We start from the raw sequence: 72,089 nt of genomic DNA on the forward strand, positions 1-72,089 counted from the left end.
AACCTGGTGTTGTGTGATTTTTAACTGAAACATTCAATGTGTTTGATTTAAAAGCTGCTACCGAATATTCTCTCATTTTATGTTTGTAATTACTTTAAAACATTCCTCTTTAGTCAAATATTTCGTCAGCTGACGTTCTGTCTGAGAGTTTGTCAATGTCCTTCTGAAACATTTCCGGGACTGTACCTCAGTTAGGGGGAGGACATGGTGAGAGAATCGAGCATGCGCGCTAACTCCGGGAGAGCGCGCGTGCGCGCGGGTTGCTGCGGCAACGGCGCGGGATAGTCGGCCTCACGCGGGAGTCCGTTAGTCAGTCTGCCCCGGGCTCGGGGGGGGGGGGGGGGTGCAATGTCGGTGGTCCTGCTGCAGCTTGGACAGTGCGGCAACCAGGTCGGCCAGGAGCTGCTCGAACTGGTCAGTACGGATGGCCGGAATGACCCGGGCCGGCCTGATAGTTACCGAGCCATTTCTCTGGAGCGCTTTTTCCGACAGGAGGCCGGGACCGATGGTAAGGGGCATTTCTGCAGCTTCGTTTTGAGGAAGGGTCAACACTCTGCTTTCTCTACACAGATGCTGCCAGATCTACTCATTTTTTTTTCCAGCAATCTCTGATTTTGTTTCTGATTTCAAGTATCCAAGTTTTTCCTTTTTTGTTGCAGCTGGGGAGGGGGGAGGGGGCGAACCTTCAACTCTACCCCAGATTCTTCACTTCACACACCCCCCCACCCAGATCCTTCACCACCCCCCCACCCAGACCCTTTACTCTTCACACCCTCCCCAGATCATTCACTTCACACACCCCCCCCACCCAGACCCTTCACCACCCCCCCGCCCAGACCCTTTACTCTTCACAACCCTGCCCTAGATCCTTCATTTCGCACTCAGCAGATCTGACTGCATCTGTTAACGTTAACTCCGCTTTCTCTCTAAAGTGGCTCCAGCAATTTCTGTTTTTGTTTTAGCTAGAGTAATAGAGGCATACAGTGTGGGAACCCTTATGTCTAACCCACTCGTGCTCACCACTCATCCCAATGTGACCTCCTCCCATTTGCCAGCATTTAGCACAAAACCCTCTAAACCCTTCCTATTCCAATTCCAAACTAATGCCGCCTACAAGTTTGCTGACAACACCACCATAGTAGGACGGATATTCATATACCCATCCAGATGCCTTTTAAATGCTGTAATTGTACCAGCCTCCACCACTTCCTCTGGCAGCTCATTCCATATACGCACCACCCTCTGTATGAAAAAGTTGCCTCATGGGTCCCTTTTAAATCTTTCCCTTCTCATCTTAAACCTATGCCCTCTAGCTTTGGAATGCCCCACGCTGGGCAAAAGACCTTTATTTATTACCCTATTGTCAGAGAAATTACCCAATTAAACAGCGAATTGGGTGAAATTGACTAACTTTATTACAAGCGATATTGCTGGAGGAGAAATTGACTAGGCTGACACAGAACTGACAGTCTGTACAGGTAGACCAAGGTTCTCTTCCCCGAGCGGTGAGTGCGGGCAGTTTGATCAAGTGAAGAATGAAATCAATGCGAGAGCAATCAGCCATCCAGGAATAGCAACCAGTTTGTAATCGAAACAGGAGATTTCGGTCCAGTGTGAGAGTAGGTGCAAGTGTCTCTCTCATCCTGGCATCAATGGGTTTCCATTGTGGCTTGGTCGCGGCAAATTACCTTAGTGCCTCTCAGTCTGGGCAACCTTTGTGGAGTTCCAGTTGTAAGGCTGTCTCAGGAAAGGTATTCCCCAGTCTGGAAGTGTCTTGAGTCATCTCCTGTTTGCTGCCTGTTTGGTCAAGGCTGAGGCACTCTGGGTGGTTTCTGTTGTGGCTTAGGCAGACATGGTTCTTTATCTCTTTTTGGCCATGCTGTGGGTGGACAGGACAGTGGATTTTCTCCCAAACCTATCCACGCACCTCATGATTTTACAAACCTCCATAAGGTCACCGTTCTGCCTTTGATGCTCCAGGGAAAACAGCCCAGTCTATCTAGTCTCTCTCTATAGCTCAAATTCTCCAACCTTGGCAACGTCCTTGTAAATCTTTTCTGAAACCCTTTCAAGTTTGATGAATGGATTCTCTAGCCTCAAATAATGTTGATATTGCTAACGTTGATCTCACCTAATGCACGCCCTGTGCAGTGTAACCTGCTTACCTCTAAGTCTTTTTGATCTTTGCTTAATGTCTGTACATTTGCCTGTAATGCTGGTAAAGAAAGTTTTTCACTGTACTTTGGTACATGTGACAATAAATCAATCAAATCATCATGCACCCATCCAAATGCCTTTTAAACATTGTGATCGTATCTGCCTCCACCACTTCCTGTGGCAGCTCATTCCACACGCACACCACCCTCTGTGGTGGGAAAAGATACCATTCGTGTTCTTTTTAAAATTTTTCTCCTCTCACTTTAACTTATGCCCTCTAGTATTGGACTCCTCCACCATAGGAAAAAGTCATTGGCTATTCAGCATTCATAGTTCTTTGTTCTATTATAGAGTACCTTTAGTCGAAAAGTGTGACACTGGAAAATCGCAGCAGGTCAGGCAGCATCTGAGGAGCAGGAGAATCGACATTTTGTGCATAAGCCCTTCATCAGGAATGTGGGGTGGGGGTTTGGCAAGGGGGCTGAAAGGTAAATAGGAAGGTTTGGATAAGCTAGCTGGGAAGGCGATAGGTAGATGCAATTGGGGGATGATGGTGACAGGTCGGGGAGGGGTGGATGGGTAGGTGGGAAGGAAGATGGACAGGTAGGACAATTCAAGAAAGCGGTGCTGAGTTAGAGGATTGGATCTGGGATGACATGGGGCGGGGAGGGGAAATGAGGAAACTGGTGAAGTTGATGTTGATGCAGTGTGGTTGGAGGGTCCTAAGGTGTAAGATGAAGCATTCTTTCTCCAAGCATCGGGTAGCTTGGATTTGGCAGTGAAGGCCCAGGACTTGCTTGTCCTTGGCGGAGTGGAAGAGGGAGTTGAAGTGGTTGGCCACTGGGTAGTGGGGTTGTTTAGTGCGTGTGTCCCAGAGATGTTCCCTGAAATGTTTTGCGAATTAGCGAACTGCCCCTCCAATGTAGAGAAAACTACATTGAGAGCAATGGACATGGTAGATGAGGTGTTTGAATGTGCAGAAAAATCTCTGCCAGACATGGAAGGATCCTTTGGGGCCTTGGACGAGGTGTGGGGGAAGGTATAGGCACAGGTTTCACATCTCTCGCGGTGGTAAGGGAAGGTGCCAAGAGTAGAGGGTGGGTTGGTGGGGGCAGGGAGTGGACCTAACGAGGGCATCACCGAGGGAATGGTCTCTGGGGAATGCCGAAACGGGTGGGGGGGGAATATATCTCTGGTAGTGGGGTCTAATTGTACGTGGTGGAACTGGCGGAGGATAATGCGCTGTATCTGGAGATTTGTGGGGTGGAAGGTGAGAACTGGGTGGTGGTTGTGGTTGTGGTTGTGGTGGTGGTGGGGGAAGGAGGAGGGAGGTGTAGGGTCATCTTCTGTCTTGGAACCCTCCAACCACACAGCATCAACATCAACTTCACCAGTTTCCTCATCTTCCCTCCCCACACCTCACCCCAGATCCAACCACCCGACTTGGTATCGTCCTCTTGAACTGTCCTACCTGTCCATCTTTCTTCCCACCCATCCGCTCCATCCTCTCCTCAGACTTATCACGATCACCCCCCCCCCCACCAACTTGCATCTATCTGTTGCCTTCCTAGGTACCTCACCCAACTCCCACTCTCCTATTTATCTCTCAGCTCTCTCTCCACGCCACCCCCACCAACCACTGCTCCCGATGAAGGGCTTAAGTCTGAAACATCGATTCTCCTGCTCAAATGCTGCCTGACCTGCTGTGTTTTTCCACCGCCACATTTTTTGACTCTGATCTCCAGCATCAGCCGTCCTCACTTTCTCCTATATAGTACCTCCGCTGATTGCTTACCAATTTCTGCTGTAATATTAAGGCCAAGTACAGCCCAAATAATTTTAATACCCACTACCTTCCCTACACTTTCTGTCTGTTGTGCAATTGAGCATTAGTCTTCCAGTGGGTTTCTGAGTCTTTTAAAAAAAAACCTGGATGAAATAAATCTGTATCTTTGTTAATGGCTGGATTATATATTTTTCAGTGCAATTTGTAATTTCCCAGTGCTGGTGTGATTTTATTTTCAGCAGTGCCGATTGCTCGGGCTGTTCTTGTGGACATGGAGCCAAAGGTAATCAGCCAAACTTTGGCCAAAGCTATGAAGTCAGGACAGTGGAGTTATGGAAATCATTCCTACTTCTGCCAAAAACAAGGATCTGGAAACAATTGGGCAAATGGGTAAGAATGAATTTAGCCACCAGCACAACACCTACAATATGTGGATTGTAGTGGTTTAGGAAAGCAACTCACCTTTTTTTCAAGGGCACCTAGGAATTGGCAGCGAGCAACACCCGCATCCCATGAATGAGTCATAGTCATAGAGATGTAAAGCACAGAAACTGACCCTTTGGTCCAACTCGTCCGTGCCGACCAGGTATCCTAACCTAATCTAGTCCCACCCACCAGCACCCAGCCCATATCTCTTCAAACCTTTCCTATGCAAATACCCATCCAAATGCCTTTTAAATGTTGTAATTGTACCAGCCTCCATCACGTCTATACATGCACCACCCTCTGCGTGAAAAAGTTGCCCCTTAGGTCTCTTATATCTTTCCCCTCTCGCCCTAAACCTATGCCCTCTAGTTCTGGACTCCCCCCACCGCAGGGAAAATTTTTTTTATGTTTATCCTATCCATGTCTCTCATGATTTTATAAACCACTATAAGGTCACTTCTCAGCCTCCAATGCTTCTGGGAAAAAAGCACCACCCTGTTCAACTTCTTCCTATACCTCAAATCTTCCAACCCTGGCAACATCCTTGTAAGTCTCTTCTGAACCCTTTCAAGTTTCGCAACATCCTTCTGATAGGAAGGAGACCAGAATTGCACGGAATATTCCAACAGTGGCCTAACCAATGTCCTGTACAGCGCAACATGACCTCTCATTGCCTGTACTCAATACTGTGATCAATAAAGGAAAACATACCAAATGCCTTCTTCACTATCCTATCTACCTGTAACTCTACTTTCAAGGAGCTATGAACCTGCATTCCAAGGTCTCCTTGTTCAGCAACACTCCCATGGACCTTACCATTAAGCGTAGAAGTCCTGCTAAGATTTGCTTTCCCAAAATGCAGCACCTCGCATTTATTTAAATTAAACTCCATCTGCCACTCCTCAGCCCATGGACCCATCTGATCAAGATCCTGTTGTTATCCAAGGTAATCTTCTTTGCTGTCTATTGCATCTGCATTTTGGTGTCATCTGTAAACTTAATAACTATACCTCTTAAGGTCACATCCAAATCATTTATATAAATGACGAAAAGTAGTGGACCTAGCACCGATCCTTGTGGCACTCCATTAGTCACAGGAATCCAATCTGAAAAACAACACTTCACCACTACCCTATGTCTTCTGCCTTCGAGCCAGTTCTGTACCCACATGGTTAGTTCTCCCTGTATTCCAGGGAATCTTGCTAACCAGTCTCCCATATGGAACCTTGTCGAATGCCTTACTGAAGTGCATATAGATCACGTCTAGTGGTCTGCCCTCATCAATCCTCTTTGTTACTTCTTCAAAAAACTCAAATCAAGTTTGTGAGACATGATTTCCCATGCACAAAGCCATGTTGACTATCCCTAATCAGTCTTTGCCTTTCCAAATACATGTATGTCCTGTCCCTCAGGATTCCCTCCAACACCTTGCCCACCACTGACGTCAGGCTCACTGGTCTATAGTTCCCTGGCTTATCCTTACCACCTTTCTTAAATAGTGGCACCATGTTAGCCAACCGTCAGTCTTCCGGCATCTCACCTGTGACTATCAATGATGCAAATGTCTCCACAAGAGGCCCAGCAATCACTTCTCTAGCTTCCCACAGAGTTCTCGGGTACACCTGATCCTGTCTTGGGGATTTATCCACTTTTATGCATTTCAAAACATCCAGCACTTCTTCCTGTGTAATATAGACATTTTGCAAGATGTCACCATCTATTTCCCTACAATCTATATCTTCCATATTCTGTTCCACAGTAAATACTGATGCAAAATGCTTATTCAGTATCTCCCCATTTTCTGCGGCTTCACACAAAGGCCGCCTTGCTGATCTTTGAGGGGCCCTATTCTCTCCCGAGTTACCCTTTTGTCCTTAACGTATTTGTAAAAACCCTTTGGATTCTCCTTCATTCTGTTTGCCAAAGCTATCTCATGTCCCCTTTTTGCCCTTCTGATTCCCCTTTTAAGTATGCTCCTACTGCCTTTATATTCTTCTAAGGGTTCACTTGATCTCTCCTGTCTATACCTGACATATGCTTCCTTTTTCTTAACCAAACCCTTGATTTCTTTAATCATTCAGCACTCTCTATACCTACCAGCTTTTTCTTTCACCCTAACTGGAATATACTGTCTCTGGACTCTCGTTACCTCATTTCTGAAGGTTTCCCATTTTCCAGCCGTCCCTTTACCTGCAAACATCTGCCCCCAATCAACTTTTGAAAGTTCTTGCCTAATACCATCAAAATTGGCCTTTCTCCAATTTAGAACTTCAACTTTTAGACCTTGCCTATTTTTTCCATTACTGTTTTAAAACTAATAGAATTATGGTTGCTGACCTCAAAATCCTCCCCCATTTACACCTCAGTCACCTGCCCTGCCTTATTTCCCCAAGAGTAGGTTAAATATTGCACCTTCTCTAGTAGGTGCATCCACATACTGAATCAGAAAATGTTCTTGCACACACTTATCAAGTTTTTCTCCATCTAAACCCTTAACACTATGGCAGTCTCAGTCTATGTTTGGAAAGTTAAAATCCCCTATCATAACCACCCATAAGTCTTACAGATAACTAAGATCTCCTTACAAATTTGTTTCTTAATTTCCATCTGACTATTAGGGGGTCTATAATACAATCCCAATAAGGTTATCATCCCTTTCTTATATCTAGGTTCCACCCAAATAACTTCCCTGGATGTATTTCCTTGAATATTCTCCTTCAGTACAGCTGTAATGCTGTCCCTTATCAAAAATGCCACTCCCACTCCTCTCTTGCCTCCCTCTCTATCCTTCCTGTAGCATTTGTATCCTGCATCATTAAGCTGCCAGCCCTGTCCATCCCTGAGCCATGTTTCTGCAATTGATATGATATCCCAGTCCCATGTTCCTAACTATGCCCTGAGTTCATCTGCCTTCCCTGTTAGGCTCCTTGCATTGAAATAAATGGAAGTTATCAGTTCTACCTTGTTCTCAGCTTTGTCCCTGCCTGTCCTGACTGTTTGACTTGCTTCTTTTCTTAACTGTATCAGTTTCAGATTGATCTCTCTCTTCACTATCTCCCTGCTTCCCCTCCCCACACACACACACCTTACTAGTTTAAATCCTCCCAAGCAGCTCTAGCCAATCTCCCTGCCAATATATCAGTCCCCTTCCAATTTAGGTGCAATCCATCCTTCTTATGCAGGTCACTAATGAATTTAAAAGAAAACCTCTGAAACAGCAACTTTCCTTTGACAATTCTTTACTCTTGGAGAAATTGACTCCTGGTTTCTTGCAGTGATACCTATATATGTTGTTACTGCCAACATGTCATTAAAGGAAAATGTACTTTGTCGAAGTTTCAATCTTCAGCATTTATGCATGAATGTTTTCACACTGACCGGTGGTGTTATATGTGAGCATTTTCCAAGTTTTCCCTGTTCCTGGTCATTTCTCCTAAAGGTTTAAAGTCTGGTTGAAGATTTGTAGCTCGGGTGTCCGTTGTTGTGGTTCTGTTCGCCGAGCTGGAAGTTTTTGCTGCAAACGTTTCGTTCCCTGGCTAGGGAACATCATCAGTGCTATTGGAGCCTCCTGTGAAGCGCTGCTTTGATGTTTCTTCCGGTATTTATAGTGGTTTGTTCTTGCCGCTTCCGGGTGTCAGTTTCAGCTGTAGTAGTTTGTATGTGGGGTCCAGGTCGATGTGTCTGTTGATGGATGTTCTTGCCGCTTCCGGGTGTCAGTTTCAGCTGTAGTGGTTTGTATATGGGGTCCAGGTCCATGTGTCTGTTAATGGAGTTTGTGGATGAATGCTATTCATCCACAAACTCCATTAACAGACACATGGACCTGGACCCCATATACAAACCACTACAGCTGAAACTGACACCCGGAAGCGGCAAGAACATCCATCAACAGACACATCGACCTGGACCCCACATACAAACTACTACAGCTGAAACTGACACCCGGAAGCGGCAAGAACAAACCACTATAAATACCGGAAGAAACATCAAAGCAGCGCTTCACAGGAGGCTCCAATAGCACTGATGATGTTCCCTTGCCAGGGAACGAAACGTTTGCAGCAAAAACTTCCAGCTCTCCTAAAGGTGCTGTGTAAGGTTCTGCTGCTGCTCAAAACCCTTGTTTAATATTTCAAGTCTGCAACCTACAAACTTGAGTTGAGAGCTAAATTGAGCCAACTGGCAAATGCATAGCCCTCAAAAAAGATTTTAAACAATATTTCAGCTTTCTAACATGTGCTTGTATTATTAGCTGGAAGCATTTGATCTGCAGTGCTGAGTTGAGAGACTGCTGCACCATTGGAGGTACTGCTTTTCAAGCTGACTTGATTTAAGGAGACAAAGTTGAAGGAACCTTTTGGGGGAAGCAACCAAAACACAGAGTCACAGAGATGTACAGCACGGAAACTTCAGTCCGATTCGCCCATGCCGACCAGATATCCTAATCTATTCCCATTTGCCAGCACTTGGCCCATATCGCTCTAAACCTTCCTATTCATATATGCATCCACATGTCTTTTAAATGCTGTAATTGTACCAGCCTGCACCACTTCCTCTGCCAGCTCATTCTGTATACGCACCACCCTCTGCATGAAAAAGTTGCTTCTTTTGGTCCCTTATATCTTTTCCCCTCTCCCCTAAACCTGTGCCCTCTAGTTCTTCCTCCCCTACCCCAGGGAAAAGACCTTGTGTATTTATCGTTTTCATGCCTGACATGATTTTCTAAACCTCTAAGGTCACCCCTCAGCTGTTCCAGGGAAAACAGCCCCAGCCTATTTAGCTCCTCTCTATACCTCAAATTCTCCAACCCTGACAACATTCTTGTAAATCTTTTCTGAACCCTTTCAAGTTTTGCAACATTCTTCTGATAGAAAGGAGACCAGAACTGCACACACTATTCCAAAAGTGGCCTAACCAATATTCTGTACAGCAACAACATGACTTCCCAACTCCTATACTCAATGTTCTGACCAATAAAGGAAAATATACCAAACACCTTCACTATCCTAACTACCTACAGTCCAAAGTCTCTTTGTTCAGCAACACTCCCCAGGATCTTACCATTGAGTGTACAAGTCCTGCTTTGATTTGCTTTGCCAAAATGCAGCACCTCGCATTTACCTAAATTAAACTCCATCTGCCACTCCTCAGCCCATTGGCCCATCTGATCATGATCTCGCTGTACTCTGAGGTAACCTTCTTCGCTGTCCAGTACACCTCCAATTTTGGTGTCATCTGCAAGCTTACTAACTACTCCTCCTGTGTTCACATCCAAACAATTTGCCCCAATGACAAACATGGTAAAATTCACCCTGCAGTTTGAGAGGGAGAAGATCGGAAGGGAAACCTAGTAGGGAAGATAGCGGAGCAACAATGGCAGAAGTTTCTGGTTGTAATTCAGGGGGCTCAGCAGTATTTCATCCCAAGGAAGAAACAGCATATTGGGGAGGATGAGGCAACCGTATGTGAGAAAGGAAGTCAGTGACAGAGTAAAAGCAAAAGAGAAAGCATTCAATGTGGTGAAGATAAGTGGGAAGGCAAAGGATTAGGCGTCCTTTTAAAAAACAGAAGAGGCTAACTTAAAAATGCAGTAAGGGGTGGAAAGATTAAATCTGAGCTTCCATAGCTCGTAATATATAAGATTGTAAGAGATTTGTTTAGATGTCTAAAAAGTAAGACTGAGGCAAGATTGGATATTGATCTACTGGAAATTGAGGCTAGGGAAGTAGTAATGAGGAACAAAGAAATAGTGGAGGGACTTAATAGCTATTTCACATCTTTTTTCAGTGGAAGACACTAGCAACATAGCAGCTTCGAGAGTCAGGGCATCATGAAGGAGAAGGTCCAGGAACCTGAAAGGTCTGAAGGTTACGATAATGAATATAATTCAGAAGTGCTTTTGTTGACTGGAAAGTGCTTTAGGATGTCTAATTTGCAATAGAAATGCAATCTTTTCTGTTTCCTCTTTACATCATCACGATTAAAATATTTAATTTGTGTTTTGCTACTTAGATTCTGTATCCATGGTCCTCGGCATGAAGAAGCTGTGCTAGATTTGGTCCGAAGAGAGGTGGAGCAGTGTGAGAGATTTGGTGGCTTTATTGCAATGATGAGTCTGGCTGGAGGTACTGGCTCTGGCTTGGGGACTTATATCACTCAGTGTTTACGGGACATGTATCCAAACTCGTTCATATTGAACCAGCTCACCTGGCCTTATGGAACTGGAGAGGTAGGATTGGTTCTGGTTGTGGTGTTAAGTCCATATAGTTATATATCATAGAATCCCTATAGTGTGGAAACGTAGGGATTTGGTTCAACAAGTCCACACCTATCTTCAGAAGAGTATCCCACTCAGACTCATTCCCCTACCCTATTATAGTGCATCTAACCTACACATCGTTGAACACTATGGGCCATTCAGTTTGTCTAATTCACCTAACCTGCACATCTTTGGAGAGCCTCACTTAAATTGGGGTAGATGGAAGTGATATTTTTACCAATGAGAATAATTTAATCTGACAAGTGCCAAAATGCCCAAAGATAAAATACTTGTTTACAACTCAGTGTCAATTGTTCACTAATCTTTCTAAAATTAATTTGATATCCTGTAACTTCTGTCTTATTAAATTTGAGCATGTGATCTCATCACTGCCAGATAAGGTGCCTTGGAGGGTTCTCCTCTGCAAAGCGGTGAAGAAATGCATTCATTGTGTTTATGTGGGATTTGGCGTTATGCAGAATGCTTTTTCATAGAATAGCCTTTATTGTCACATCACTCAAATGAGTGCAGTGAAAAGTTTGTAATGTTGCCGCTTGGCAACATCTTAGGTATAAAGTACCTAGGTACAGATGTTTTAAGTGGTGTTAGAGAGTAAAAAGTAAAAGGTTAGCATGGGAACAGTTCAAAAGTCCAGAATGATAATAGAAGTGACCATAAGTACTTAAGTTCCAGTCCCTCTCCAACATGAGTCCGTGCCGGCTGGCCCAGAATGCAAGGCCACACTGCCTCCATGTTCCAGCTTCTGTCCAGGGCTCATTTGGCTGCTGTGCTGGCTCCAGCCAGTGCACTCTGCTGCCACACCAGTATTTGGCCTGCTCACTCCACAGATGGGGCTGGACTTGGCCTGCTCGCTCAGCTCCCGCTTGGGCTCTGACTGCGACCAGTCGTCTTCGATTCTAATCTCCAGGCAGGGCAGTCAAAAGTTAGGGTGGTGGGGAAGGAAAAAGCTACAAAGAAAAGAAATAGAAGAAGAAAAGGTAAAAAGAACTGGCGAGCAGAGGCACTCTGACAGGAGCGTCCTATTCTTCTGCCATCTTGTCACATGAAAATTGGTTGTTATTCTTGGTTCTTTATTTTTAATAGAATTTCTGGTAGATTTTGGGTCCAAGCTACCCCCTGACTTTATCTCAGATAATCAGGATTTCACACGAGTAGCTCATTTGGGTATTGCCAGCTTTTGCAGTGTTTCAGTGGCTAAACCCTCACCTGAGAAGCAAAAAAATTTAAAAGGGACCTAAGGGGCAGCTTTTTCCACACAGAAGATGGTGCATGTGTATGAAATGAGCTGCCAGAGGAAGTGGTGGAGGCTGGTACAATTACAACATTTTAATAAGCATCTGGATTAGTATGTGAATTGGAAGGGTTGAGAGGGATATGGGCCAAGCGCTGGCAAATGGGACTAGATTAGGTTAGGATGTCTGGTCGGCCTGCATGAGTTGGACTGAAGGGTCTGTTTCAGTGCCTTGGAGGGTTCTCGATGACGCTCGGTCAGAAGGTTATTGGTTCAAGTCCCATTCCAAGGATTTTTGTGTCAAAACAAAGACTGACACACACTGCTGAATGTCAGATGTATCATCTTTTGGGTGAGACTTTAAATTGTGGTTCTGGATCAGTGGTGCTGGAAGAGCACAGCAGTTCAGGCAGCATCCAAAGTGCAGCGAAATCGACATTTCGGGCAGAAGCCCTTCATCAGGAATAAAGGCAGAGAGCCTGAAGCATGGAGAGAGGGCTTTTGCCCGAAACGTCGATTTCGCTGCACTTTGGATGCTGCCTGAACTGCTGTGCTCTTCCAGCACCACTGATCCAGAATCTGGTTTCCAGCATCTGCAGTCATTGTTATACCCCTTTTAAATTGTGGTCCTGTCTGTTGTCTTAGACGGATATCAAAGATTTCATCTCACTAATTGGAAGAAGAATGGCTCTACCTTCATAGGTGTTTAATGGGCTGTGAAATGCTTTTGAAAATTTAGTAGCACTATTTTTCTTTCCTCTCTCTGTTCTTGCCCTCAGTCTATTCTTCTGCTTCAATATCTTTTTCTCTTTTTCTTACTTCTATGAAAGTGCCTGAGAAATAGATGGAAAAGTGTCTCCACGTTTGAGTCGTAGTGCACTGAAGGAGGCCAGTTGGCCCATCAAGTCCACTGAGCTGGACAAGTAGTGACTACCCAAAAGCCTACTCCAAGTATAATCAGCTATTGTGTGAACAATGCTGTACTCGTGACCTGTCAGTAATATCATGTATTTATAACACACAAACAGGCCACTCAGCTCAGCTGGTCCATGCCAATGTTCATATTCCACTCGAGCCTCCTCCCAAATCCTATCAACATATTCTTCTGTTCCTTTTCACCTTTTATCTATTTGGCCTTTCCTTAAATGTATCAATACTATTCACATCCACCAGCTCATTGTAAATTCCAGCCGCAAGTGGAAACATTTTCTCTGCATGTATTCTCTCATAATGCGAACAACCAGCATTGGGCAGTTTATTGTCTCTTGTTCTAGAGGTAAGAGCTCTAGCCTTTTCAGTCTTTGCTGATGGTTGTAAATTCTCAGTTCTCATTTTGTAAATTGTTTTTGTACATGTTCCAGAGCCTTTCTCTAATATATGGTCCAGAACAATCCACTATTCTGAGTATACTGTGGCCAGTATTCTAAGAAGTTTAACATACTATTCATGCTTTCCCAGTGCTTCCTATGCTTTTTCCTTAATAATATTCTTAATGTTTGCCACTGGTTTTAGTGATTTGTTTGTCTGAATACCAGATCTCCCTGTCCCTCCACCCAACATTATCTAGGGAGCATGGGGTTTCCTTATTTTTCTGAGGCAGCACCTCCATACTGTGATAAAGAGCAGGGGAATGGGCTTCAGGTTTGTGCTGTGAAGGTAAGGCAATGGGGGTTATATGACCTTTTAGTATTCCTAAATTACTTTTGCTGAAAGAACTTTTTGTTCTTGGTCAGGTTATTGTCCAGGATTATAATGCAGTGCTGACGCTGTCCCACTTGTATAAGACTTCTGATGCACTTCTGATTCATGAGAATGACACTGTTCACAAGATTTGCTCTCAGTTGATGAACATAAAGCAGATTTCCTTCACAGACATCAACAAAGTCATTGCTCACCAGCTCGGGAGTGTCTTACAGCCAGTATGCACCAGATGGAGTATTTCAGAATATGGCACAAATCCCCTTGGTAAGAAGAAATTCCATTTTATCAACCATCCTCTTCATTTCTTTCTGTTCTGACTTTGATGCTCTTTTAAGGTCAGATAGGTAAGATATACGCAGTCTGCAGTTACTGACAATTGCACATGGCCAATGACTGATATCAAATGTGACCCATTCACCCTGTAACATGCCTATGTAGTATCTTTCACTGTCTAGCATGTGCACTTCTGGTTGGGCATGCATATTTTTTATATTAAAGTGTGCTAAGTTATTCTCTCACTCTTTCCTTTATACATTTCCTTGTGCACACTTCCTTGCCATATATTCTCTGTCTTGCAAAAGAACATTCATTTCAAGAGAATAAGTGAGAGAGTATACTCTCTCACTAGTGGTTTACGGTTGAATCCGCATTGTTCATGTGGCTAAAATCTTGGTGGTTACTATCGATATCCAAAACTGTTGTAACTTCTTATTCAGTTACTTCATGTTCATCAGAAGGTCACTGAATATTTCAGATCCTATTGAAGATTTGGATCCCCAGGAGGGACCTCTCGGTTTCGTGATCGGTCAAGAGAATCACTAAAAGTACAGTCTGTTTAAAGCAAGGCTACCAGTTTAAGAAAATAAGGCAGCCTGGCGTAGATATGTGCAGCAACACAGAGGTTAAAAGTGTCTGAGTTCCATGGAGAAATTGCACAATTAAGTTTGAACAAGAAGCCATTTTTATATTTTTTAAGATACAGTACAACCTTAATTACAAAGGAAAACCAATGGAATATAATAACGTGACGAAATGGACAGCAGGTTAATCCAATAATATTTCCTGGGGAACAGTATTATCTCACATTATGTCTCGTGCTTGCAAGCTCAGTGTTAGAGTGGTCAGTTAATGTGTTATGGTTCATTTTATGAAAACTTCATTGTCTGCTTTATCTTTTAGTTGAGCCAGCTCAGCAAAGCAGGAATGCAGCCTTCAACCATTTTAGCACGGTATTAATACTGAAACCATTTTGTTAGGTTATTTTATATTAAATATCCACTATATTATTAATAAAAGCTTGCATAGATTTGTTGCTTCTGACAATAGCTTAAATCCAGATCTTAGATTCTCATTATCACCATCTTTAACAATGGGTTGCTGGTGTTTATTCCTTCTGTTTAATTCTGAGACAAGAAAAGTCCTCCTGGCGGATCTGTCCTGTCCCACATGTGGTCACATTTCAGACACTCCCCATTCACCCACAGCCACAAGATCTCATGGTAGAGAAACAATAACGATTTTAACGGCTGGGAGGATGAGATGTCTAGATTGTTCCTTTCCTGTCCACTTTGGCGATCAAAGCTAGTCTAAAGGACCATGGCCTCTGATTTTAATATCATGCATTCCTATCCTTTCCAAAAGTTGATTGTCTCAGTTTGAAACAGATCCAGCTCTTGCTTGACAAAATTCAATGATTGAACATCCACTGTACGAGCTGGCTGTCTGTACCAGTGGAATGCAATTGCCTGGGAAAAAACAGTCTGCTGATATCCAACCTGGATCTCAACTTAAACAACTTGAAGTTAAGACCTGTTTTTTTCCCAAGTTTGTTTAGTCATAGTCATACAGAGTAGGAACAAGCCTTTCACCCCATGATGTCTATGTCTACCAGCAAACATCAAACTACCCTAATCCCATTTTACCTGCATTGCATCCAAAGCCTACTATGCCCTGGCATTTTAAGTATTCATCTGGATGCTACTTAAATATTGTGAAAATACTTTTCTCCACCATCCTTTCAGGCAGTGCATTCCATAATCCATTGCCCTTTGGGTGAAAAGATTTTTCCTCCTATCACCTCTCACTTAATTATCACCTTAAACTTGTGCGCGATAGTTTTAGTCACATCAGCCAAGGGGAAAAGATTCTCATGATCTACCCTGTTTATGCCCTTCACAATTTGTATACCTTGTTCTGATTCCCCTACAGCCTCCTCTGCTCTAAGGAAAACAAACCCAACTTATCTAACATCTCTTCAACTGAGACACTGCATCCTAGGCAACATCCTGGTGAATCTCTCGACCAGAAGTGCACACATTTGTGGCCTAACCAATGTTTTATAAAGTTGTAATAAGACTTCCTTGCACCTATATTCTATGCCTCGACTAATGAACACAAGCACACTAAATGCCTTCTTCACTACCCTGCCGACCTGTGTTGACACCTTCAGGAATCCATTGACTTATGGACCAAGGTCCTTTTATTCCTCAGTACTCCCTAGGGACCTACCATTCATTGTGTATGTCCTTCCCTTATTAGACCTCCCAAAATGCATCTTCTTACATGTGTCGTGATTAAACTTCATCTGCCACTGCCAGATTACCAGCTGATCGATATCAGACTGTAGCCTCACACCATCCTCCTCAATATCAACAACACCATCAATTTTTGTGTTATCTGCAAATTTATAATTCTACTTCATACCTTCACATCAAAGTTGATCATGTACATAACAAACAGGAAGGAACACAGCACCAAAACATGTGATACATTACTAGTCACAGGCTTCCAATTACAAAAACAGCATCCTCCACCATCACCCTTTGCCTTCTATTTGTAAACCACTTTAGGATCCAATTTACCAACTTGCCTGGGATCCCATGGGTTGTTGTCCTTTGGACTAACCTTCAATGTGGGACCTTGTCAAAGGCCTTACTGAAGTCCATGTAAACCACATCAACTGCACATCCTTCATCAGTGTACTTAGCTACCTTTTTTCAAAAACAAACTTAGTCAAATTAGTCAGGATCTCCCTCCAACAAATCTGACTATCCCTGCCTTTCCAAGTATTGATTAATCTTGTCCCTCACAAAGTTTTCCAATGATTTCTCTACCACTGATGTCAGACTCCTATCCCTTTTGCCCACTTTGAACAAAGGAACCACGTTTGCTACCTTCCAGTCATCTGGCACTTCACCTGTGGCCAGTGGGGTATAACATATCTCCACTAGGGCACCAACAGTCTTCTCCTTTGCCTCACTTAGCAGCTTGCGATACATCTCTCAGTCCTTGGAGATTTATGCACCTATATGACCATTAAAATGTCTAATACCACCACATTATTAATCTTAACATGTTCTAGAACCTCACCATATCAACTGAAATCCCTGGCTACAATGTCTTTGTCTTTTGTGAACACAAATGAGAAGTATCCATTCAAGACCTCATGCATGTTCTCTAGCTCCATGCACAGCTTGTACCTTTGGTCTGTAACAGATCCCACCCTTCTCCTGGTGTCTTAAAGTATTAATAAAAAGACTTGTAATTTTCCAACATCCTATCTACCAAAATATTTTGTGGCCCCTCTTTGCCTTATATTTTTGAAGGGCAATTGTATCTGGCATGTGCCTCCTTCCTTTTACATAAAACATAAGAAATAGGAGCAGGAGTAGGCCACCTGGCCTGTTGAACCTGCTCTGCAATTCAATGAGATCATGGCTGATCTTTCCTTGGACTCAGCTCCACTTACCTGCCCACTTGCCATAACCCTTAATTCCTTTACTGTTCAAAAATCTATCTTTGCCTTAAAAACATTCAATGAGGTAACCTCAGTTGCTTCACTGGGCAGGGAGTTCCACAGATTCACAACCCTTGAGTGAAAAAGTTACTCCTCAACTCAGTCCTAAATCTGCTCGCCCTTATTTTGAGGCTATGCCCCCTTGTTCTAATTTCACACATCAGTAGAAACAACCTCCCTGCTTCTATCATCCTTTGTAATTTTACATGTTTCTATAAGATACCCCCTCATTCTTCTAAATTCCAATGAGTATAATCCCAGTCTCCTCAACCTGTCCTTGTAAACCAATTCTGTCAACTCTGGAGTCAACCTAATGAACCTTCTCAGTATCCCATCCAGTGCCAGAACATCCTATCTCATGTAAGGTGACCAAAACTGTACATAGTACTTAAGGTGTGACCTCACCAGCACCCTATACAGCTGCAGCATAACCTCCGTATTTTTAAACTCCATCCCTCTAGCAATGAAGGACAATATTCTATTTGTCGTGTTAATTATGTGCTGCACCTGCAAACCAATTTTTTTGTGATTAATGCACAAGAACACCCAGGCTCCTCTTAGCAGCTTGCCGCAATTTTTCACCGTTTAAATAATAGTCCATTTTGTTATTCCAACCAAAATGGATGAACTCACTTTTACCAATGTTGTACTTCATCTGCCAGACTGTTGCCCACTCTTTAACCTATCTATAACCCTCTGCAGACTTTCAGTGTCTTCTGCTCACTTCGCGCTACCAAATTCTCAATATCCCTTGATATCCAGGATGCCTGTGACCTACTGCCGTTCACTCTTGGATGACCAAGCTGGCCTTGAATTCTCACTATGCTACTTTTAAAGACACTCACTATTCAAATGTAGACTTATCTGCAAATAACTGCTCCCAGTCTGTTTGCCAGATCCTGTGTCATCATATTGAAACCGACCTGCCCCCAGTTTAGACACTGAATTCTTGCACGATCCTTATCTCATTTCAAAGTGACTTTGAAACTTAGCATTATGGCCACTGTCACCAAAGGTCTTGCCCAGTGAAACTTCAACCATTTAGAGTCATAGAGTTGTGGAGATGTACAGCATGGAAGCAGACCCTTCGGTCTATCCCGTCCATGCCGACCAGATATCTCAACCCAATCTAGTCCCACCTGCCAGCGCCCGACCCATATCCCTCCAAACCCTTCCTATTCATATACCCATCCAAATGTCTCTTAAATGTTGCAATTGTACCAGTCTCCACCACTTCCTCTGGCAGCTCCTTCTATACATGTACCACCCTCTGTGTGAACAAGTTACCCCTTGGGTCTCTTCTATATCTTTCCCCTCTCACCCTAAACCTATGCCCTCTAGTTCTGGACTCCCCGAGCCCAGGAAAAAGACTTTGCCTATTTATCCCATCCATGTCCCTCATAATTTTGTAAACCTGTATAAGGTCACCCCTCAGCCTCCGACGCTCCAGGGAAAACAGCCCCAGCCTGTTCAGCCTCTCCCTGTAGCTCAAATCCTCCAACCCTGGCAACATCCTTGTAAATCTTTTCTGAACCCTTTCAAGTTTCACAACATCTTTCCGATAGGGAGGAGACCAGAATTGCACGCAATATTCCAACAGTGGCCTAACCATTTGACTGGCTTCATTCCCTAGGGTTACTTATAGCATTGTGTCACCTTCAGTCAGACTCTCAGTAGTGGCACAAAAAAGCTGTCCTGGATGCACTTTGAAAATTCTACATTGTCTGATCCTTTTTGATCCAATTTGCATTTGCAAAATTGAAGTCCCTGACAACTGTAACCCTGTTTCTCTCTGGCACCTTTCTGTGATTTGCCTGCATATCTACTCTGCTATCTCCTTCTGACTGTTGGGAGACCTGTTGTATAATCCCAGCAAGATTTTACTTCTAAGAGAGATGGTCTCATCTGAAGACCCCTCTAAGATATCCTCCCTATTTACCACAATGATGTTTCTTTTATCAATAATGAAATAATGCAGTGACCTCAACATTCTTTCTTCCTCCATCTGCCTGTCGCATCCTCAATGCCACTTGAAACTTCAGTACACTGGAATGTTGAATTGCTGGTTCTGACCTTCCTTCTGCCAAGTTCATCTACGTTACTAGTCATGCTTCTTGCATTAAATTAGATAGACTTCAGTTTTTCAAATCTCCCATATGCTTTGTCTTCCCCCGATCTTCTCCACCTACTGGATTGTCCTACTATTCCTTCTACATCTGATTGGGCATTACTCCTGACTTTACATCTGCTCTGTGCCCCATCCACATGCCAAATCATGGACAACTTCAATTTACATAGGAGCTGGATTAAGTCAGCACTATTGCTAAGGAGGATTATTTCCGGGTGTGTGTACAAGATGGATTTTTGATAGTGTGTTGAGAATCCAATTTGTCCATTTTGGGAAGAAGTCTTTGGGAAATAATGACCATAATATGATAAAATGTTACAAGAAGTTTGAATCCAACATACCTCACTCTGAAATTAGGATTTTAAATCCAAGCATAGGAAACTGAGGGTAAAAAGAGCAAGATGGCTGGTTGATTTGTGAAAATACTGTGAAGATTTGATGATGGGCATTAACTGGTATTTAAAAAAGTGCTACAACTGTAAGACAGGCATACATTTCTCAAAGGCACAAATACCCAAAGAGAAAGACAAATCAACCATGATGAGTAAAGAAGTTAAAAATTGCATTAGACCAAAGGATATAGATTATACAAACCTGGTAAATAATGTTAAGCCCGAGAGTTGAGAGCAATTTGGAATCAAAGGAAGACCAAGAAACTTATAAGAAGAAAATAGAAGTGAGTGGAATCATAAAGGCATAGTATCATAGCGTAAGAACTACTATCAAGATGTGAAAAGAAAAATACTATATTAACTTGGACACTTGCGGCTGCATTACAGGTCGGGGCGGGGGAAGAATTCATAGTGGAGAAACTTAAATAATTTTGCGTCTGTCTTCATGAAAGAAGGTACAGAAAATTTCCCAGAAATACTATATGACATAGGGACTTGTGAAGCCGAGGAACAAAAATGAATAAATTATGCTGCAAAAAAAAGTCACATTGTCGAATTTTTTCAACTTGCTTTTGTCAGGACAATTCCCAAGGATACCAATTTAAAGGGGTAAAGAGAGAAGAGTGATGGTCGGTTGGCAAGTGGACTCTGGAAGAAACATTGGCCCGGAGAGAGCAATGCTGAATCAAAATAATGAGTGCAGGACAAAAATCTCTGACAAAATTTGACTTTTGTCCATAGACACTCAAATTAGTTTTTGTCAAGTGGTCATATTGTACTTGGAAAAGTAGCTAGAACAAGGGTTGATGAATTTCCTTCAAGAGGACTTTGACAGGCTTAGTAAATGGGCTAGAGCACTACAGATGGAATTGATGTGAACAAGTGTGAATATTCACTTTTGTAGAAAGGCGGAATAATTTTAAATGGTGAGAAATGGTCAAATGCACTACAAAAATAGACTAAGGCTCCTTGGAGATCATCTTTTTAGCTTGATTACTACCATCTAGAAAGACAAGGTCAGCAGATACGGGGACACCACCAGGAAAACTAGAATTAAGGGTCTAATGATGACCATGAAGCCGTTGTCGATGTCCGAGAAACCCATCTCTTCACTCACATCCTTTAGGGAAGGAACCGCCATCCTTACTTGGTCTGGCCTACATGTGACTCTAGACTCTTAGCAATGTGGTTGACTCTTAACTGCCTTTGGGCAATTAAAGACGGGCACTAAATATACCTAGCCAGCAATGCCCTCATACGGAAATGAATAAGGGAAAAATGAAAGCCATCCTGAATTGGAAAGATATTATCATTCCTTCAGTGTCACCGGGTCAAAGTTCTGGTGGTCTCTCCCTATTGGCATTGTCCGTATGTCACTGAAAACAAGCAATTAGAAAGTCAAAGTGTTTGTTGGCATTTATTTTAAGAACAGTTGAATAGTAGAAGTAAAGCAGTTACCTCCCTAATGGCATTGCCTCAAGCCAACAGCTCAGTACCATGTTCTCAAGGGAAACTAGAGATGGTCAATAAATGCTGACCCAGCCAGTGATACCCATGTCCCATGAGTGAATAAAACCAAAAGAAGTCTTGCAGTTGTTTAGAGCCTTAGTGAGATCTTAGCTGGAGTATTGTGTACAGTTTTGGCCCCCTTACCTATGAAAGAACTGAGATGAGGAAGAATTTCTTTAGCCAGAGGATGGTGTCTCTGTGGAACTGTGCCACAGAGGGCTGTAGAGGCCAAGTCATTGAGTATATTTAAGATAGAGGTTTTGATATATAAGGTGATCAAGAGTTATGTGGAGAAGATGGGAGATTGGGGTTGAGAAATGTCAGCCATAGTCAACTGGCAGAGTAGACTGTACGGGCTGAATGGCCTAATTCTACTCCTATATCTTATGTTCTTATGGAAAGGCTATACTTGCCATAGAGGGAATGCGATGGAGATTGATCCAATTAATCCCTTAGATGGCAGGATTGTTTTATAAGGAGAGATGAGGCAACTGGGTATTCCTGGGATCAGAGGTGATCTCTTGAAATATATATAATGCTCCAAGGGTGGATGCAAATAGGATGTTTCCTCTGGCTGGTTACTTTGGAATTGGGAACATATTCACTGGTTAAAGACTCAGTGGTGAATTCTTTGGCTTTCTTTACTCCAGAGGGCTTTTGAAACTCAAATTTCAGTGTCTTCAATTCGAAAAAAGATCAGAGTATCCTGGAAATTCTGAAAAATTAATCTGCCAGTGGCATTTAGAATATACTAAACAGACCCACAGGAAATTGCCCCTTTACTACTCACTTCAATGCATTCAGATAACTTCTTTGCTGGACTTAGTAAGATGCTGTCTTTCTATTCTGGATCACAAATTCCACATTTCCCTTCATGCTTTCAAAATGTGTAAAAGTTTTTCAATCTGCACTTGGCTCTATCTAATCAGTCATTTCTATATTTGCTGTTATTCCACACTGCCTTTGCCTTTTTGTCTAGACTACACAGTCTAACAGAAAGTATTGAATTCTCATAGTGTTTGACAGACAAAGGTATAAATCTGTTCAAGATATGCAGCTGATCTTTCTTTCCCTCTGTCTGCAGGTGATCTGCTAGAAAGTTTGGTCACACATCCAGAGTATAAACTACTAAGCCTGATGAACATCCCTTTGATGTCTGACAAGTCTCTGCAATTCAGTACGTTTACTTGGCCAGCTCTTATGAAGAATCTGCGACAAATGCTGATTGCCAATGCCAAAATGGAAGCAGGTTTGTGATACCTTCTTCACAACAAACAGCAACAACTTGCATTATATAATGCCTTTAACTTGGAAAAATATGCCAACTCTCCAGAGGAGAGAAAGACAAAAAATGGATATTGAGTTAGAGGACAAGCCTTTGCGATTTTGACTTGAAAATATGTTGCTATTCCTTCATTGTTGCTAGGTCAAATATCCTGGGTCTCCCTATCCTATCTGGGGGAAAAAAAAAGGGGCGGCACAGTGATTCCAGTGTCAGGCGACTATGTGTGGAGTTTGCACATTCTCCCTGTGTCTGCGTGGGTTTCCTCCGGGTGCTCTGGTTTCCTCCCACAATCCAAAGCTGTGCAGGTTAGGTAAATTGGCCATGCTAAATTGCCCATTGTGTTCGGTGCATTAGTCAGAGGGAAATGGGTCTGGGTGGGTTATTCTTCGGCGGGTCAGTGTGGACTGGTTGGGCTGAAGGACCTGTTTCCACACTGTGGGGAATCTAATCTAATCTACTTCCAAGAAATAAACTGCAATGGTTCAAAAAGGCAGCTCACCACTACCTTCTGTAGGGAAACTCAGGATGGACAATAAATCAGTGATGCCCACATTGCTTGAATAAATAAGAAATGTCTGCCAATGTATTTCTACAGACCAAGCTTTGACTTAAAGTCCCAGTAGCTTCAAGTTCAAATTTAAACTGAGTGTCAGTTGCTAGGTTATTGCTGCTTGATAGCAATTGTTGATGAGAACTTTCATTACTTTAATGATGATCGAGAGTAGACTGATTGTGTGGTAATTGTTTTGGTTGAATTTGTCCTTTTTGTGTACAGGATATACGTAGAAAATCTTGTACAATGTTAGGTAGATTCCTGTGTTGTAGCTGCAGTGGAACATCTTGGTTTGGCGTAGCAAGTTCTGAAGCACATGTCTTTCTGTACTATTGCTGGAATTATGTCAGGACCTATAATCTTTGCAGCGTACAGTGCCTGCAACCGTTTCTTGACATCATGTGGAGTGAATTGAATTGGCTGAAGACCGGCATCTGTAATGCTGCGGACCTCTGGAAGAAGCCAAGATGGGAGCATCCATGCACAGTTCTGATTGAAGATTGTGTCAGCCTTTTGCACTTTCACAACTAATATTCTGGGCTGCACCATAGTTGAGGTTGGAGGTGTTCATGGAGCATCTTCCAGTGAATTGTTTAATTGTCCACCACTATTCACGACTAGATGTGGCAGGAACTATTTCGGAGCACTTGGCAATTATATATTCCGTTTAAAAAGAGGGAGTCTATGGGAAGCACCACCTGTTGATAAGTAAGGAAGTTAAAGATATTTTCAAGCTTAAAGGAAAAGGATCTTTCTGCAAAGGCGAATAGCAGGGTGGAAAATTGGTTACAAAATAAAGAGCAGCAAGGAATAAGATTGATAAGGAGGGCAAAAATTGAGAAAAGGCAAGCTAAAAACTAAAAATACGTGGTAAGAATTTATAAAGATATTTGAAAAGGAGAAGTGTAAGTGAAGTGAACGTGGCCCTCTAGATGGAGGGAAAGGGGAATTGGCAGCTGAATTGAAAAGATATTTTCTGGCAGATTGTGAGCATGTTCTTTTTGACAGGAGCAATATGAAAGATGCATGTTGTTTAAGTGAAAAGAGATTGCGGAACTCAAATGTACTGGTGAGATCTACTTATCCTGGTACAGGAATTGAAACGTTGTTGGTGTGTAGGTGCATCAAATGATTAAAAAAGTAAGTGAAATTGTTTTGTCATGTTGTGAATTACTTAAAGTAACACAAGTTGCTGGAAAAGCTCAGCAGGAATTGCAGCATCTGTGGAGAGAAATGTGAGTTAATGTTTCAGGTCCTTCAGGAAGTTCTGGGGAAGAGTGACTAGATCCGAAGCGTTTACTCTAATTTCTCTTCAGCACTTCAGCAACTTCTGTTTTTGTTGTTAATATCCTGACGAGACTTGCATGATGGTGAAATTTGTGAGGATGATTGCATTTGTGGGAGGGTTGAGAATTCAGGAATATAGTTAAAAAATATGTAGTTTCCCATTTAGTGACTGAGACAGGGAGGATTCTTTTTTTTCTGAAGGTCACGAGCTTTGACATTCTTCTGCTCTGCCAGTTGGTGGGTGGAGTACTGTTCAGGCAAAGATAGATTCTGGAACGTGAAAGGGCTAGGTGTAATTCTGGCATTGAGGCCACGTTCAGAACAGATATGATCTTCCTAAGTTAGCAGAGTAGGCTCAAGGGGCTGAACAGCCTACTCCTGCTCATAGTTTGTATGTTCGAATAATAAGGGTAAAAAATGAGGCCTGCAGATGCTGGAGATCACAGCTGAAAATGTGTTGCTGGTTAAAGCACAGCAGGTTAGGCAGCATCCAAGGAACAGGAAATTCGACGTTTCGGGCTTCCTGATGAAGGACTTATGCCCGAAACGTCGAATTTCCTGTTCCTTGGATGCTGTCTAACCTGCTGTGCTTTAACCAGCAACACATTTTCGGCTGTTCGAATAATAAGCCCATTTAAAAAATAGGAATAAGAGTAAGCCATTTTGCCCCTTCAGTTTGTTGTGCCATTCAACAGGAACCTGGCTTATTTGATGTTATTCACATAGATGCTTCATCAATAGAGGAATCAATTACTTGGCCTTAAATATACCCAAGGACTCTGTCTCCACAGTTCTCTGTGGCAAGAACACTTAACTCTGTGAGAAGGAATTCCTCTCATTTCACTCTTAAGTTGTTGCCCCTTTATTCTGAGACTGTGACCTCTGGTTAGAGGCTCTCCTATGAGGGCAAATATTCTCTCAGCATTTATACTATCAAGCCCTGTGTATAGAATCCTATATTTTTGAAGATTGCCTCTCATTCTTCTAAACTCCTCCAGTGACTAAGTCCCAATCTATTCAGTCTTTGCTCATAAGATAGTCCCTCCATATCAAGAAGGATCATCCTAGTGATTCTCTTCTGGATTGTCTCCAATGAAATGATATGTTTCCTTTAAGGGGACCAAAACTGTTCATGTCGCTCCAGATGTGATCTCACCAGCACCTTGTACAGTTGTGCTAAGACTTCCCTCTTCCTGTGCTCCAACCACCTTGAAATAAGGGCCACATTCCATTAGCTTTTTTGATTACCTACTGCACCTGTGTGCTAGCGTTCTGTGTTTGCACAAGTACCCCCCCAAATCCCTTTGCTATGCAGCCTTCTGCAGTTTTTTCTCCATTTTAAGTAAGTGTTCCTTTGTTCTCCCTTCCAACTTCTTGTTTTCTCACATTATGCACCATTTGCCAACTTTTTGTCAAGTACTTAATCTACCAGTGGCTGTCTGTAAACTGTTTGTATCCTTTTTGCAACTTTGTCTCATCTACAAATTTGATATCAATACATTCCATCCCCTCCTCCAAGTCATCACTATATATTGAAAACCGTTGTGGTTCCAGCAGTGATTCCTGTTGAACCACACTGTTATACCCAGGAATATGGAGAAGGCCATTCAACCCCTTGAACTTGTTTCATATGTCAAAGAAAAACACAGCAGCAGAGAAAAACACCACTCAGCCCATTGTATCTGCACCAGCCAGAAAATGAGTGACCAGTCTGTTCCTACTTTCCAGCATTTGGGTCATAGCATGTGCAACGCATCTCTTAAATGTATTGAGGGTTTCTTCTTCTACTTTGAGGCAGCGAGTTCTAAATCCCTTTCTTTCTTTGGATGTAAAAAGGTTTTCCTCATCCACTCTCTAATCCCCCCTACCTTCTGTTTTAAATCTATGGCCCCTAGTCACTGAACCTTCTACTATGGGAAGTACACCCTTCCCATTTGCTCTATCCAGGTCCGTCACTTGTGCACTTCAACCAAATCTCCCCTCACCTTACTCTTTCCAATAAGAAAAATCCCAGTTTTTCAATTTTTCCTCACCTGGGCAGCATTCTCATCAATCTTCTCTGTCCCCTCTCTAGTCTAGTTGCATCCTTTCTATAATGAGGTGACCAGAACTGCCTGCAGTACTCAAGTTGCCGAACTGATTTATTCATTTGCAGCGTAATCTTCCTGCTCTTACATTCTATAGCTCAGCTAAGAAAGGAAAGATTCCCATATGCTGTCTTAACCATTTTGTCAACCTATTCAGCTGTCCTCCAGGACCTGTGAACATTCACTCCAAGTTCCATCACTTTCTGTGCATTTCACCGTATTCTCCCTTTTATTTTCTATAATCCATTGCACTGTTTGACCTCCCCAGATGCATCACGTCACACTTTTCCAGATTGAATTCCATTTGCTACTTTTCTGCCCACCTGACCCTTCTGCAGTCTATAGTTATCCTTTGCACTGTCAACCACACAGTTAAATTTTGTTTTAACTGCAATACTTATTCTTGCCCGCTACATTTACATTCAAGTCATTAATCTATGCCACCAAAAGGACTTGTATGAAGCCTACTAGAGTCAGCCTTCCAGTTGCAAAAATCACCTGTTGACCATTACCCTTGGTGTTCTGCCACTGAGCCAGTTTGTGTCCAGCTTGCTATGATAACCAGGATATTGTTTTTATTGTTATAACCAATCTAATCTGGAACCTTGTCAAAAGCCTTGCTAAAGTCCATATAGACTGTATCAACTGCACTATTGTCATTCAATCCTCCATGCTACATCCTCAAAAAATTAAAACTGAACAAGGTCTTCCCTTAACAAATTCATGTTGACTCTCCTCAATTAATCTGTTACAGATTGCGACAGACTGTCCTGTTTCTCAGAATTGATATCCCTACTGAGGTTAAACTGACTGGACAGAAATGATCACGTCTACCCCTTCTTCCCTTTTTAAGCAAGAGCATTATATTGGCTGTCTTCTAATCCTCTAATATAATATCTGTACGTATTGAGGATTGAAAAATAATGGTTTCCTGCTTTGCTGCTTTTAACAGTCCGAAGCGCATTTCATCCAGCCCAGTTGATTTATTCACTTTGAACAATGCTAATCCCACGAATAAATTCTCTGTCCCTATGTTTATCACAGTTTAAAAATCACACAACACCAGTTTATAGTCAACAGGTTTATTTAGAAGTACGAAGTTTTGGAGCAGTGCTGCTTCATCAGGTAGCTAGTGGGGCAGGATCATGGGCATAAAATGTATAGTAAAAGTGTCCCATGATCCTGCCCTATTAGCTACCTGATGAAGGAGCAGAGTTCCAACAGCTTGTATTTACAAATAAACTGTTGGACATTTAACCTGGTGTTATGTGATTTTTAATTTTGACCACTGCAGTCCAACACCAGCACCTCCACGTTATGTTTATTGCATCCACTGATTCACAATCGTTCTTCTTGATTGCAATATCTGCATTGTTCCACTCTTTTGTGAAGACAAACAAAACTCTCATTAAGAGCTATACCCACATTTTCAACCTTAAACATTGATTTTTAAAAAAATCTTTTGCCTACTCTTTCTATAGTTATCCTCTTCCACTTAATAGTTGATAAACCATCTTTATGTTTGTTTTGATTTTGCTTGCCAGTATTCTTTTGTGCTTTCTCTTCTGTTTCCTAATTTTGCATTTATTTGCAGTACTCCACTTTCTATAGCACTTTTGGTTTTCTGTAGTGCCGAGTTCTTAGTGTTAGCATAAGCTTTTCTGCCATTATTTCACCTTTAAGCTCCATAAATAATTGAGGGTTCTAGATTTGGCTGTCTCATTTTGATTTTTTTCTGCCTTTCAGAAATATCCACTTTCTTTTTCATTTCTGATTTTATCTCCACTGAATCTATCCTCCTGTCTCATTTAATGGTTGATGAAAGTGAATGCCAAGTTTGCAAATGAGACAGAAATTGGTGAGAAGGCAAGTGGTGAGAATTTTTTGTTTTTTTTTACTCATTCATGTGATATGGGAATTGCTGGCTGGTCCAGAAACTATTGCACAGTGCTCATTTAAGAGTCAACCCTATTGCTGTTGATCTGGAGGCACTTGTAGGCTAGCGATTTCCTTCTGTAAAGGACATTCGTGAACCAGATGGGTTTTTTCCAACAGTTGGCAATGGTTTCATGGTTGTCATCAGACTCTTAATTGATTTTAATTTGATTCAAATTCCACCATCTGCCATGGCAGGATTTGCACCCAAGTCCCTAGAATATTAGCTAGGTCTGTTGACTTACAGTCAAACGATAATACTGCTAGGCCACGGGTCACCCCCAGTCACGTATTTACAGAGGATATTGAAAGGTTTGAGTGGGCAAAACTTGGCAGATGGAACGTAATTGGGAATATGAGAGGTTATGTACTTTGGCAGAAAAAAACAGAGGAGCTAAATATTAATTAGAAGGGAGGTGATGGACCTGTACACATTGGAGTTCTAAAGAATGAAAGGTGACCTTATTGAAACAGACAATAAGGTAATAATTAGGTGGCTTGGTGGTGTAAATGTGGAAACATGGTTTCCCTTGAGGGGAAACTCTAGGAATAGTGGGGTACATGCTCTCAGAATAAGGGTCATCCAGTTAGGATGGAGATGAGGATTTCTTCTGAGGTTAGCGAATCTGTGGAATTCTTCAATGCAGAGGGCTGTTGAAGCTGGGCCATTAAGTATATTCAAAGCTGAGCGAGATTTCTAATCAGCAAGGGAACTGAGGATTTTGGTAAAAAGACAGGAAAACATTGGGATTTATCAGATCAGCCTCTTGATGACCTTCTACTTCCAGGTCCTATGGTTATCTTAACGGTCTTAATTTTGTGATTAGCATGTTAATGTACAAACAAACTTTTTTGTCCTCCTATGTTTTTGCTGGTCCAGTGGAGAAAATGCAGGAATCTGTTTCTGTTGTCAGGTATTGATTGGCAAATGAAACTGCCTCCAGCAGGCCATCCTTCAGTTTCAAAACCTTTCTCAGACAGGAAATTATGCTTCAATACCTCTCTGGCCAACCTCCTGGTATTGCGAGGGAAGGAGGTATTTCAAGCTGACACTGGTGAGTACAGTCTCTCATCTGCAATATACACAGAAGCAAGAGAGTGCTAGCTTATCTCGGTTGATAAAGCCACAACTGCCTGACTTGGATGAGAATGAGAACTCGAGTATGTACTCCACATTACAGATCTGAGAGAGTGCACCATTCTTGCAGGTGCTAATTTCCTGGTGGGAGGATCAATTGGAGCAAATCAATGTTTGCTTGTTTCTATGATATTACCAGCATCTCATATGCTGCTGAAACCTTGCAGTTATCATAGGCTGCTATGTTTACTCTCTCTGTCTGTCTTTCTCTGTCTTTCTCTGTCTTTCTCTGTCTGTCTCTGTCTGTCTGTCTGTCTCTGTCTCTCTCACTTCCCCTTAAGAGAAATGTACAAGTGAGTTTTGAGAAGATTTGTAGCTCAGGTTGAGGTTCTGGATGTAGGTTTGCTTGCTGAGCTGGAAGATTCGTTTTCAGATGTTTCGTTACCAGGTAACGTCATCAGTGAGCCTTCGGATGAAGCACTGGTGGTATGGTCTGCTTTCTATTTATATGTTTAGGTTTCCTTGGGTCGGTGACGTCATTTCCTATGGTGATGTCATTTTTTGTGGTGGTATCATTTCCTGTTCTTAGGGGGTGGTAAATAGGATCCAAGTCAATGTGTTTGTTGATAGAGTTACTGTTGGAAAACAATGCTTCTAGGAATTCTCGTGTGTTGCTGAGAAATTGTCAGACTGTTCATTGGATACCCGTTCTTTTGAATACACTACAAGTGATTTTCCTCTGCTCTTCGTAGTTTCTCTGTGTTGCAGTGTGTGGTGACCGTAGAAATAATGTTCTAATGCAGCTTCGTTTGTGGATGTTGGGATGATTGCTTCTGTAGTTCAGTATTTGGTCCATATGTGTTGTTTTCCTATAGATACTGGTTTGAAGTTCCCCATTAGGTGTTTGCTATACTACGACATCTACGAATGTCAGTTTATTGTTGTTTTTCTTTTCTTGAGTGAATTTTATGCCAGTAATGGTAGTATTGATGGCCTTGAAGGTTTCCTCTAATTTGTTTAGTTTAGTGATGCCAAAAGTGTCTTCCATGTAGGGGACCCAAAGTTTGGGTTTGATGGTTGACAGAGCTGTTTGTTCAAGTCTCTGCATTACTGCCTCTGCTAAAAACCCTGACATCGGAAATCCCATAGGTGTTCAGTTGGTTTGTCAATACGTTTTGTTGTTGAAGATGAAGAGGGTGGTAAGGCATGCGTCCACTAGCTTGCCAATATTGTCCTTGCTGATGAAGTTGGTGGTGTTTGGTGTATGTCTCTTTGGTTCTTCTAATAGTGTAGTCAATGCTTCCTTGGCCAGGCTGATGTTTATGGATGTGAACAGGGCTGTTACATCAAAGGAGACCATTATTTCATCCGCTTCTATCTTGGTGTCTTTGATGGTCTTCAGAAATCCTTGGGTGGAGTGGAAAGCTGAGTAAAAAGCTGAGGTTACCTAGTATGGTGACAAGATGTCTGAAAACGAACCTTCCAGCTCAGCAAGCAAAGCTACATCCAGAAAAATTACAAGTTTAGGATTTTTGCTGGCCAGTTGAATACCAGAATCTGTTACATCTTGATGCTGCAGATATGTATTTAGAGTAACCCATAACCCTTTACCCCTCTAATCCTGATAGTCATCCATTTTATTCTCTTGCAAAACGAGAGAATAGGCAGGAAATTTCAATTTAATCTCAAGAGGTTTAGGGAATTGGTTATAGATAATATGGAGTGTCAACAAGGTATATTCCTTTACAGTCCCAAGCTGTTTGAATTGGTGAAACTGTCAATCCCCTTGTTGCTTGGTGCTTTAACCTACTGGACTTTCATATTTAGAAATCCTAATTTGCTAACCATGACTAATGTTAGTGTTTTTTAAAACAAAACTAAAATTTATCGTTATTTACAATTTTGTGATGATAGCTTAAACAGAAATCAAAGAAATAATTGTGAGGTGTTTCAGGAACATATGAGCAATATATAACTTTTTGTATGGGACAAATCTTGTCTCCTGTTCTCAGCTCTTGTTGTCTAGGTTTGTCATGTAATCTGCTGAAGCAGCCTTCTCCTGACTCCAACCTAGCATTTCAAATTAATTTATGATGATAATTTATATTATTAGATGGTTTTAAAGAGCAGGCACTTTACACCTCATGGATGCCTGCTGATTCTGCCCTCAGCGTATGGAGAACTTCCACAACTTTTAGCAAGTATGAAAAATCAGCCAGTATTGTCAGCAACAGCCAGTGTCTACAGAAATCCCTGGATAGGATCGTGACAAAAGCTTGGGACATGTTTGCTTCACGGTTAGTATCCATTCAAGATATTGAAACACAAGTTTCCCCAAATAGGATCTGCTGACTTCTGAATGACTTTTATTTAGAATTTATGGAACTACTTACTAATAATTTTTTTCTTGTTTGCTTGACCTGTTTTATGACTTAGGTAATTTTTTAAAAAATTTGTGCATAAAGTGAAGGCATGACTGGCTAGGCCTGCATTTGTTGCCTATCCCTAATTTCCCATAGGGCAGTTAAGAATCAGCCACACTCTTGTGTGTCTAGAGTCGCATGTTGGCCAGACCAGGTAAGGATGGTAGTATCCCTCTCTAAAAGACATGAACAAACCAGATGGGTTTTTCCTGACAATTGACAATAGATTCATGATTTACTTCAATTCCTTACTCCTAATTCCAGTTTACTTATTGAATTCAAATTCCACTATCTTCCGTGATGGGATTTGAACCTGGATCCCCAGAACATTACCGGGTCTCTGGATAAACAGTCCAGCAATAATATTACCAAGCTGTTGTTTTTCCTGCGTTCACCAGGTCCTCGTTAATATTTCATGCTGCTGCAGACTAGAAATCAGCTATAATTCTTCAATAACTTGCTGGTTTCTCTTCATCCTCTTTGAGAAGGTGGAGTCTCCAGTTTGCACCCATTACTGGAATTGTGAACCTGTATCGCTCAGTGTGCATGCTACTGTGGCACTAGCTTTTTATTTTAAGTTGGGATAATTTGCTTCCTGATTTTTTTTTAAAATTTTCAGTAACTTTAGATTCCTAGAAATCACTTTACTTTTAGATATGTAATCTTGGAAAATATTTCAGCAAGAAATTACATTTTTTTGCAAATATTTCTTTTAGTCTATTCAGGAATGTCTGATTTTGTGATTTTTCTTTTTAGAGCGTATGTACATCAGTACATGAAACATGGAATCTCAGAAGAGGACTTTCTGGATTGTTTCACAACTGTAGAACAGGTCATTGCAAGTTATTCTAGCCTTGGATGATATATCATACATGATCTGAGTTATTACTGTAAATGATGTATAATCATGTATAAATTGTATATGAGCTGGGAACATTTGCCTGCTCCTTGTGACTCAGTAGAGGATTCCAGAATAGCTTGACTCACCCACGTTTTATGACTGCTTTAGTCTCCAATAATTAAAAACCACTGAATCTTCTGAATAGATCGTTGTTGTATTTAAATGTTGTATTTATCACAGAATATATTGCAAGCATTGTTACAGACTCTTTAGAGACTGATATATTTAAAAAAGAACAAATCCCTGCAATGTCAGCAGAAAGAAACACTGCTGGAAAAGATGTCATCTGTCAAAATTTTCCTGTGAGAAACTAACTAAGTCAGCATAATTCAGACAGTAACCTGCCCAGTCTGAGAACTAATATTGCCAGTTGACTGTTCTTGTTACATCTATACGCCAATGATAGTCAAACTATTCATCAAATTAACATCACTTTCTTCAAGTCTGTGTGTTTCTTTTTTGATGAGTGCAAGAAAACAAGCTTTGACTTGTCTCTGTTAGCAATGTACAGAATGATGCAGCTTATACAATTACAAGCTCTCTTATTACTCTGTGCACCTGTGGGACCCTGTACAGTCTTTGTCTCTGCAAATCAATGTCGCTGTGAACAGTACTGGATGGAGTGTGTAACAGTCGGTGTCACTGAGAAGCAGATCAGGAGGAGTGTTCAACATTGTTGTGGAGAGCATTCAGAGGAATATACAATAATTCAGTATTGCTGTGGGGAGAGTTGGGAGGATCATGCTGCAGTTCATCATTTCACTGAAGTGGACCAAACAAGAAAAAAAACTGAAAGAACTGTGGATGTTGTAAATAAGAAATAAAAACAGAAGTTGTTGGAAAAACTCAGCAGATTTGGCAGCATCTGAGAGGAGAAATCAAAGTTAATTTTTTGGATCTCCAAAATGTTAACTTTGATTTCTCTTCACGGATGCTGCAAGAGAGAAGGTGAGTTGTTTCTGAAATGATGAGAGAGAGAGAGAGAGAGCAGGTACAGCAGCTTACAAGGAGCGTAAGGGAGTAGGTTTAGAAAGCGAAAAGTGGACCTGCATGAGATGGGCTACAACAATGAAGAACAAAATGCAGTAGCAGAGAGTCCCTTCAACTTGTTTCTTACCATGAGAGCCAAGTGTAATATTACAGGAAAATAGGTAAGTGATTGGTAAGTATTTCTTGTGCTTTTTAGTTAGCTGATTAGTTTAATTAGGTGTTAGTAGAGCTGAAGAGTACAGTTTGAAAAATTCACTCTTTTTAAATGTTAGCATTCAAATTAATTAATTAGAATAGAACTTTGTAGGCTATATGTGTCAGCTGTAATGTATGGGTGGTGGATACCGCTCCACAGTAGCCACTTCTTCCAAAAAGGGTTGCTGCTCAAGGAGCTGCGGCACAGATTTAATGAGCTGGAGTCTGAGCTGTGGATGGGGGGGTGTAAAAGGTACCTGGCCCACGTTCAGGCACAGGAGTCTGTGACTGCAAGTGATTCATTACTTTGAAGGAACCTCAACTAATGCCCTTATACATGTGATCTTCCTGTTCCTGGCATAGATGAAAATAAACACTGCAGGCCGTGTGAACAAACGGGTCACAGCACTGTGGGCACTGTGGTTCAGAATACCATTCAAGTGTGGACAGATGAGAAATGTTATTATATTAGGGATAGCATGGAGGAATAAATGCTATTCTCTGCAGCTTAGATCAAACATTCTGAAGGTGATATTGCCCACCTGATATCGTGGTTCTAGCCATCACTTTTGGGCAAGACTGGAGTGGAGGTAAAGCATCCAGTTGTTGTGGACATGTTAGGTACTAACGACCTAGACAGGGCTAGGGCAGAGGCTCTCCTGAGGGATTATGAGGAATTTGGGGCTAAGTTCTAATGAAGAACCACAAGGTACTAATTTCCAGATTACTATCTGAGTCGCTTGCAAATTGACATAACGTAATCAAGATTAGAGAAGTAAACTTGCTCTTGGTCTGGGAGAAATGGCTTCAGACTCATGGGGCACTGGCACCAGCATTGGGGAAAGAAAGAGCTGCTCCATTGGGTTGGGTTTCATTTGAATCATGCTGGAATCAATGCCCTGGCAAAATAGAATTTAGATGCAAATAGAAAAGACCAATTTCTGCCCTGTATCAGGGATTGCTTATTTCCTATCTGTTGTTACTTATTTTCTATATTTCCTAGAGCAGGAAGTTGCAGAGTTTACTTATAAACTGGCTCTTTTAGATTTAATAATGTACAACGAGGTAAAATTGAGACCTTGTAATTAAGGATCTAATAGGGAATAGCAATCACAACATACATTCCCTCAAACTATATATGAAATGTAACTCAACTTGAATAAAGGCAATTACAAACATATGAAGAAAGAGTTGATTAATGTAGGTTCGGAAAATAGACTAAGAGGAAAGTCAATGAATGAACAGTGGCAGGTATTTAATCAGATATTTCATAAGGATAAATGAGTTATGCTGCAGCTTCATATAACTTTAGGCCACATTGCGCTGTATTGTTTTATGTTCTATCTTGCATTTGCGGCACCCTTTAAAATAATGGGGCCAGAATGGTGTTTATAGCTAATACAGGTTAAGAAAGCTTACGATGGGAACCTGAGGTGTAGTTCCAGTCACAGGAGGATGAGAGTAGGGAGGGCATGGACAGATTTCACGATCACAGGAATGTGTTGGCAGACAGCAAGGTGGTTTGAAGTGTGTCTACTTCAACGCCAGAAGTATCCACAATAAAGTAGGTGAGCTTCTAGCATGGATAGGTACCTTGGACTTTAATGTTGTGGCCATTTCGGAGACATGGATAGAGCAGGGTCAGGAATGGATGTTGCAGGTTCCAGGGTTTAGATCTTTCGTTAAGAACCGGGAAGGTGGTCAAAGAGGGGGAGGACTGTATAACGGTGGCTGAAAGAACTTTTGACGAGGACTCGTCTTCTGAGGTAGTATGGGCTGAGGTTGGAAACAGGAGAGAAGAGATCACACTGCTGTGAGATTTCTCTAGGCCTCCGCAGAGTTCCAGGGATATGGATGAGAGGATCGGTAAAACGATTCTGGTCGGAGTGAAAGGAACAGAGTGGTCATTATGGGAGACTTTAACTTCCCCACGTTGACTGGAAATGCTATAACTCTAGTACGTTGGATGGATCTGTTTTTGTTCAATGTGTGCAGGAAGGTTTCCTGACACAGTATGTCAAAGGGCCGACAAGAGGGGAGGTCACACTGGATCTGGTACTTGGTAATGAACCAAGCCAGGTATTTGATTTGGTGGTAGGTGAGCACTTTGGTGAGAGTGACCATAATTTGGTTATGTTTAGTTTAGCGATGGAAAGGGATAGGTACATGCCATAGGGCAAGAGTTATTGATGGGGCAAGGGCAATTATAATGTGATTCGGCAAGACTTAGGATGCATAGAATGCCAAAGCAAAATGCAGGGTATGGGGTCAGTTGAAATGTGTCCTTGATAGGTGTGTCCCTGTCGAGCAGGAAGGAAGTGATAAAGTAAGGGAACTGTGATTTACGACAGAAATTGCACCTCTTGTTAGGCAGAAGGAGGAGGCTAATGTGTTGATGAGACAAGATTATTCAGGTGAGGCGATGGAGAGTTACAGATTATCTAGAATGGATTTAAAGAGAGAGTTAAGAGCAAAGAGAGGACATGAACAGTCTTTATCAGGTAGAATAAAGGAGAGCCCTAAAGCTTTCTATAGATATGTGAGGAATAAAAGGATGACTAGGGTGGAAATATGGACAGTCAAAGACAGAAGTGAGAAGTTGTGTGTGGACCCTGTGGAGATCGGAGAGGTGCTAAACAAATATTTCTCATCTGTTTTCACTCAGAAAAAGGAGAAAGTAGACAAGTCCCCTGGACTAGATGGGATTTTTCAGAGGATTCTCTGGGAAGCTAGGGAGGAGATGGCAGAGCCTTTGGCTTTGATCTTTGATCAGGTTTAGTACCAGAGGACTGGATGATGGTAAATGTTGTGTACTTGTTCAAGAAGGGCAGTAGAGATGACCCAGATAATTATAGACCAGTGAGCCTTACGTCTGTTGTAGGAAAAGTTTTGGAAAAAATTATAAGAAATAGGATTTATAATCATCTAGCAAGCAACAATTTGATTGCAGATATTCAACATGTTTTCATCAAAGGCAGGACATGTCTCACACAACTCCTTGAGTTTTTGGCAAAGGTGACCAAGTATGTGGATGAGGGTAGGGCGGTTGATGTGGTGCAAATGGACTTCAGTAAAGCCTTTGATAAGGTTCCACATGGTAGGCTGTTGGAGAAAATGCAGAGACATGGGAGTGAAGGTGATTTAGCAGTTTGGAACAGAAAATGGCTTTCTGTAAGCAGGCAACGATTGGTGATTGATGGAAAATATTCAGACTGGAGTTCGGTTACTAGTCATGTGTCACAACGATCTGTTTTGGGACCACTGCTGTTTCATTTTTATAAATGACATAGGTGGGTGAGTTAGTAAGTTTACTAATGACACTAAAGTCGGTGGAGTGGTGGAGGACAGTGTGGAAGAATGTTGCAGGTTGGAGGGGGACTTGGATAAACTGCAGAATTGGGCTGAGGGGTGGCAAATGGAGTTCAATGCAGCTAAATGTGAGGTGATTCACTTTGGGAAGAATAATAGGATGACGGAATACTGGGTCAATGGGAAGATTCTTAATAGTGTGGATTTGTTGGAGTCCATGTACAGAGTTGTCTGGTGTAGAGGGAAGGTCTTATGAGGAAAGGTCTTGTGAAGAAAGGTTGAGGGATTTGATCCTGTTCTCATTGGAGAAAAGGCTAAGAGGGGATTTAATAGAGATATACAAGATGATCAGAGGATTAGATAGGGTGGACAGTGAAAGTCTTTTTCCTAGTACAATGTCTTCAGCTTGTATGAGGCGGCATAACTTCAAATTGATGGGTGATAGGTTTAAGACAGATGTCAGAGGCAGGGTCTTTACACAGAGAGTGGTAAGGACATAGAATGCCCTGCCTGCCAATGTAGTTAACTCAGCCACATGAGGGAGATTTAAACAATTCTTGGATAAACGCATGGATGATGATGGGATAGTGTGGGGGATGGGCTTAGATTTAAACCTTTGTTACACTCCCTTGAGAGCAAGAGCATCCTTCCTCAGAAAAGGAGACCAAAACTGCACACAATATTCTTTGTATGGCCTCACCAAGGCCCTGTATATCTACCATAACACATTCCTGCTCCTGTACTCACGACCCCTCGCAATGAAGGTCAACATACCACTTGCCTTTGCACCCAGGTCCCACTGCACACTCCTCCCAATTTGCAGCCATTCAGGTAGTAATCCGCCATCTTGTTTTTGCTTCCAAAGTGAATAACCTCACATTTATCCAAATTATACTGCAACTGCCATTGATTTGCCCACTCACCCAATCTGGCCAGATCATGGTGAAGGATCTCTGCATCCTCACTACAGTTCACCCTCCCACCCAGCTTGGTATTATTTGCAAATGTTGAGATGTTACATTTTGTTCCCACATCCAAATCATTAATAGGTATTATGAATAGATGGGGTCCCAGTGCTAATCCCAGTGGTACCCCACTAGCTACTGCCTGCCAATTTGAATGATTGTCCATGATGTCCTGGTTAAGAAATTGGACAGGGGTTTTCTACTGTTATTTACTGCAAACTTACCTTTACTGCTCAGTATACCGGTGAAGGTTCTGATAGCTTCAAGTGGTATAAAATTGGCCTTATCAACAATCTTCACTGCAAAAAAAGACTACTTCTGAAATAGGACACATCAGAGCCTTCCAGTGCTGATAATGGCTGGCCTGACCTGATCTGATTGTTCTTCTGCAGATACTTAAGTTTTTGGTCCTGAAAAGTACCCAGTCTATCTCATGTTACCCTAAAAATTTGAGCAAGCAGTAGAAGCTAGCTGTAGCAACATGATTGCTGTTTGCTGCTAACACAGTGATACTGTCCACATTTTTTTGGTCGATTTATTGTAGTCATATGTACCTAAGTACAGTGAAAAGCTTTGTTTTACAAGCAGTGTGGACAGATCATAGCAAACAAAGACATACAGATCATAGGATATTTAGAGCAAGGCATACGAGGTATGGCTGCACAGGAGGTGTGCAAAGCAAGATTAACATTATTTGAAATTGGAGAGGTCCATTCAGCAGTCTAATAATCTCTTGATGCATGTGTTCAAGCATCTATATCTTCTGCCTGATGGAAGAGATTGGAAGAGAGCATTATCTAGGTGGGAGGGGCCTTTGACGTTGGAGCTGTTCTGCGGCAACACGAAATGTAATTGGAGTCTATGGATAGGAGGTTGCTTCTTGATAGTCTGGGTTGTGCACACAACTTGTAGTTTCTTATATTCCTGAGCAGAACAGTTGCTGTACTCTTCCTATGGTGCATGTGTAAATGGTAGAGGATACCATGTTGTGAACAATGAATGCAGCAGACTAGATTGAGTGAAGTGCAGGTAAATCGCTGCTATACCTGGAAGATCTGACTGGGGCTTTGGATAGTGAGATGGAGGCAGGTAAATGGGCAAGTGTTTCACCTTCTGCAATTGCATGGGAAGCTGCTTTGGGGGTGTGGGGAGGTGTCGGAAATGGAAGAGTACACCAAAGTATCCTAGAAGGAACAGTCCCTGCGGAAGGCTGACAAAGGAGGGCAAGAGAATGTGTCTGGTAATGAAATCCTGCTGCAGTTGGCAGAATTGACAGCTTTGGATCCTTTGGATGTGGAGGCTGGTGGGGCCACACAAATGTTGAAGATTTAATTAAACTCTTCAGTTTACCTATCTGATGGTCTCAGGTTAAAGAAAACATTGACTTAACAAGATGCTACAATTTATTACAAAGGAATCGTTCTAACCACAAGCAAACAAAATATAAATGACCAACATATGCCATATTAAGTTCGACCCACTTTCTATTACCACTATACTTGCAAGCAGACAGACAAACAAATATAGATATTGTGGATGCATAGAACAATACCAAACAATTCAAAAACACTCATCTGCAGGATGTGATGAGGTATCCCATGTGCTTTTCCAAGTCTTTGGTCTCCAATCTCCTTATTTCCTGGTCCTTTCAGTTCTTTGTTGAAGACAAAGAAAGTTTGACACATTAATTGTTCCATCTTTCAATCACTAATTAAGAGATGACAAACAGTGGAAAAGATTAACTATTGAGTTCTCGGTTACTTCACTGCAGAAAGAGAAATGCTGTCTTTTGCAAACTGCAGAACTTCTACTTATATTGTCCATCTGCCCAGGAACCAATCAGAGAGTATTTGGTATTCTGATGACTTCTGACCTCCACAATTAGTCCTGATTGCACAAACTATCTCTGGGCAAAGTTTGCCCTCCAAGCACCTTCGGTGTCATGGCGTGTTAGTCACCTTCTTCCACAGTATGAATAAAACAATAGTGTGTTCCAGTAATTCTTTTTCCAAAGTGCAGCAACTCCTTCCACAATTCTTGATCTACAGGAGTATCCTTTTTCCTATTTTGATCTCATTCCAAAATTAAGTAAAATAGAAATGCGGATTCTACAGGGCTCATAGTCTTCTGCAGTATTCAGTGCCTTCAATCAATTCTTACTGGAGAGAATCAGAATCAGAGTTAAGGTAGACTATTCGCCACCTTAAACATTCACTCCCAACACCACTGACACACAGGGACAGCAATGTGTACCGGTTACACAATGCCCTGCAAAAATTCACCAAGGTTCCTTTGATAGCATTTTTGAAACCCATGATTACTACCACTTAAAGGATAAGGGCAGCAGATACTTAGGAGACACAACTACCTACAAGTTCCCCTCCAACCCGCAGTGACTGGAAATTTATTGCTATTCCTTCATTGTTGCTGGGTCAGTTCCTGGAACTTCGTGGTGGAACTGTTGGTGTCACTGCAACAGTGATTCAACAAGATAGCTCACATCTTGTAAGGAATAACAAGATGATGGATTACTGGGCTAATGGTAGGCTACTTGGTAGTGTGGATGAGCAGAGGGATCTTGGTGTCTATGTACACAGATCTCTGAAAGTTGCCACCCAGGTAAATAGTGCTGTGAGGAAGGCATATGGTGTACTGGGCTTTATTGGCAGAGGAATTGAGTTCCGGAGTCCTGAGGTCATGTTGCAGTTGTATAAGACTCTGGTGAGGCCTCATCTGGAGTATTGTGTGCAGTTTTGGTCGCCATACTATAGGAAGGATGTGGAAGCTTTAGAACGAGTGCAGAGGAGGTTTACCAGGATGTTGCCTGGAATGGTAGGAAAATCTTATGAGGAAAGGCTGAGGCACTTGGGGCTGTTCTCATTGGAGAAGAGAAGGTTTAGGGGAGATCTGATAGAAGTGTATAAGATGATTAGGGGTTTAGATAGGGTAGATACTAAGAACCTTTTACCGCTAATGGAGTCAGGTGTTACTAGGGGACATAGCTTTAAATTAAGGGGTGGTAGGTATAGGACAGATGTTAGGGGTAGATTCTTCACACAGCGGGTTGTGAGTTCATGGAATGCCCTGCCCGTATCAGTGGTGAACTCTCCTTCTTTATGGTCATTTAAGCGGGCATTGGATAGGCATTTGGAAGTTATTGGGCTAGTATAGGTTAGGTAGGATTCGGTCGGCGCAACATCGAGGGCCGAAGGGCCTGTACTGCGCTGTATCCTTCTATGTTCTATCTATCTCCAAGGCAATTAGTGATTGGCAATAAATAGTGGCTCAGCCAGTGATTGGCAAAAAAAAAACAGAACAGTGGGAATATTTTCATGCATTCAATTATGACCTGGAGCATGTTGCAAATATAATAATTCAAGAATTTAGTTAGCTACTTGAAAAGCAAATCTTTTCAGGGCTCTGAGGATGGCACAGTTGCTCAGTGGTTAGCAGTGCTGCCTGACAGCAGTGCCTAATATTCCAGCCTCGGGTGACTGTGTGGAGTTTGCACATTCTCTCCATGTCTGCATGAGTTTCCTCCGGGTGCTCTGGTTTTTCCCTCACAATCCAAAGATGTGCAGGTTAGGTGAATTGGTCATGCTAAATTGCCCATCGTGTTCAGGAATGTGGAAGTTAGATGCATTTTTCAGAGGTAAATATAGGATAAAAGGATTGGGAAAAGGGTCTGGGTGAAATACTCTCAAGGGGTCAGTGTAGACATGTTAGGCCAAAGAACTTGATTCCACACTGTAGGAATTGTTTTTAAAAAAAGAGTGGAACTGTTGGGATCGAATCTTAGCCATAGATTGCAAGAGCATGGTCAGTCAAATGGCCTTCTATGCTGTCTCATCTATGATTCCATTCCATTGATGTCCTTCTGATTACGGAGTGTAATGCTGGGCTTCATAAAAGACAAATAATTCACACCACAATGATCAGCAACTCAGTGCACTCTGGGACACAAACTAGGGTGAATTTTGAATTATTTGTAATACTTATTTTACAAGCTTATTGAGCAAGAGTGTACTGATTTCATGTTTTAGAAACTCCTGCATTTGCTGAATCAGCATTTCTAGCACCATCTTCTGGAGTTAAATATACCGTGACACTTCCTGCGGGTACTTTTTTCAGAATATGGACAGGTTACCAGGTATTTGAAAATGCCAGTTTGCAGTAGAATACTTAATTATTAATTTGTGATGCTAAGGCCATAAGACTTAGGAGCAGAAATAGGCCATTCAGTCCACTGGGTCCTCTCCATTATTCTTTGAGATCATAGCTGATCTGATAATCCTCAGCTCCATTTTCCTGCCTTTCCCCTATAATCTTTGATTCCCTGACTGATTTAAAAAATTAGGAGAAAATGAGGACTGCAGATGCTGGAGACCAGAGTTAAAAAGTGTGGTGCTGGAAAAGCGCAGCAGGCCAGGCAGCATCTGAGGAGCAGGAGAATCAACGTTCCAGGGATTCCTGAAGAAGGGCTTATGCCCGAAACGTCGATTCTCATGGTCCTTGGATGCTGCCTGGCCTGCTGCGCTGATTTAAAAAATTGTCCATCTCAGCCTTGAATATATTTGACAATACAGTCTCTACTGCCCTCTGCAGGTTCATTACTCTCTGAGGGAAAAAAAACCCTCCTCAACTCTGTCTCAAATGTGTGACCCTTTATTCTGAGACAATGCCCTCTAGTCTGAGTCTTTCTCACACGGAGAAACAACCATTCTGCTTCTATTCTGTTAAGTTCTGAAGAATCTAGTACATTTCAATAAGTTACTTTTCATTCTTCTGAATTCCAGTGACTGGCCCAACCTACTCAACATCTCCTCATAAGGCATTCTCTCTGTGCCTAATATTTGCCTCGTGAACCTTCTCTCAATTGCCCCCAATGTTTGGAACCAGAAGAATTGTGGATCATGTAAATCAGAAACAATCAGAAATTGCTGGAAAAGCTCTGTGTAGAGAAATCAGAACCCAGGTTCTGAGGAAGAGTCATTTGGAGAGAAATCAGAGTTAACGTTTTGGATCAAATGACCCTTCCTCAGCACCTGAGTTCTGATTTCTGTCCACACATGCTGGCAGACCTGCGGATCTTTTCCAGCAATTTCTGTTTTTGTTTCAGTATACATTTTCCTTATTTTTTCTTTTTAATTGAAGGGCTTTTACAACACCTGAATGTTTTATTCCCCATCACCAAATCTGTGGTACTTTTTTTCATCTATTAAGCACTACCAGTAAATTGACTGTGTTTTCCAATTGATTAACTTCCAATACCAGTATATCTTCCTTAGATAGCAATCCAAATTATTCACCATATTCTAGCTGTTCTGACTACTGCCTTACACAGTTTTAGGGTAAAAAATGAGGTCTGCAGATGCTGGAGATCACAGCTGAAAATGTGTTGCTGGTTAAAGCACAGCAGGTTAGGCAGCATCCAAGGAACAGGAAATTCGACGTTTCGAGCATAAGCCCTTCATCATTCCTGATGAAGGGCTTATGCCCGAAACGTCGAATTTCCTGTTCCTTGGATGCTGCCTAACCTGCTGTGCTTTAACCAGCAACACATTTTCAGCTTACACAGTTTTAGCAAAACCTCTCCACTTTTATACTCCATTCTCTTTGAAGAAAGGCTAACAATCCATTGCCTTCTCTGTTAACCACAGAACTTGGGTGTTAGCTCCTGGCCCTCATTGAATGCATGCCAGGGTACTAAAAGAGATGGCGGGAGAAATAACAAATGCAATTACGGTAATTTACCAAAATTCGCTGGACTCTGGGGCAATTCCAGTAGATTGAAAAACAGCATGAAGACTCCCCAAATCCAGAAATAGCTGGAGAACCGCAATAATTCTGGTGGAATCTGTGGAAATAAAGTAGTGTCAATGTTTTGGGTCCAGTGACCCTTCTTCAGAACCCTTTTGTTTTCTGAAGAAGGGTCTCTGGACCTGAAATGTTGACTTTGATTTTTTTTCCACAGATGCTGCCAGACCTGTTGAGCGTCTCCAGCTATTTGTATTCTGTTTTAGATTTCCAACATCCCTTTGTTTTTGTAGCTTACTACATTCTTTCTCTAGTTAAAATAACATTTAACTTATCTATTTCTGCCAATGTACGTAACCTCACATTTTCCCACATTATATTCCATCCGCCAGGTTTTTGCTAGCTAGCTGAAACTGTCTAACTCTCTCTGGATTCATTGTTCATCTTCACCATTTTTTTTTCCGACTCATATTTGGGAGAAATAACCAGCTTCAAGTTAAAATTATTGTTGGTTCAAAACACAAAGTGCTAAAAATACTCAATGGGTCAGGCATCATCCTTGGAGTGAAACACAAAGTTTGGTGCAAACTTCCCAACCCCTGAATGGCGTCAAAAATGGTGACATAGTTGGGAAAATGCAGCGAGAATGAAAACATTACATTTTTCATGCTGAGAAAAAAAGTGTACAATTTTCAACTTTGTTTTCAGTGATGAGATGAGAATTGAATGATTTATTGTCACTTGCATTTTACAATGAATAATTCAGTAAAATAGTGAAAAACTTCAATTGTCACCACAGTTCAGTGCCATTTTGAATACTTTAAGAGTAAAAAGATATAACTTAAAGAGAGCCTTTGTTCTGCTGCTTCCACCATGAGTTTTGAGCTGGTTCACCAGTGACACCTGCGCCGCCATCCCCCACTGCCCCGCTACTGTCTGCAGCAGATCCACCAATGTAGGAGTCATCATTCTAAAGATGCCATCTGTTAATTGCTGGGCCCACCTCGTTGTCGCTGAGTCCCACGCTGACCTTACACTCATCCTAAATTCAGGAGTTCCTGGTTCTGCTCCGACGTTGCCTCATCAATAACCAGAAATCCCTGCTCTGGGCTTACCATGACAACAACCAGGTTTCCCTGCCTTAGCTGCCATGTCCATGACACCAAGATTCCCCACTTTGTGCCTACTGCAATCCAGGAGTCCCTGGCTCCCACTACCCAACCAGGCCTCTAAGGCTTCAAGTATCTCACTCTGGCTGCCCTCCTCCGAAATGTTATATTGCCAGCCCCACTGTGTTGAAGAGCTGTCTGCTGCTGCCTCTGATTGCTGGAGAAAATTTGCTGCCACCGTCGGCCCCAGATGAGGACATGTTTGCTGCTGCTGCCTTCAATCGCCAGGAGCTGCTGCATCCGCTGCCACTTTCTCTGACTGCTGAGAGACGTGCATGGCCCACTCTCACTGTCATGTCAATGCTGCTGACTAACCTGCCAACGAAAAGTAAAATGAAAGAAAAAAAAAATGAAGATAAAGATCAGTAGTAAAAACCAACAGAAAGACAGAAGGCGAATGGACCCAAGGCAAGAGCCTGCACATAGCCCTGTTAGTCCACTGCCATCTTGGAATGTTGCTAGTGAAGAACAGGGAGAATATTCGCATGTCTTAGTATCAAATTCTTAGCTCATTTTGTCTCATTTATATGTTGGTTGCTATTTTCTCAGGTGCCAGAAAGAAACTAATGGTCATTAATTTACGACTTTAAAAACCAAAGAGCTTATCTGGTGGCTGCAGATTACCAGTGTCTTCTGTGGATAAACATGTTGGCCAGCATTCTCCGAAATCTTAGGGCATGCTCCATGAGCAGTGACCGCCTGAACTCTCTACCTACAGAAGGCTCAAACTCTCATCATGACACCTCTCGGACTTAGAAAATACAGTTCAACATTTCAATACTACACTTCAGAGGTCACCAACACTCCACCTTGCAATGATGCTGACAGACCACTTTGCAGGGACAGGCATCCATCACAAGCTTTAGAATAAGCTGCATCTCTTACCCTGCATTCCAATATTCATTCACTTTGCACTTGCTTGAATACAAACAGCATGTCTACCCTTTCTTTTAGCACAGACAGAAAACCCCCACAGCTACATTGAACATTCAAGGGGGGTATTATGCTGCAACAATGTCACACCTCCAGCATGTGGCAGCAGTTTATGTGGCAAACACACTGCACAGGCTTCAACCAAATGGCCCTATCTAAAAATATAAGAAAGTAGTTCTTGTTCCAGTGAATGGGTACAATGGTCAGTCAGAGGTGAGTAAGTGTGAAAATGTGGAGAAGTATCCTGGGTGAGAGAAAATGCAATTCAGGGGACAGGAAGAATTAGTAATTAAATGGGGGAAGTCAGGTAAATGGGGTGGGAGAAAACCATTGAGAGAAAGTGCTGATAGTTCTAGTAATAGTTCTAGATCATTAACCTTGGTGGGAGGTGGATGTAGTAGCAGCGTAAAGAGTGAGTGTGAAGTAACAGAGAGAAGATGGTCATATTTAGCTTTGTGAAGTGCAGAAGATCATTATGGCAGCACTACTGTGCATTCTTCCAGATTGGAAATGCTGCATTGACCGTGTTGTTGCCTTCACACCAGGCTGCAATATTTGAAATGGTGTGCACCAGGGGTTTAGTATGGCATTGGCAGAATGAATGTCAGCAGGTCCCAGTGCAGGCACTTCCCCTGCTGCTGAGCACATGACAGTGCAGAAATGCAGGCAAGTCGTGAGGGTTCATGAAAGGAAACCCTCCTTACAGCTCCCCAAAACTGACACAAAAATTTATCCTTATGTTTCAGATGAATGGTCTTTCAGAACTGGCAAAATTTAGAGATGTAACAGGTTTTGTACAAGTACAGAAGGAGAAAAAAGGTGGGTGGGATGGGGGAAGAACAAAATGGGAAGGCTCATGGGCTTGAGATGTTTGTTATATGGAAATGATGTTACAACAATTAGCAGCTAACCAGAAAAAAACATTGCGTAATTACTTCAGCAGTGCTGGAAAGCAGTAGGTGTGGTCTCTACTTCAATTTGTGCCACACCCCGCTGAGTCTCACAACATCTTGACTTGGAGCAATGTTGTGTTCTTTCATTGTTGCCAGAACAAAACCTTTCCTCACAGCATTGTGGATATTTCTTTTCCCCAAGGATTGCAGCAATTCAAGATGGAAACTCACCAACATTTTGTCCAGAGCAAATTAGGGATGGTAATAATGCTGGCCCTACTAATGACAACCACATCGCATGAAAAAAATAAAAAGAACCACTTGCACACACACTGAATTAACTGACAGCCGCTGAAGCAGCTTGCCTAAAATTATCCCTGATTATAGCAAATGTGGAATTTCACCAATGGTTCTCAGAACAATTTCTCAACTTCTGCATTGTGAAATTGAAGTAAATGCAATATTAAACATCAAAAAGGAATCGGATAAATACTTGAGGGCAGAAAATTGCAAGATAATATCTGACTATGTGTCTGAATATGTGTGCGTGGGCAAAGTGTCTTCAGCGCGTTATTCCCAGTACAACAGAGCAAGTTCCAATGAGGATCCAACTCAGCTGCAGTCTTTGTTGTTTCAGTATTGGGTGTGTGGAACAGTTGTAAAGGAAGGAATGGAGATGGAAATGGATGGAGAAGTGGGGGTTATAATTTGATGGGAGGATGGAGGCATTAGATGCAAGTAGGTTTTGTGCAACAGGACTGAGGGCACAATTGGAAGTGAAATGATATTGATTTGAGAATTTTGCTTTTTAATCTCTGTGCTTTGTTATCTGGAACAAGTGTTTTGGCATTGGCCACTGTGTGTGTGATTTCTAGTAGATATTATGGTTCAAATGGTGGAGTAGTGTGAGACTAAATTTGCAGTCAGTAGCTCAACACCATTCAGCAGCACCTTATCAGCTATAACACCATTGTTTATTTTTTCTTTAAATTTTTTTATCAAACACACTCCTGTTTTTTTTTTTTGCTTTTTTTTTTCTTAACCCCCACACTACCGCCTAACTGTGATAGTGCTTATTTTTTTCCCCAAAACCCATGGTGTGTGTGTGTGCAGATGTGAGACACAGTGAGATAACACCATTGTAGTTGCAAATAGCAATAAAGGATAATTGGTGCTGATTTCATCCTCCTCACTACCTCTGTAATGATATATTGTTTGTGTGGCTTGTGTACAAATATTAGGATTCCAACTATTCACTCTCCTTGTGGCCAGGCAGAGGGTGGGTTTGACTTTGTGGTTACCTGTTGCACATTACTCCAGGTTTTGCCTCTGGAACAGGATGAGACCAGTCAGCTCCTCAGGCCTGTTCTGCCATTCAATCAGATCATAGCTGATTCCACCTTCTCACCTTGTTTTGTATCCTTGACCTGACAAAAGTTATTCAGTCTCAGTGTTGAAAGATTTTCACTCCAGTCTGTGTGAAGAAGTATTTCCTGACATCATCCTGGAATGTCTGAGCTTTCATTTTAAAAGACAGCTAACTGCCCCAATCCACTCTTTGTTTTTGTTCCCCCAGAAAAAAATAATTTGTCCCTATTCTGTAACATCCTTGAATTAATCTATCTTTTTGATTAAATCATTAATAGGAAAAGCAGTGGGTCATTCTGCCGTTCAGACCTGTTCCACCAGTCAATGAGATCAAGGCTGATCTGTGGCCCAACTTCATACACCTACTGTTGACCAATATCCCTTAATACCTTTGTTTAACAAAATTTATTTATCTCAGATTTAATATTAACAACTACAGAAAATGGAATATTACAGCACAGTACAGGCCCTTTAGCCCTCGATGTTGCACTGACCTGTGGAATGAATCTACACTATTCCATTTTCACCCATATGTTTATTCAATGACCATTTAAATGCTCTACTGTTGCAGGCAGGACTTTCCACACCCCTATTACTCTCTGAGTAAAGAAACTACTTCTGACATCTGTCTAATATCTATCACCCCTCAATTTAAAGCTATGTCTCCTTGCGCTGGCCATCGCCATCCAAGGAAAAAGGCTTTCACTATCCACCCTATCTAACCCTCTGATTATGTTATATGCCACCTCTCAACCTTGCTCTTTCCAGTGAAAACAGCCTCAATTTCCTCAGCCTTTCCTCATAAGACCTTCCATCCACACCAGGCAACATCTTAGTAAATCTCCTCTGAACTCTTTCCAAAGCTTCTACACCCTTCCAATAATGCGGTGACCACAACTGTATGCAGTACTCCAAGTGCAGCTGCACTAGTGTTTTGTACAGCAGTAACATGACCTCATGGCTCTGAAACTCAATCCCTCTACCAATAAAAGCTAACACACCATATGCCTTCTTAACAACTCTATTAACCTGGGTGGCAACTTTCAAGGATCTATGTATATAGACACCGAGATTTCTCTGCTCATTGACACTACCAAAAGTCTTACAGTTAGCCCAGTACTCTGCATTCCCGTTGCTCCTTCCAAAGTGAATCACCTCACACTTCTCTGCATTAAACTCAATTTGCCACCTATCAGCCCAGCTCTGCAACTTATCTATGTCCCTCTGTAACCTGCAGTATTGTTTGGCACTATCCGCAACTTCACCGACCTTAGTGTCATCTGCAAATTTACCAACCCATCCTTCTACGCCCTCATCCAGGTCATTTATAAAAATGATAAACAGCAGTGGCCCCAAAACAAATCCTTGCGGTACACCACAAGTAACTCAACTCCAGGATGAACATTTCCCATTAACCACCACCCTCTATCTTCTTTCAGCCAGCCAGTTTCTGATGCAAACAGCTAACTTACTCTCAATCGCATGCCTCCATATTTTGTGCAATAGCCTACCGTGGGGAACCTTATCAAAAGCCTTACTGAAATCCAACTGCTTTACCCTCATCCACCTGTTTGGTCACCTTCTCAAAGAACTCAATAAAGTTTGTGCGGCACGACCTACCCTTCACAAAACTATGTGTTGACTATCCCTAATCAACTTATTCCTTTCTAAATGATTATAAATCATATCTCTTATAACCTTTTCCAACACTTTACCCACAACCAAAGTAAAGTTCACTGGTCTATAATTACCAGGGTTGTCTCTACTCCCCTTCTTGAACAAGGGAATAACATTTGCTATCCTCCAGTCTTCTGGCACTACTCCTGTAGACAATGACGACATAAAGATCAAGGCCAAAGGCTCTGCAGTCTCCTCCCTGGCTTCCCAGAGAAATCCCATCTGGCCTAGGGGACTTACCTATTTTCACACTTTCCAGAATTGCTAACACCTTTTCCATGTGAACCTCAATCCCATCTAGTCTAGTATCCTTTATCCCAGTATTCTCCTTGACAACATTGTCTTTTTCTAGTGTGAATGCTGATGAAAAATATTCATTTAGCGCGTTTCCTATCTCCTCGGACTCTACGCATAATTTCCCACTAAGAAGGCTCATAAAGAATGTCGCTGAAAATGTGTTGCTGGTTAAAGCACAGCAGGTCAGGCAGCATCCAAGGAATAGGAAATTCGACGTTTCGGGCACAAGCCCTTCATCAGGAAATGGGGACTGAGTACACACCCCTCAATTTCCTGATGAAGGGCTTATGCCCGAAACGTCGAATTTCCTATTCCTTGGATGCTGCCTGACCTGCTGTGCTTTAACCAGCAACACATTTTCAGCTCTGATCTCCAGCATCTGCAGACCTCATTTTTTACTCATAAAGAATGTCTCAATGACTACCAGCCAATGGCTCTAACTTCAGTGGTCATGAAGTGCTTTGAAAGGCTGGTCATGGCATTAATCAACTCCAGCCTCCCCACTGCCCTTGACCCATTCCAATTTGCCTACCAGACCAACAGATCCATGTCAGATGCCATATCACTTGCTCTTCACTCCTCCCTAGAACACCTTGACACCAAGAATAACTACGTAAGAATCCTACTCATTGACTACAGTTCAGTCTTCAACACTATTATCTGATTACTGATTACTAAACTTAGTGATCTCGGATAAATCCCATTTTCTGCAACTGGACCCTCAGTTTCCTGACCCACAGGCCACAATCAGTGAAGATTGGGGACAATATTTCATCCTCACTAACACTCAACACTGGAGCCCCCCAGGGGTGTGTACTCAGTCCCCTACTGTACCCACTGTATAGCCATGGCTGTGTTGGCAAATACCACACGAATATCATTTACAAATTCACTGATGACACCACCATAGTCAACTGAATCTCAGATGGCGATGAAACAGACTACAGACAGAAGGTGGAAGACCTGGAATAATGGTGCACTGCGAACAACCTAGCTCTTAACACCGGCAAAACCAACCGACTCATTATTGACTTTCGGCGAGATGTTACTCATGCCCCCCATCACATTAACAGCACTGAGGTGGAACGAATGGAGAATGTCAAGCTCCTGGGAGTGGTCATCCACATCAAGCTTTCTAGGACTCTTGATGTGGATGCCCTGGTTACAAAGGCCCAACATGTCTTCTTCCTCAGGCAGCTAGGAAATTTGGCATGATGGCAAATACCCTTGCCGACTTTTATAGGTGCACCATTGAGAGCATTCTGTCTGGATGTATCACTACCTGGTATGGCCACTGTACCATTCAAGATTGGAGATGGTTACAGGGAGTGGTGAACTTGACACAAACAATCACAAAGGTCAACTTCCCATCCATAGAATCCATCTACCAGGCCCACTGTCAAAGAAAGGCCACCAGCATTCTCAAAGATCCATCCCACCCTGGCATTGTTTTTCTACAACCTCTTCCATCGGGGAGAAGGTACAGAAGACTGAACATACACATCAGCCAGTTTCGTAACGGTTTCTGCCCCACTATTGTTAGAATACTGAATGGACTCACAAACTCTTAACGTTTGCCTGTACCTGTGTTTTTGTTTTTGCCGCTGTTTACCTATTATTTACTTATCTATGCTACTTAACTATGTGGTCTGCCTGTATTACTCGCAAGACAAAGCGTTTCACTGTGCCTTGGTACACGTGACAATAAATTCAATTCATTTCAAATTCACTACTGTCCTTAACTGGCCCTAATCTTACTCTACTTTTATTCTTGATCTACCTAAAGAAAGCTTGAGAGTTTTCCTTGATCCTTTCTGCCAACAACTTCTCATGTCCCCTCCTGGCTCTTCTTAGCTCTATCTTTAGTTCCAACCTAGCTAAATTGTAACTCTCAAGCACCCTAACTGAGCCTTTACCTCTCAATCTAACATAAGTCGTCTTCTTCCTCTTGACAAGACATTCAACCTTTGTAGTAAACCATGACTCCCTTGTTTTACCACTGCCTCCCTGCCTGACATATAAATATACTTACCAAGGACACGCAGTAGCTGTTCCTTGAATAAACTCCACATTTCAATTGTGCCCATCCCCTGCAATTTCCTTCCCCATCCTATGCATCTTAAATCTTGTCTAATTGCATCATAATTGCTTTTCCCCAAGCTATAAGTCTTGCCCTGCGCTGTATACCTAACCCTTTCCATCGCTAAAGTAAACATAACTGAAACTGATCCTGCATCCACTGATGTTTATAAAAGACATTTCCAAACGTCTATCATCATTTCTGACATTTCTCTTGAATGGTCTGGCCCTAATTCTCAGACCATGTTCCATAGTTCTGGAGTCTCCAATCAGTGGAAATAGTTTATCTTTACCTACCAGGTATTTTCCTGTGATTACCTTGAAGACTTTGATCAGATCACCCCTTAACCTTCGAAATTCCAAGAAAATAGGCCTAATTTATGTAATCTGTTTTCATAACTTAATCCCTGAAGTTCAGATATCATTCTTGTAAACCTATATTGTATTCCATCCGAGGCCCGTATATCTTTCCTAAGTTGTATTGCTCAGATCTATGCAAAGCAGTTCAAGAGAGATCCAACCAGGGTTTTGCTTAGCTGCAGCATACCTTCTGCATTTTACACTTCAGCCCTTGAGTTATCTCGGAAGTACATTGATAAAGTCATAGACAGACATGGAAGTACATAGGCCCTTAAGCCCAACTTGTCCATGCCTTTCAGGTTTCCTAAACGGAACTAGTCCCATTTATGATGTTTCGAGGAATTCAATTAAATCTCTCAGGTTTTCTGTTCTAATGAAAATAATCCCTGCTTATCCAATCGTTCCTCTCAGCCATTCCTTGAAACATCATAAAAAAGCTCCTCTGTGCACATTTGTAGTGTGAATGCGATCACAAGCTTACTTTAATTGAGTAGAACTGTACACAAAACATTAGCAGATTTATGCAGTTCCACCATACCTTCTTTGCTTTTGTACTCTAGGTCTTGACCAATGTATGAAACTATGCTTTATCTTCTTGACTACTTTATCTATTAGGAGAAAGTGAGGAGTGCAGATGCTGGAAATCAAAGTCAAAAAGTATGGTGCTGGAAAAGCATAGCTGGTCAGACAGCATCTGAGAAGCAGGAGAGTCGACGTTTTGAGCATAAGCTCTTCATCAGGAATTCTTTGAAACAATGACTCTCTGCTCCTCAGATGCTGCCTGACCAGTTGTACTTTTCCAGCACCACACGTTTTGACTCTGATCTCCAGCATCAACAATCCTCACATTCTCCTACTGTCTTTTGTCACCCCATCCCCGTAATCGTGCCCACCACTGGTAATCAAAAATCTATCAATCTCTACCTGAAGCATTCTTGAATAACGAGCCTCCACAGTCCTCACAACTGTCCTCATCTCTGACCTAAACGGCAATCCCCTTATTTTGAAACTGTGTTGCCTGATTCTAGACTTCCCAACCAGCAGAAACATCTTATTTGCATCTATCCTGTCTATCCCTTTAAGTATTTTGTAAGTTTCAATGAATTCACCTGTCATTCTTTCAAACTAAAGAGAAACAGGTCCAGTTTTGTTTATTCATTCATGGGTTGAGGGCATCGCTGGCTAGCCCGACATTTATTGCTCAACCCTAATTACCTATAGGGCAGTTAAGAGTCAACCACATTGCAGTGGGTCTGGAGTCTCGTGTTGGCCAGACTGGGTAAGGATGGCAGTTTCCCACCCTAAAGCTGCAAATGTGTTGCTGGTCAAAGCACAGCAGGTTAGGCAGCATCTCAGGAATAGAGAATTCGACGTTTCGAGTGAAGGGCTTATGCTCGAAACGTCGAATTCTCTATTCCTGAGATGCTGCCTAACCTGCTGTGCTTTGACCAGCAACACATTTGCAGCTGTGATCTCCAGCATCTGCAGACCTCATTTTTTACTCCCACCCTAAAGGACAATAATGAACCAGATGTTTTTTTCCAACAATCAACATTGGACTCAATTCCAGATTTTTAAAAATGTAATTCAAGTTCCACCATCTGCTGTGGCTGGATTCAAATCCTGGTACCCAGAGCCTTTCCTGGTCCCTGAATTAAGAGTCCAGCAATAATGCCACTAGGCCATTGCCTCCCCATTTACCCAATCTCTCCTCAGTCTCATTATCCCAGAAATGAATCACAGAACCATGTAGGCCCTCAGAAGTTTTGTCTCTGCAATAATATCTTTCCTGAGATCAGGAGCCCAAACCTGTACAAAGCTCCAGGTGGGGTCTAACTAAGATTCTTATGCAAGTTTTGAGAAGATTTGTAGTTCAGATTGAGGTTCTGGATGTAGGTTTGCTTGCTGAGTTGGCAGGTTCATTTCCGGATGTTTTGTCACCCTACTAGATAACTGGGCCTCCAGGTGAAGCACTGCTGATGATTCCTGCTTTCTATTTATATCTTTGGGTTTCTTTGGGTTGGTGATATCATTTTCTCTTCTTTTTCTCGGGGTGGTAGATAGGGTCTAACTCGATGTGTTTGTTGATAGAGTTCCGGTTGGAATGCCATGCTTCTAGGAATTCTTGTGCATGTCTCTGTTTGACTTGTCCTAGAATGAATGTGGTGTCCTTCCTTATGTGTATGTAAGGATACTAGTGAGAGAGGGTCATGTCATATTGTGGCTAGTTGATTTCATGTATCCTGGTGGCTAGTTTCTGCCTGTTTGTCCAATGTAGTGTATTCAATTAACTTTCCTAATAGGTTGCTGAACCTACACATTAGCCTCCATTGACTTATCAACAGGATACCTAGATATCTTTGTACATCTAATCATTCCAATCTCTTAATATTTAAGAAAACCCCACGTACCTGTTTCTCCAACCAAAGTGGATAACCTCATATTTTTCCACTTTATATTCCTTCTTCCATGTTCTTACCTATTCACTAAATCTGTCCAAATCCTCATGAAGCTGCTTTACATCTCTGTCATAACAAACATTCCCATTTTTTGTTGAATAATCTGCAAATTTTAAAATATTACATTTGATCCTCACTTCCAAAATGTTGATATATAATGTGAACAGATGAGGCCCAAGTACTGATCCTTGTGGCAACCCACTAGTCACAGCATGCCAATTCTTTCATTCCTACTCTTTAATGCTAGATATTAATCCAGAGATCCAGGTAATGTTGTGAAGACCCTGGATTTGAATCCTGCCGTAGCAGATGATGGAATTTGAATTCAGTAATAATCTGGAATTCAGTAGTAATCTGGAGTCTAATAATGACCATGAAACCATTGACAATTGTTTTCTGTCTGTTAGCCAATCATTAATACATGTCAGTACATTACCTCCTATCCCATATACTTTAATCATTACAAGCAACCACCTGTATGAAACTTATAAAACGTCTTTTGAAAATCCAAATATCCTATATTCATTGATTCTTCTGTACCGCCCTCCTAACCTGCAATCCTCTTCCTGACCTCTCCGCCCCCACCCCACTCCGGCCTATCACCCTCACCTTGACCTCCTTCCACCTATCCCACCTCCATCGCCCCTCCCCCTAGTCCCTCCTCCCTACCTTTTATCTCAGCCGGCTTGGCTCTCTCTCTCTTATTCCTGATGAAGGGCTTATGCTCGAAACGTCGAATTCTCTATTCCTGAGATGCTGCCTAACCTGCTGTGCTTTGACCAGCAACACATTTGCAGCTGTGATCTCCAGCATCTGCAGACCTCATTTTTTACTGTATCAATTTTGGTCATAATGTCTCCAACAAGTTTGTTTAACGTAGTTTCACATTTACAAATTCATGCTATGACCAAGATCATTATCAACCAGGTGTCTATTTATCTCATTATAATATACAGTATTCCCAGATGTTCCCAACTACCAAAGTAATGCTAAAAAGTCTCACTCACTCTCTCACTCCTTAAATAGCGGATTGACATTTGTTATCTTGAAATCCACAAGAATTATGAATCTGTAGAATTTTGAAAGATAATAATCAAAGCATCAACTTTGCCAACACTCATTTCCTACAACACACTGAGATGAAGATCGTCATATCCTGAGGATTTATCAACTTCCAACCCCATTAAATTCTCCAGGACAATCTTTTTACTAGTAATAATTTCCTTGAATTCCCCATTATCTCTAGCCACTAATGTTCTAGGTTCAACCATCTATATCTGCTTTATCAATTACCTTCTCTCCACCTTAAGGTTAGAAATGGAGATGTATACTGACGATTGCACAATGTTTAGCACCATTTGTGACTCTTCAGGTACTGAAACTATCCATGCCCAAATATAACAAGACCTGGACAAGGGCTGACAATTGGCAAGTAACAATTACACTACACGTACCAGGCAATGGCCATCTCCAACAAGAGGGAATCTAACCATGTCCTCTCAACATTCAATACTGTTACCGAATTCTTCACTATCACTATTCTGGTTACTGTTGACCAGAAAACAAACTGGACTACCCTTGTAAAAAGTGTGTCTAGAAGACCAAGTCTGAGGCAAGGAATCCAGCAGCAAGTAACTCACCTCTTGTCATCCCAAGTCATCTACAAGGTGGAAGTCAGGAGTGTGATAGCATAGTTCCCATTTGCCTAGATGAGTGCAGCTCCAACAACACTAATGAACCTGATTCTGGACTGGTGGTGCTGGAAGAGCACAGCAGTTCAGGCAGCATCCAAGGAGCAGCGAAATCGACGTTTCGGGCAAAAGCCCTTCATCAGGAATAAAGGCAGAGAGTCTGAAGCGTGGAGAGGTAAGCTAGAGGAGGATGGGGAGAAAGTAGCATAGAGTACAATAGGTGAGTGGGGGAGGGGATGAAGGTGATAGGTCAGGGAGGAAAGGGTAGAGTGGATAGGTGGAAAAAGAGGCAGGTAGGACAAGTCTGGACAAGTCATGGGGACAGTGCTGAGCTGGAAGTTTGGAACTAGGGTGAGGTGGGGGAAGGCGAAATGAGGAAACTGTTGAAGTCCACATTGATACCCTGGGGTTGAAGTGTCCAGAGGCGAAAGATGAGGCGTTCTTCCTCCAGGCGTCTGGTGGTGAGGGAGCGGCGGTGAAGGAGGCCCAGGACTTCCATGTCCTCGGCAGAGTGTGAGGGGGAGTTGAAATGTTGGGCCACAGGATGGTGTGGTTGATTGGTGCGGGTGTTCCGGAGATGTTGCTGCAAATGTGTTGCTGGTCAAAGCACAGCAGGCCAGGCAGCATCTCTGGAATAGAGAATTCGACGTTTCGAGCATAAGCCCTTCATCAGGAATAAGAGAGAGAGAGCCAAGCAGGCTAAGATAAAAGGTAGGGAGGAGGGACTAGGGGGAGGGGCGATGGAGGTGGGATAGGTGGAAGGAGGTCAAGGTGAGGGTGATAGGCCGGAGTGGGGTGGGGTCGGAGAGGTCAGGAAGAGGATTGCAGGTTAGGAGGGCGGTGCTGAGTTGAGGGAACCGACTGAGACAAGGTGGGGGGAGGGGAAGTGAGGAAACTGGAGAAATCTGAATTCATACCTTGTGGTTGGAGGGTTCCCAGGCGGAAGATGAGGCGCTCCTCCTCCAGCCGTCGTGTAGTTGTGTTCTGCCAGTGGAGGAGTCCAAGGACCTGCATGTCCTCGGTGGAGTGGGAGGGAGAGTTAAAGTGTTGAGCCACGGGGTGGTTGGGTTGGTTGGTTCGGGCGGCCCGGAGGTGTTCTCTGAAGCGTTCCGCAAGTAAGTGGCCTGTCTCACCAATATAGAGGAGGCCACATCCTTCCATATCCGCCACAAGTTCACCTGTACCTCCACACACATCATCTATTGCACTCTCCGCCCCCACCCCACTCCGGCCTATCACCCTCACCTTGACCTCCTTCCACCTATCCCACCTCCATCGCCCCTCCCCCTAGTCCCTCCTCCCTACCTTTTATCTTAGCCTGCTTGGCTCTCTCTCTCTTATTCCTGATGAAGGGCTTATGCTCGAAACGTCGAATTCTCTATTCCTGAGATGCTGCCTAACCTGCTGTGCTTTGACCAGCAACACATTTGCAGCTGTGATCTCCAGCATCTGCAGACCTCATTTTTTACGTTCCGGAGATGTTCCCTAGAGCGCTCTGCAAGGTGGCGCCCAGTCTCCCCAATGTAGAGGAGATCGCATCGGGAGCAACGGATACAATAAATGATATTGGATGTGCAGGTAAAACTGTGATGGATGTGGAAGGCTCCTTTAGGGCCTTAGAGAGAGGTGAGGGAGGAGGTGTGGGCGCAGATCCCGATGCGATCACCTCTACATTGGGGAGACTGGGAGCCACCTAGCAGAGCACTTTAGGGAACATCTCCGGGGCACTCGCACCAATCAACCACACCGCCCCATGGCCCAATATTTCAACTCCCCCTCCCACTCTGCTGAGGACATGGAGGTCCTGGGCCTCCTTCACCGCCACTCCCTCACCACCAGACGCCTGGAGGAAGAACGCCTCATCTTCCGCCTCGGAACACTTCAACCCCAGGGCATCGATGTGGACTTCAACAGTTTCCTCATTTCCCGTTCCCCAACTCACCCTAGTTCCAAACTTCCAGCTCAGCACTGTCCCCATGACTTGTCCGGACTTGTCCGACTTGCATAGTGCCTTTTCCACCTATCCACTCCTCCCTGACCTATCACCTTCATCCCCTCCTCCACTCACCTATTGTATCTATGCTACTTTCTCCCCACCCCCACCCACTTCTAGCTTATCTCTCCATGCTTCAGGCTCTCTGCCTTTATTCCTGATGAAGGGCTTTTGCCCGAAACGTCGATTTTGCTGCTCCTTGGATGCTGCCTGAACTGCTGTGCTCTTCCAGCTCCACTAATCCAGAATCTGGTTTCCAGCATCTGCAGTCATTGTTTTTACCTCTACTAATGAACCTGACACCATCCAGGACAAAGCTGCCTGCTTGATTGGGACCGCATCCACAAACATCCACTCCTTCCACCACTGATGCTCAGTAGCAGCAGTGTGTACCATATCCAAGTTACACAGCAGAAATTCACCAAAGCCCCCTTAGCACCTTCCAGGTCCATGATCACTTCCATCTAGAAGAATAAGAACAGCACATACTTTGGAAGTTCATCACGTGCAAGTTCTCCTCCAGGCCGCTCATCATTTTGTCTTGGAAGTATATCATCAGACCTTCAGTGTTGCTGAGTGAAAATCCTGGCACTCTGTCACAGTATTGTAGTCTACCTACATACCAAGGACTGCTGCAGAAGAAGGCAGCTCACCATGATCCTCTCAAAGGCAATTAGGATGGGCAACAAATGCTGGTCACCCACATTTCCTAAATAAATAAAACCATTCTATTCACTCTTGTTTTTATTAACTAATGATATCCGATCAAAGTTATTAGGTTACATCACATGGGAGCTGTTGATGGAGTCATCCCATTGTCAAAGGGCGGAAAATGCAGCAATTTTTTTTAGTTCATTCACAGGATGTGAGCATTGTTGGCTATGCCAAATATATTGCTCACCCTAATTGACCTACAGGCTGTCAAACCACATTGCTGTGGGTCAAGAGTCACATGTAGGTCAGACCAAGTAAGGATGGCAGATTTTCTTCTCTAAAGGGCATTGGTGAACCAGATGGATTTCCTCCGACAATCATCAATGGTTTCATGGTTATCATTAGACTCCAGATTATTACTGAATTCAAATTCTGGTGAGATTCAAACCCAGGACATTACCTGAGTCTCTGGAATAATAGTGATAATACCATTCAGGCTGTCACCTCCCCTCTTGGGCCTTTTGCAGTGTTATAAGCCAGTTTAGGTTTTGATCTCCCTGTAGTAGTGAAAGAGCCAAAGTAATTGTGAAAAATTAGAACATCACCTGATGCATCTAGGACAGCGAGTTTACAGCACATCCCATCTTGTCATTACTTTCTTTTAGTAAAACGCGTTTATTAATAGAAGGAAGTAAAGGAATATTTCACCTTGACATTTCTTTGTTATTTCTGTCATAAGTATGTGTGAAACATGATAACCATTCTTTACTGAGTTTATTTACAGTTTGGTGAGTCAGAGTTGGCATTCAGGACAAAGAAGTTCTTGCAGTGATGGGCTTGGCCATATTCGCGATACATTTGGAATAAGGAAATAAAGCTCAAAACCAAAAAAGACCAAAATACAAGTAGAGGTTCCAGGAGTTTGAATACAAAACTGACGTGTAAAGATGTGAAAATTGAAAATTATTTGTGTTTGTTTTGCATATAGAGAAAATTACCTATCCATTTAATCATTCATTTTGTTGATATTTCTCCATGTGCGGCTGGAGGGCGGAAACATCAGAGTTTTAATTGTGAAGTTTTTGGATTGGGTGTGGTGTTTTGACAGATAAACCAGGAATCTGATTGAGCAACTTGTTTTACGCAGAGAGGAGGCTCGAAACCCGGCAGCTTTCAGCAGTTAAGAGTCTGCCTCGCGATTCACCCCAGCCAGCAGTTTCATTTCACCAAGATGAGACCATGTTTGCACTTTCAGAAAGGGAAATAACAACGTTCACAATTGCAGCAGCGTGATTTGAAAGTTCCCCATGTCTCTCACTCTGTTTCTGAAGAAGGTTTCTAACCTGAGTGGGAAGTATGACCGCCAGGTTCATATCACATTCCGAGGTAAGGAACCGCGCTGAAAGCTTCTTCCCCAAGGGAGACTGCCAGCTGTTTGCGATGGGAAAGCCTGGAAACCGGGAAAAGTCTCAGCGTCATCAGAAAGTTTAGGAAAAAGTATCCAATTGTGGACAGTATTGCAGTAGGGTGTCAGTTAGCTCTGCTGGATGGTCTGTCTTCCCTCGGCGTTTACGCTCAGGTTAAACCACCACTAGTCGTCTCTCTGAAGCAGCCCTATGGCGAGTTTACCTTCCTGAACTGTCACGTTGTGGGGCCAGGGGTGAGACTCCCTGTGAGGGGCCTTTTCCTTCCCTACACTCAGGAGTTACTTCCCACGTATAGCTGGAATACCATGACACACCATCCAGAATTAAAATATGTTCACCATCTTCACTCACTGAGTCCAAATTTTAGTTCTCCCTCCCCAGTAGTATTGTGTGTTTATCTGCATCCCAAGGACTGCAGTAAGAGGGAGTATCACCATCGCCGTTCTCTCTCCAGGGCAATTGGGGATAAGCAACAAATGCTGGCTTAGTGTCACCCACAGTCCACGAAATTTAAAAAGAACTTATGTGATTAATTCATTACCTGGATACATGGATAGAAAGGCAGATCAAAATCAAAATGCTGCAGATACTGATAATCTGAAATAAAAAGAGAAACTGAACATACACAAAAGGCCTGGAATCATCTATAGAAAAAGTATTGATTTAATGTAACACTCCATTACAAATACTCCAGCAAAATTCATCAATTGAACCATTATTCATTATTAATGATTATTCTCCTAATGTTTATCCCATAGTTGCTACAATCTCTCCTAATGCCCTTGTCTCTTAATTTTCACTTCAGAAGACAAGAAACCAGACAGGACAACCAGAGAAAATAATAAAGAAAATTGGTCATTAATTCATCAAATGCTGCCATGTTAATACTAAAACATTAAATCCCTCTTTCAGTATTAAGCTGTATCTTGAGCAATCCTAATGTCCTTATTTTGGGTATCTTAATACAAAAGACTATTCTAAATATTCAGCACATCTAATTAACAAAATCCAAAATCGGCTTTATTTGAGTATTGCTTTAAGTTTTTCATCTATATTCACCTGAACAATTCAAAAGAAATGGTTGATAAGAATGCACACTCAAGGGTGCAATCAGATCAGTTGTGATCTGATTGAATGGAGGAACGCGCTCGAGGAGCTGAATGGTCCACTCCAGTTCCTAATTTATGCATTTGGATGTATCCAACTTTTCTCTGCCTTTTAAAAAAAATCATTCATGGGATCTGGGCATCACTGGCTGGGCCCAGCATTTATTGCCCATTCCTAGTTGCCCTTGAGAAGGTGGTGTGAGCTGCCTCCTTAAACTGCTGCAGTCCACCGACTGTGGATTGACCCACAATGCCATTAGGGCGGGGAATCCTAGATTTTGACTCAATGACAGTGAAGGAACAGTGATCTATTTCCATGTCAGGAAGGTGAGTGACTTGAAGGGAAACTTTCAGGTGTTGTGGGCGGCAAGGTGGCAAGTGGTTAGCACTGCTGCCTCACAGCACCAGAGACCTGGGTTCAATTCCTGCCTCAGGCGATTGACTGTGTGGAGTTTGCACATTCTCCCCGTGTCTGTGCGGGTTTTCTCCGGTTGCTCCAGTTTCCTCCCACAGTCCAAAGATATGCAGCTCAGATGAATTGGCCATGCTAAATTACCTGTAGTGTTAGGTGAAGGGGTAAATGTATGGGTGGGTTGCGCTTTGGTGGGTCAGTGTGGACTTGTTGGGCGAAGGGTCTGTTTCCACACTATAAGTAATCTAATGTTCACATATGCTTGCTGCCCTTGTCCTTCTAGATAGTAGTCGTAGTGGATTTGGAAGATGCTGTCTAACATACCTTGGTGCATTTCTGCAGTATGTCTTGTAGATTGTACACACTACTGATACTGGCTGTTAGGGGTGCAGAAGCTGAGTAGCACCACATCCACAAACAGACAAAAGTGAGGACTGCGGATGCTGGAAATCAGAGTCTAGATTAGAGTGGTGCTGGAAAAGTACAGCAGGTCAGGCAGTATCTGAGGACCAGGAAATCAAAGCTTCGGGCAAAAGCTTTTGCCCGAAACATCGATTTTTCTGCTCCTCAGATGCTGCCTGAACTCTGCTTTTCCAGCACCACTCTAATATAGACCCACCTCCACAAACAATCAAGTCAGCTGCTTTGTTCTGAATGGTGTCCAGCTTTTAGAGTGTTGTTGGAGCTGCACACATTAAGAAAGTGCAGAATATTCCATCACACCCCTGGTTTGTGTCTTATAGTGTGCAGGCTTTGGGAAACCAGGAGCTGAGTTACTCACAGTACTTATACGACTCGTCCAGTTCAGTTTGTGGATAATGGTAACCCAAGGCTGTTGATAGTTGGGGATTTAGTCACGGTCACACCATTGATTGTCAAGGGCTGATGGGTTAGATTCTCTTTTGTTGGAAATGATCTTTGCATGCACCTGTGTGGTGCAAATTCTATTTATCATTTGTCAGGTTATGGCTGGATATTGTCTAGACCTTGCTTCATTTTAGACATTTTCAGTATCTGAAGAGTTATGAATGGTGCTGGACATTGTGTAATTGGATGTCAGTGAACATCCCCATTTCTGACCTTATGATGGAGGAAAGATCATTGATAAGGCAGCTGAAAGGTGCAGAGATGTCTTGGAGCTGAGATGATTGACTTCATAACCATTCCTTTGCTACATTAAATTGCATTCACATTTCAACAACAATGATTGAATTTGTCATGATTAATTGAGTTTGTGCAGACAGATTCCTCCATTTAACCAAAGCTAGGCGAATGTTCCGGTCTTGTTTAAATCCTGTGAACCCAGTTCTTTTTTATGAGCATGAGCTTCCATCCAGATTCGCAGATGATCAACCAAAAGGATTTGCTGTCTCTATCGCTCTGCTCTTTCTCTCCTCTGTCTCTATTCCTGTCACAAACAGACAAACTGAACATCAGTTCAACAGTGTCTTCTATGGACTTTACCTCCCCCCCTACTTCTCAAAGTTAATGTGCATGGTGACATGAGTCAAATGGTCCTTGTATTCAGGGAGAAATGTAATTTAGTTATTCTTTAAACTTCTAACTTCAGTAAATCTTGGAACTAAGTAGACAGTTTAAAGTATAAATGTATGCTTATGCATTTATAAAACACAACTTTCCTAATATTTTTAATATTTTGGAGACCAACAGTCAACATAATGCTTTAATCATTGTTTACAGGCATGACCGTATTCCCAATGAAACAACTTGGGCCTTTTTTTAAATCTTTAACAACTAAGTTTGCTGGTTCATTGTTGGCACAATACAAATCAGGTCATATGATCCTCTTTATTTTACCCTAAGTTAGAAATATTATAACAAAATAATATTATAATACCTTGTATTTGTAACACTTCCAAACAAAGATGTTGGTTCTGGAATTTATGTAGATTTGTCATGGTACAGACGAAGGTCATTCAGCTCATTGGTACAAAGTATTCCATTTGATTCTGGCTAGTGTTTATAAAATTTTCACTATAATTTCCTTGCTTCTGCACTCTGTATTCTTACTTATAAAGCTGAATGCTTTATTAACTGCTTCATTCAACTCATCCTAGAATCTTCATGAGGTGACTCTGCCTGTGTGCCACTGTAGTATTGTACCTTTATATTTTCTCCCTGTATCCTTCCTACAAAAACAAATCACTCACACCTCTCTGTATTAAATTCATCTCACACTTTTCCATCCATTTCACCATGTCCACATCTTCTTGAAGTTCATCATTAAACAGGAAAAGATGGGTCCTAACAGTGTAATTGCTTTCGGAGCTTTAGAACATTGAGTTACTGACAAAAATAATAAATAAAATCAGACTTGTAAATAAGATAATACATAGATAGACAGCAGTCTGATTGGACTGCAACAAATTTATAGACTTGCAGAATTATTACAGCATAGAAGGTCAACATTCAGCCCATCAAGACTATGCTGACCCTCTGCAGAGCAATCCAATTACCTTGCTCTAACCCAATATCCCTGCAAGTTTATTTTGCTCATGCCAATGGCTGACTAGATTTTAACATTAATTCTATTTTCTTGTCTGTTTTCCCAACCATTACTCTTCCCTCTCTTGTATGCCAAAATAGAGATAGAAATTGTGATGAGTTAGTAAGTCCATTATTGTAATATAGGAGTGAAGACAATGACTGCAGATGCTGGAAGCCAGATTCTGGATCGGTGGTGCTGGAAGAGCACAGCAGTTCAGGCAGCATCCAAAGTGCAGCGAAATCAGGGTTAAAGGCAGTGAGCCTGAAGCGTGGAGAGATAAGCTAGAGGAGGATGGGGCGGAGAGAAAGTAGCATAGAGTACAATGGGTGAGTGGGGGAGGGGATGAAAGTGATAGGTCAGGGAGGAGAGGGTGAAGTGGATAGGTGGAAAAGGAGCTAGGCAGGTAGGACAAGTCCGGAGAAGTCATGGGGAGAGTGCTGAGCTGGAAGTTTGGAACTAGGGTGAGGTGGGGAAGGGGAAATGAGGAAACTGTTGGAAGTCCACATTGATGCCCTGGGGTTGAAGTGTTCCGAGGCGGAAGATGAGGCGTTCTTCCTCCAGGCGTCTGGTGGTGAGGGAGCGGTGGTGAAGGAGGCCCAGGACCTCCATGTCCTCGGCAGAGTGGGAGGGGGAGTTGAAATGTTGGACCACGGGGTGGTGTGGTTGATTGGTGTGGGTGTCCCGGAGATGTTCCCTAAAGTGCTCTGCTAGGAGGTGCCCAGTCTCCCCAACGTAGAGGAGACCGCATCGGGAGCAACAGACACAATAAATGATATTAGTGGATGTGCAGGTAAAACTTTGATGGATGTGGAAGGCTCCTTTAGGGCATTGGATAGAGGTGAGGGAGGAGGTGTGGGCGCAGGTTTTACAGTTCCTGCGGTGGCAGGGGAAAGTGCCAGGATGGGAGGGTGGGTTGTAAGGGGGCGTGGACCTGACCAGGTAGTCACGGAGGGAACAGTCTTTGTGGAAGGCGGAAAGGGGTGGGGAGGGAAATATATCCCTGGTGGTGGGGTCTTTTTCGAGGTGGCAGAAATGTCGGCGGATGATTTGGTTTATGCGAAGGTTTGTAGGGTGGAAGGTGAGCACCAGGGGCGTTCTGTCCTTGTTATGGTTGGAGGGGTGGGGTCTGAGGACAGAGGTGCGGGATGTGGACGAGATGCGTTGGAGGGCTTCTTTAACCACGTGGGAAGGGAAATTGTGGTCTCTAAAGAAGGAGGCCATCTGGTGTGTTCTATGGTGGAACTGGTCCTCCTGGGAGCAGATACGGCGGAGGCGGAGGAATTGGGAATACGGGATGGCATTTTTGCAAGAGGTAAGTGGGAAGAGGTGTAATCCAGGTAGCTGTGGGAGTCGGTGGGGTTGTAAAAAATGTCAGTGTCAAGTTGGTCATCATTAATGGAGATGGAGAGGTCCAGGAAGGAGAGGGAGATGTCAGAGTTGATCCAGGTCAATTTAAGGTCAGGGTGGAATGTGTTGATGAATTGCTTAACCTCCTCGCGGGAGCACGAGGTGGTGTCAATGCAGTCATCAATATAGCGGAGGAAGAGGTGGGGAGTGGTGCTGGTGTAATTACGGAAGATCAACTGTTCTACGTAGCCAACAAAGAGACAGGCATAGCTGTGGCCTATTCGTGTGCCCATGGCTATCCCTTTGGTCTGGAGGAAGTGGGAGGATTCAAAGGAGAAATTGTTAAGGGTGAGGACCAGTTCGGCCAAATGAATGAGAGTGTTGGTGGAAGGGTACTGTTGGGGACGTCTGGAGAGGAAAAAACGGAGGGCTTGGAGGCTCTGGTCATGGCGGATAGAGGTGTAGAGGGATTGGATATCCATGGTGAAGATGAGGCGTTGGAGGCCGGGGAAATGGAAGTCTTGGAGGAGGTGGAGGGTGTGGGTGGTGTCTCGAACGTATGTGGGGAGTTCCTGGGCTAGGGTGGATAGGACAGTAGGTAGAGATGAGTTCAGAGGGGCAGGAGCATGCTGAGACAATGGGTCGGCCAGGGTGGTCAGGCTTGTGGATCTTGGGAAGGAGATAGAACCGGGCAGTGCGGGTAATATGGTTATCAGGACGATAGAAGGTGGGCAAGATGGTAATTGACAATTTCTCGTTGAACTGTTCCCACACTTCAACTGGATAGAATAGACATTCAGTTCTTAGAATTTATTAAATCATTTGGCTTTAAAAACATGTCATGACTGACATAGAAATTAACAATATGTTTCTTCATCTGTTCTCAGGTTATACACACTTGACTAGGAAAGTGAAATGTGAATATGAAGCTGTCTTCAATGAGGTAAGATTTCAACATGTAGTTTTCTCAGTAATTAATGATGTTAACCTCAAGTTCCAGTTAAGGAACATTCATGCCATAGAGTGAATAACTAATTGACAATTCAATTATCTCAACACTTCCTGTTTCTCCTGGAATGTTTTTGCTGAACGAAAGCTAAAAGTCATGAATCACAAATGTATAGGTTACAGTCAATGTGTTGTTCTTGAACTGATTTGACTTTCTGATAATCTTAATCCATACCACGAAAGCCAGTATCCCATAATCAGGTCACCCTTTATTTACATGTGCATAATACACAACGCTGATCCAGCCAGCACAGAGCCAGCACCCAGAGTGAGCAGAACCTCTGACACTCTTGTTTATAAATATTTTTCTTTTTTTTTTCTATTTTTGTTTTCTTTGTTCTTCTCTATTTTCTTCTCTTTCCCCTCCCACACTACCGCCTAAGTGTGGTGTTGCTTATATTTTCCCCATGTTGTGTGTGTGCAGGTGTGAGACACAGTGAAAGACAACCCAGGTGTACAAATCTTCATTCAATTTCCACCACCAGGTAGAAAGGAAACACCCAAGTGGCCAATGACAAGCAATGCCCTTCTCATCAAAGGGCAATGCTGCGTGATCAAAGAAGTGAAGGGAAGGATAGGGATTCAATCAAAATAGAGTTGGAAAGGGAAACAAAGCACTCCACTGCCTTGCAGTGCCCACCTCTCCTTGAACAACTCGAGGAAGTTGATAGATACTGCATGCTCCTTCTTCAGTAGCCGCAGAAGAGAAGCAGGCAATCGGCCATAAAGACCTGCTGCCTGGACCTGTTTGGCCAGGCTCAGGAGTAGACCCACAAGGAGATCCTCTGACCTACCCTCCCCTTCCGCATGATCAGGAACTTGGGACTGATGTGCAACTAGAAACGGAGAAGAAGGTATTTAAGAAAATCAAAAAGAGAGTGCAAATGCTCACACCCAATACATACACGATCCACAGACTCCACAGCACCACAGAACAAGCAGTTGGGCTGGGAGTCCGTGAACCACTGCAATCTGCGGTTGCAGGGGACTACCACATGAGGTACCCTCCACTCCAGATCCCTGTGAGAAAGTGGGCCCTCCATTGGGGATCTCCACCTCCTGGTGGCAAATGGGCACGCCAAGGCATGTCCGGGCGGTGGATGAGGTAGAAGAGGTGGATGGTGCGCAGCAGCTGTCTGTAGAGGGCCCACCATTTTATGTCCTTAAAAGGGGCAAAACTAAAATTCTGGAGGCAGCTCAGGTTGTGGGGCACAGGCTCCCGCAGGAAGTACGGGACCCAGGGGCAAATGTGAAATTCCGTCCGTGCTGGGGTGAACGCAGACAGGATCTCACCACACACCCGAGCATCCTCCAACTGGTGAACTACGTCGGGTCCGGGCACCGCCGTTTTAAGGCATCGGATGGCAGTGGCCACGTACCGGACGTCTACCGCTGCCCTGCTTGCTATGTCCTGTGGCAGCATCCAGCCGAGGCCTCCACCACCCAGCACGTCCCCGACCCTGGTCACCCTCGCCACCACGGCCCTCCCCTCCGACAGCCGCTCGAACCCGCGAGTACGGAGGTGCGGATTCCTGAGCAACGGCTCCCTGACGACAGCCGCTACTCCTGCTGGAGGGTAGGCGTGACGCGATTCGACCATGTTCCAGATAGTAATCAGGTCCTGGTAAAAGACAGGCAACGTCCTGAGGGTGACCTCTAACCGTCACGGTCGACGAACTGGAGCTGCGTGTTGTAGTTGAGATTGCACAACTGACGGAAAAAATATGTCGCCAGGGCGCACTACCTAGGAGGAGGCTCAACGTAAAGGTATTGCAGCAAGATCTGAAGGCAGAATGCCGCGCCTGGGAGCGAACGCACACCAGTGACTGACTGCCCTCCTCAATAGGGAGACTCAGGACCTGCGCAGCGACCCAGTGCATTTTTTTGTCCCAGACGAAGTTGACCAACATTCTCTGGAGGTCAGTGACAAAACCAGGAGGAGGGGCCAAAGGGACCAGCTGGTACCACAACATGGCAGCCACCATTTAGTTTATGACCGTCACTCGACTCCTGTAAGACAGCACTCAGAGCAGTCCTGTCCAGCGGCCTAGGCGAGCCGAGACTTTGGCCTCTAATTCCTGCCAGTTCGCCGGCCACTCCTATTTATTTTTGTTTCCTTTTTGACAAGCAGTGCCCTTCACGTCAAAGGGCAATGCTGTGTGATCAAACACACGCATGTTCTTTTTTTTGTAAGGCCTTTTTATATTTTTAAATTTTTTTAAATTAACCCTGCACTACCGCCTAACTGCGGTAGTGCTTATTTTTTCCCCAGTACCCATGGTGTGTGTATGCAGGTGTGAGACACAGTGAGCGACACAAAGTGCATGAATCTTTATTCAATTTCCACCACCAGGAAGATAGGAAAACACCCGGGTGGCCAGTGACAAGCAGTGCCCTTCACATCAAAGGGCAATGCTGTGTGAACAAACAGTGAAGGGGAGGGCAGGGACTAAATCAAAATAGAGTTGGAGGGGGAAATGATGCACTCCACTCCCTGCGGTGCCCACCTCCCCCTGAACAACTCCAGGGTGTTGGTGGACACTGCGTGCGCCTTCTCCAAGGACACCCGGGCCTTAACGTAACCGCGGAAGAAGGGCAGGCAGTCGGCCCTAACAACCCCTTCCACGGCCCGCTGTCTGGACCTGTTTATGGCCAGTTTGGCCAGGCCCAGGAGCAGACCCACGAGGAGGTCTTCAGACCCACCCTCCCTCCTCCGTACCGGGTGCCCGAAGATCAGGAGCGTGGGACTGAAGTGCAACCAAAAGCAGAGGAGAAGGTTTTTGAGAAAATCAAAAAGGGAGTGCAAACGCCCACACCCAATATACACATGGTCCACGGACTCCACAGCACCACAGAACAAGCAGTTGGGCTGGGAGTCCGTGAACCACCGCAATCTGCGGTTGCAGGGTACCACTGCATGCAGCACCCTCCACCCCGGATCCCCGAGAGAAAGGGGGAGGACTCCTGCATAGCGGGCCCTCCACTGGGGATCACTACCTCCAGGTGGCAAATGGGCACGCCAAGGTGTGTCCGGACGGTGGATGAGGGAGAAGAGGTGGTGGTGTGCAGCAGCAGTCTATTTTTTTTCTTTTATTTTTCTCTTTTTTTCTTTTATTTTTTTCTCTTTAACCCCCACACTACCGCCTAACTGTGGTAGTGCATATTTTTCCCTAGGACCCATGGTGTGTGTGTGCAGTTGTGAGACACAGTGAGAGACACAAAGAGCACAAGTCTTTATTAGATTTCCACCACCAGGAAGAAAAGGAAACACCCGAGTGGCCTGTGACAAGCAGTGCCCTTCACATCAAAGGGCAATGCTGTGTGATCAAAACAGTGAAGAGAAGGGCAGGGACTAAATCAAAATAGAGTTGGAGGGGGAAATGATGCACTCCACTCCCTGCGGTGCCCACCTCTCCCTGAACACCGCGAGCTCCTTCTCCAAGGACACCCGGGCTCTGACGTAACCGCGGAAGAGGGGCAGGCAGTCGGCCCTAACGACCCCCTCCACGGCACGCTGCCTGGACCTGTTTATGGCCAGTTTGGCCAGGCCCAGGAGCAGACCCACGAGGAGGTCTTCAGACCTGCCCTCCCTCCTCCGTACCAGGTGCCCAAAGCTGAGGAGCGTGGGACTGAAGTGCAACCAAAAGCAGAGGAGAAGGTTTTTGAGAAAATCAAAAAGGGAGTGCAAATGCCCACACCCAACATACACATGGTTCACGGGCTCCACAGCACCACAGAACAAGCAGTTGGGCTGGGAGTCCGTGAACCACCGCAATCTGCGGTTGCAGGGGACTGCTGCGTGCAACATCCTCCACCCCAGATCCCCGAGAGAAAGGGGGAGGACTCCCGCGTAGAGGGCCCTCCACTGGGGATCCCCACCGCCCGGTGGCAAATGGGCACGCCAAGGTGTGTCCGGATGGTGGATGAGGGAGAAGAGGTGGATGGTGTGCAGCAGCAGTCGATACAGGGCCCGCCTTTTTACCCCCTGAAAGGAAACAAAATTAAAATTTCGGAGGCGGCTCAGGTTGTGGGGTACAGGCTCCCGCGGGAAGTACGGGACCTTGGGGCCAATGTGAAATTCCGTCCGGGCGGGGGTGAACGCAGATGGGATCCCACTCCACCCCTGAGCGTCCTCCAACTGGTGCACTACGTCACGTCCGAGCACCGCCGTTTTAAGGCTGCCCTGCTCACTATGTCTTGTGGCAACGTCCAGCCCAGGCCCCCGGCACCCAGCACGTCCCCGACCCTGGTCACCCTCGCCGCCACGGCCCTCCCCTCTGACAGCCACTCGAACCCGCGAGCACGGAGGTGCGGATTCCTGAGCAACGGCTCCCTGACGACAGCCGCTACTCCTGCCGGAGGGTAGGCGCGACGCGATTCGACCATGTTCCAGACAGTGATCAGGTCCTGGTAAAAGACAGGCAGCACCTTGAGGGCAACCTCCAAACCATCACGGTCGACGAACAGGAGCTGCGTGTCGTAGTTGAGGTTACGCACCTGGCGGAAAAAAATACGTCGCCAGGGCGCACCACCTAGGAG

At 43.3% G+C, this 72,089-nt stretch overlaps 1 protein-coding gene and 1 long non-coding RNA gene across 5 annotated transcripts in view; both read left to right on the forward strand.

Annotated features, from left to right (window-relative positions):
- Positions 1–348: 348 nt before the first annotated feature.
- Positions 349–33,394, forward strand: tubd1 (tubulin, delta 1). 4 transcript variants are annotated; one of them, XM_060836205.1, is made up of 8 exons: positions 349–508; positions 4,183–4,333; positions 10,379–10,595; positions 13,611–13,842; positions 22,488–22,652; positions 29,465–29,605; positions 31,742–31,925; positions 32,808–33,394. In XM_060836205.1, the coding sequence occupies exons 1-8, from the start codon at positions 349–351 to the stop codon at positions 32,911–32,913; spliced, it is 1,356 nt and encodes a 451-aa protein (XP_060692188.1). In that variant the 3' UTR covers positions 32,914–33,394. The 4 variants fall into 4 exon arrangements, with proteins under 4 accessions (XP_060692188.1, XP_060692189.1, XP_060692190.1 ...); XM_060836206.1 differs by having other exon boundaries at positions 13,737–13,842; XM_060836207.1 differs by lacking the exon at positions 349–508 and adding an exon at positions 10,154–10,225 and having other exon boundaries at positions 4,248–4,333.
- Positions 33,395–60,896: 27,502 nt separating this feature from the next.
- LOC132823044 (uncharacterized) overlaps positions 60,897–72,089 on the forward strand; it is a 19,682-nt gene continuing 8,489 nt past the window's right edge. Inside the window, exons 1-2 of the long non-coding RNA XR_009645489.1 lie at positions 60,897–61,127; positions 67,430–67,485. This is a non-coding gene — a long non-coding RNA (uncharacterized LOC132823044). The remainder of the gene's footprint in view (positions 61,128–67,429; positions 67,486–72,089) is intronic.

The sequence above is a fragment of the Hemiscyllium ocellatum genome, chromosome 15 (genome assembly GCF_020745735.1).
Source record: "Hemiscyllium ocellatum isolate sHemOce1 chromosome 15, sHemOce1.pat.X.cur, whole genome shotgun sequence".
Taxonomy (NCBI): domain Eukaryota; kingdom Metazoa; phylum Chordata; class Chondrichthyes; order Orectolobiformes; family Hemiscylliidae; genus Hemiscyllium; species Hemiscyllium ocellatum.

Coding starts and splice junctions, on each gene's coding strand:
- tubd1 (XM_060836205.1), top strand. CDS start 349: ATGTCGGTGGTCCTGCTGCAGCTTGGACAGTGCGGCAACCAGGTCGGC. Junction 10,596..13,610: donor GGCCTTATGGAACTGGAGAG/GTAGGATTGGTT, acceptor GTTCTTGGTCAG/GTTATTGTCCAGGATTATAA. Junction 22,653..29,464: donor CAATGCCAAAATGGAAGCAG/GTTTGTGATACC, acceptor TTCTGTTGTCAG/GTATTGATTGGCAAATGAAA.